Genomic DNA, 54,154 nt, shown 5'->3' on the forward strand with positions numbered 1-54,154 from the left:
GATACATGAAAATAGCAAAATGTATACAGACTTGAGACCAAAAAAAAATTTGAAATCAGACTTAAACCTACTGAATATCATGCCTGGCTTTGTCAGACAGGTCTTAGACTAGATTTTAGGTCATCAGGAACAACCCTCTTGCATACAGTCATGCCTAAGTTTGAATGTGTCAGCGGACTGGTGTGAAGACAGGTAAGCATTTGTGTTGCCTGTGCCATGACAAGGCTTGATGGCTGAAATGACACACCTCATTTCCTTGAATGTGCCACTTGACATGTTTAACCCACTGAAGACTAGTCCTGAGTATACTCGGGCAGGCATCTATGAGAAATATGTGTTGTGGCAAAATCAACCTGTCCTCGATGGGTTAATATGCTAGTATGTAGAAGTAGATTGCATTCTCAGTTTCATAAGGACATGGTGAAAAATATGCTATGTTATGTGCATGTGTGTGTATCTAATTAACTCTTGCAACTGCTTATTGTAGTGTGTGTATACATTTATAGGCTGTATGGAACTCGAATCATTCCAAGGACAATATGGAGTGTCCTGTAATCCATAAATGTCTAGAAGAATATCAGGACAACGCTGAAATGATCCTGTAGCAAAAATGACTTTATAATGTGCATCTAGTCTATTAAATTAAAGTTCTTTGTTAATGAAATCAAATACATAATGTAAGTAGAAATCTAGAAAATATTCACTCCAAGTTTATTCCCAATGTAGCAACATCCTTGCTAGTACACATGCTTTGTAGAGTAATGGTCTCCACCCAGTTTTGAAAGTTTTATTTCTTTTGCTGAATTCCATGCACAAAAAAAAAGAAAAAAAATGTCCACTACAGTCAAACTCGGATACCTCGACGTCGGATAAGCCGAATATCACTTACCTCGGGTGCAAAATGAAAGTCCCGATTGTTCCTATGGAGTTTCCGTGTATCAAAATTCGCGTAGCTCGAAGAAAATAACTCGAAGTTCGGTTACCTCGAAGTGAAATCTAATGTCCCGATCTTAATTAACTTATTGTTTTTCCCAGCATGTTGCTCAAATCGAAATTGCAATATCACTCAGCATCTCCGATTAAGCGCACGTGGACAGCGGAGACATGTCACAAATCTTTTCACACTCGACTGTAATATTCTTAACAATCGCACGCCCAAAGAAATACCCGGTAGGCCTACACAGCTTACAAGGAAAACCCCCAACACCTACCTACTACACACGTACACGATATGCACATAGCACCCGTGCCAATGGAGTGCTTACGTTAACAATACGCTCTTTTCTTTAACCACTGTGTTCTGATTTTTTATCGTGATACCGAGTAGTCATACCGTGCGCGTAGATTTCTTAACCGTCGTGACGCACCCTGCTTAGATGTTGACAGTTATATCTTTGGCATTAATAACGGTCCACTGTTCTAACATCAATCTCCTGCGTAGTGCCTATATTTTAATTTTTTTAAAAATTTTTTGGCCTTTCACGAAGTTTGTTTCATTTATTCTTCCCCGAGAACGCAAGCACTGGATTTTTTTTCCAACAATGCGATTATGAAAATAGTGTGGTATATGATCTGAAAGTAGAGGCCGAGCATAATAATAAAGAATGGAATAGACAGGGCTCCACACTGACTTTATCGGGTCACCAATGTCATTGATTTTTATTTTTTGGTAGTCGAAAGTAAAATCTGCTAACGCAAAAAAACAAACAAACAAACGGGGATACATTAGAAAAACTAAATGGGTCCTACTAAACATAGAAAAATTAATATTAAGCATTATTGAAGTGATACAGATGCCCATGTCTTAAACAAATTAATAGAAAATTCAATCATTTTATTCTGTGTTTTAAGATTTAGCAATTAGGCGTTGAGATTATCAAAAAAAAGTTGATGCTTATACTAGGAGGTTAAAACTTACGTTTGAAATGAGAAAGTGGGAGCATTTGCTGACATTTTTTAGCATCCGAAAGTTACCGTTATTCATTTCTTATTGCAAAAGCAATCGTCCAACATATTATATTAGTATGTTAGCACCTTACGGAGCCGAATATAACCGTTAATCATTTTTAAATGTAAAAGCAAACAACCGACATTCATTTTAGCATTTTGGCGGAGCTGAATGCTATCCTTATCCATTTCCAAACGTGAAAGCAAACATCCGCTATTTGTTTTAGCATCTAACTGAGTGGATTAATACCGTTAATCATTTCCAAATGTAAAAGCAACAATCTGTTATTTATTTTTGCATCGTACGGAGCAGAATATTACGGTTATTCATTTCAAACATCCGACATTTATTTTATTATCGTATCCGGAGCCGAAAGGTACTGCTGTCCACTTCCGAAAGTGAAATGAATCATCTGACAATTATTTTATCATTGTACGGAGCCGAATGTTACTGTTTTTCATTTTTGAACGTCAAGGCAGACATCAGACATTTACCATCAAACGTAGCTGAATTACTGTTATTCATTTCGAAATGTAATAGCAAATATCCAATATTTTTTTAACATCGTATGGGCAGAATGTTACCGCCATTCACTTCCAAACATGCCAAACGTAAAAGCAATCCTTCGACATGTATCTTAATAACTTCCGGAGCTGAATGTTATTGCCATTATCTTTCTAACGTAAAAGCAACCATACAGCATTTATTTTATCATCGTACAGAGTTTTATATTATTGTTATTCATTTCAGAACATTAAAACAAATATTCGACATTTATTTTAGCATCTTCCGGAGCTAAATTTTATCGCAATTTACTTTCAAATGTAAAAACAAACATCCAGCATTTTTTTTTTGTTTATCATCGTTAGGAGTTGAATATTATTGTTACTCATTTACGAACGTCAAAGCAAACATCAAACATTAATTTCACCATTGAACGCAGTTGAATGTTACTGTTATTCGTTTCGAAATTTAAAAGCAAACATCAGAAAGTTATTTTAGCATCGTATGGAGCAGAATATTACTGCTATTCACTTCCGAACATAAAAGCGATCATCTGACATCTATTTTAGCATCTTCCGGAGCCGAATGTTATTGCTATTTCCTTTCGAAAGTATAAGGAAACACCCGACATTTATCAAACCATCGTATGGAGTTGAATATTAGTTTTTCATTTCCGAACGTCAAAGCAAATATTCGACATTTATTCCAGCGTCTTCCGGAGCCCAACGTTGTCCTTGTTCATTTTCGAACGCAAAATCAAATATCTGACATTAGTTTTAGCACCATACGGAGCCGAGTCTTATCGTTATTCATTTCCAAAAGTATTAGCAAACATCCGACATTTATTCTAGTATCATACCGAGTCGAATATTACCGTTATTCATTTCCAAAATTAAAAGCAAACATCTGACATTTATTTTAGCATCTTACGTAGCCGATTGTTACCGCTATTCATTTTCAGAAGTAAAGGCAAACATCTGAATTTTTTTGGTGGCGCGATCAGGCCACCAAAATCTTTATTTCTGAAATTTTAATTTCAATTCCCATTTTCATTCAATTCATTAATTCATATAAAAGTCGATTCAATTCCAATTGACAAGCATGCAAACAATCAGTAGGCACTACAACAGATACTATGTTGAACAACGATAAACTTCGGATAAGTCGAAGAAAATTCGACGTACGCGTACCTCGAAATTCGCGTACCTCGGATCATTTTCTTCAGTCCCGACGAATTCGAGGTATCCGAGGTTGACTGTATTCTATAAAACATGATATACGTATGCATCATTTGTATATTAAGTTTAATCATGGAGCTACTAGTTATCTCTGTTAGTAGCTCCATGGTTTAATATCTCTCTGTATTAAATCCCATACTGTAGACTCTCATAAAGGAGAACAAGGAAAAGTAGAAATTACGCGGTGCGTAATATATGTCCCCGCCGGAAGTAGCATTTTGTAGCAAAATGTACAATATAGGTCAAAAATCAAGGTCAAAGGTCAAAGAAGACAAAGGTCAAAATTCTGTGTAGAAGTTTTGAAGCCCTCACCTAGTGCTATCACATAAAGCAAACGGAATCGAAATCGGGTTAGAAATGGCGAAGGAGTAGCATTTTGTAGCAAAATGTACAATATAGGTCAAAAATCAAGGTCAAAGGTCAAAGAAGTCAAAGGTCAAAATTCTGTGTAGAAGTTTTGAAGCCCTCACCTAGTGCCATCACATAAAGTAAACGGAATCGAAATCGGGTTAGAAATGGCGAAGGAGTAGCATTTTGTAGCAAATGTACAATATAGGTCAAAGGTCAAGGTCAAAGGTCACAACTGAAATTTTGTGTAGAAGTTTTAAAGCTCCCATGTAGTGCTATCATATAAAGCAGACAGAATCAAAATTGGCTCATAAATGACAGAGAAGTAGCAAATTGAACATTTTGATCACACACGGACGCACACACGGACGGACGCACAGACACACACACGTACGGAGCCCGTTTCATAGTCCCCTGCTCGAACTCGTTCGGCGGGGACAACAACAAACCCAATAATTATGTATACATGTACACCGTACAACAAAGTAAATTTTCTGCCTTCAATGTTTAAAGATCCTTTATTCTATTGAATAGCAAACCCTGCTACACTACAACTGAAATTGTACATACACATGTACATTGTGTAACAAAGTCATTTCATTGGTGCTGAGGAGTTTCTCATAACAGGGGTCCACTGTACTGCCTCAGGAATTATGTGTATCATCCTTGGAAAGCACAAATTTGTTAGGTTTTCATTTAATTTTGCAAAATACATATTTAGTGCTCTAGATACAATACACTGTAATGCCTATTTCATTTCCAGTGCGGCATTGTGCTGTACCTTATGGGCTTGTGTGCAATGGTTGTACAACATCTGCAGATATTTTTTAGTTGTTACATATGTACAGCTAAAGTGCATTTGTTGACAGCCTTGAGCCTTTCAAACAAGCAACATATGCTAGGGAGGCTATCAGCAAGCACCCATGGTTCACAGGAGTTGTGCATAAATCTTCATCGCTACCGTGTATTGCAATATAATACATTGTATGCTGTCTGGAAGAACAGTACACAAAAATAACTACAGTTTGATTTCATGATGACCAAGAATGATAGTATCCTTGAATATGGAAAAGACTGATCCTTTATAGCAGTTGTAATCAAAAGCTACAATCTACATGCAGTATTTTTTCTGGAATGTCACCCAAATTTTGTAGGATTATCACTGCATAGAGGATGAAATTTCAAGAGGTTTAGGATGCAAGGCAGAAAAATATTTTGTGTCATTGCATAACTTTGTACAGAGGGTCATAGAACTATGCGCAAAAGAAAAAGTGTTCCTAGTCCCCTGCAGTGTTGTCTATGTATCACACCTACTGGTGAACCGAATAAATGTGATTTTTACTGACACATATGATTATGCATCTGGTTTCATGACTTCATGAGAGCGAATTTCCAATAAAATGCACCAGAAATTTCCCTCTTCAGGAATTTGGTCCACAGATGGCTAACAACTCACACATGGGCCATGGAACACAGAAAAAAAAAGAAAATATACATACATATAGGGTTGGACCTACTACTCATCGACCGCCTAATGTTTATTTGCTTGATAAGAATATTCAACACTGAAATTCACGTAAAAAACTTGACCTACGTGATTGAGAAAATCCAGCTCTATCAAATGAGGTTGTTCCCTTTTCGATTCGAAGTTTCAGTGCAAAAATATCGCCGACGAACTTGCGTGGCCTCGTTTCAGCTCCCCGCGGTAAATCACGTTATTAGGATTTTGCATTGACAATGCACGCAAACCGAGTTGTATTGAACACCGTGTTGTACGAAGCTTTTTAGAAGCCCGTTTAGAAACTTCCATAGACATTACATTGTGCCTTCATTACGATTCGGTGAAAATATTCATTCAAAATTTTGTCCTTGATTAAAACCATTAATGAACAGAGAATTATCGCGTTTTCCCACACCATCCTCATCTAGCATTCAAAGCCAATCCATTTTTATGTGCTTTGCGCGCAGAGAAGTGCGTACTAAGTGTTCAGTGCGCGAATTATACGCAGTCGGTTTAAAAGATGGTGGTCGATATGTAGTAGGGCTACTACAGGTATATATATATATATATATATATACTAGTATATATATATACCGTTAGTGCACCAGTTTTCGACAGGACCCAGATTTCGACACCCAGCAGATAATTCTTATTAAATTTTATACTCAGTACAAACGTCTGACTTCAACAATCAACCAAGTTATCAATCACATTTCTAGTCTTATATAAACACCGTTTGTCACTTGTCATCATAATCCGACGGTAGAATATTTAGGAGAAAAGCAACACAGTGTCAGCAGAAATTTTGATGTCGGCCATTTTCAGGGGTTCACACAATATGACGCATTTTGTAAACATCGCCGTAAAATGAAATTCACCCATGCCGGTTATCTTACTTTAGTATCAGTTTGTTTGCCAAATCCTGACGTTTGATTTCATAATCGTCTTTAGTAATTTCATAACTAAATTCGTGATAAATGAGCAAACTTGTAGAAAGAGTTGGCTTTGAGAATGTGGCACCAGATTTCGACATTCCCATAGTAAGACACGTTATAGAGGAAACAACAAGTTCTTGCGCCGGTACTTTGCTGGTTTGCGTCCACAATGCAGTGTACGCGTACTGTACGCGCCATGTGATTTATGCGTGATGCGCGCTAGTGATTGTGTCGAAAAATGATGCTGGGTGTCGAAATCTGATGCCAGCGACGGCGTGACGGAAATCGCTAAGATTGAACACGAGCGCATTCAAATTGGAATTCGTTCAAGGCATATTATTATTGGCCTTTGTAGCTCAACTTCGTATCGAAATTCCGAGGTAAAACGGTGCAGTATTGATGGTAAGCAAGGAAATGTGCTAAAGTGTCGAAAACCGGTACCCTTACTGTATATCATTTAGAAAAAATTACTCATTGCTCCAGTCCAAAAGCTGGGTAAATTCAAATTGAATTACACTGTAGGGTTGGGGGTACCACGTATCGTCACCCTAAGGATCTGTAGCTTGTTTATTCTAAAAATATAATACAAATCCGCCTAATTCTTACCTCAAATATGCCATAAATACTGCAGTTTTGAATGTCGTGACCGTCTCGTTGATTATGAATCTCCGTTTTGAAATAGCGCAATTTTAGTGCGTGCGTTCCGTTTTCTTCGCGCAGCTAAAAAGGGAACCTTGCGATCGGCACCCCCTCCCCTCCATAGGTATACACGTGAATTTCACAGCATAGGTAATACACGTGAATTTCACAGGCCATAGGTAATACACGTGAATTTCACAGCCATGTGTCGTTACTTAGCGGATGTGTAATTTTTAGCTTGGTTTGTTTGAGTTTGATTTTCGTTTCTTCGTGTTTATTGTTTTTATAGCGAATGACACTTAATCCCGCGCGTACTTTTTCGTTCTATACGCAAACAGCCATGATATGCAGGGTGCCGATGGGAAGGTGCCCTGCCGATAGGTGGTGCCCCAACCATACTACATACAAATTATTCAGATATAAAAACGGGAACAATATGTCAGTGCCGTATATTAAGAGAGTCTGGCCAACTCGGTTTTTGGCTTATGTGTTTTGAAGCCTGTGATTGGTCAAAAGCTGGTCCCGTGATCTACAGGCGCCATGTCGTTACCAAAGTCAATCACGCGGGCGCGAGCAGAGCTCATACGCAGTGCCCATTGTTCATTATGCGCAGTTACGCATATTTATTGCTTGCCTTAGGGACATCCCCAGTATCAGTCACAGTGCAGTGAGGGTCTTGCCGTTGTCTACTTCATTGAAGTAGAAGATTAAGGTACATTGTATACACGAAAGATATTTTGATATCTTACTGCAATAAACTGAAGATTCGTCGTGCCATATTCCTGCGCAGCATGGCGTTGCGCGAACTGACCTGGCTCAATGTAATGATGTACGGATTTCCGACAGATCCAAAACAAAAGAAAAAAGTGGGAAATCTGAGTGCGAGGGGAAAACTTTATGAATTATAATTTGTCTTCTTTAGGTTCCTCGCGGTGTCTGTTAGACTATCCAAGTTTTTATTCACATTATTTTGTATGTCACCGCCATAACGTACGAAGTGTCGCCTGAGGCATTAGTTTGTCTTGGTCGTCCTTATGTCTGTCCTAATTCCGTAAGATCAATTTTGTGGACACCGTTTGTAATGAAACTTGACATTCATGCATGTGTGAGTGGACGAAGTTCTGTTTTAGCTTATAAACTTTTGTGTAAACACGCTCAAAGCGAAAGGTCAAAATCATGTAGACATATGAATGGTTAAATTCTTAAAATATTACCATTTCCCCCATAATGCAATTTCTGAAGGTGAGTACATGTATTTCCAGACGAAAATTACTGCCCGACCGTGATTCTCTTGTGATTTTATCGTTTGTTTGTTTGTTTGTGTTTTTTGTTGTTTGTTTGTTTGGTTGGTTGGTTTCTTTTTTTTTTTGGGGGGGGGGGGGAGTCATGGGAGGGGAGCAAAAATCAAGGATCAATGTTAGGTATATAACATGTTAAAATTCCACTATCTTATTGTTGAAATATTATTACCCAGTTCCTCCACACCTTGGAGACTTGGAGATTACCCAATGCACAAACTCAAAATCAAACCCGATATTTGCATGCCATCATTAGTACGTAATGACGCGTGTCGTGTAGGGGAAGATTTTGGCTTTGATTGTCAAAGGTCAAGTGAACATACTAAAAGGACAGGATTTTCCGCATATCTTTCAAATAACCGCTCAAAGTATTGCCGTGAAAATAGATTGGTCAACTTACGGGTAAAAATGCTCAAATGCCTTAATACTTGCTCTCTTAAACAATAAAAGTCATCCATTCGAACCTAGTTCAAGGAAAGGAAACACTCGACGCATTAAATTTTGTGACAAACATGCCATTTTTTCTGCCAACTTTTATATGTGAAACTGTCGTGTAACATTGTCAAGACGTACTCTACACCAGATAAGAGAACAGTGTAATATGGTGGAGGTATACCGGTCACCATTTGGACATTTCTATTTTATTTTTTTAAACTTACTTCATAATCTTCTATTCAACTGTCCTGATCATAGTTTCTTTTGGTACGGACGTCACTGAGGATGTCCCTCAAATTATGTTGTCCAGGTACTTGTGCTTTCGTTCAATTACAGGTCTTTAAAATATTTTTGAATGATCTGAGCACGATGACGTTTCATGTTGTACACTGTACGTAGGTATATAATTCCTTTTGAATTACATACTAGTATGCCTTCATGTCAGTTTCATACATATGGTACTAAATAGGATGGTAATTGATGGTTCCTTACGTGCGAAACAGTAATAGTGGAATTTGTCTATCGTCTGTGCACAGCTATAGACTTGTAAATTTATATATCATTTTGTTATACTATACTTTTGTTCCCTGGACAACTTGCTTAATACAATATAGCATAAGAGTGAAAGTTTACGAAGCTGCATACTATGAATTCTTCTTTTATATTGACAGCAATAATCTATCATATCTATATTCAGGAATTATGTCCTTTAGACAGCCGCCCCATTATTCACCTGTGTACTTGTGTCTATTTGAATGTGTAAAAATGATTGATTGTTGGCTTTGTTCAACGTGGGTGGAATGAAAGAATGTCCCTCCCCCAACCTACACCTCTCTCTCCCCCTCTCTCTCTACTCTCTCTCTCTCTCTCTCTCTCAAAAAAAAGTCAAGCAACACAGTCTTGCGCCTTTGGGACGCTAACCCTCAAGCGCACACGCCAAAACCATAAGCACACACGCCAAAACCATAAGCGCACTGTACGCTGGGTAACGACATGGCGTCCAATTTATGAGTTGGCCAGACTCTTATACGGCACTGCAATATGTATGGTTGGGGCACCACCTATCGGCAGGGCACCTTCCCATCGGCACCCAGCGTAGGCTGTTTGCGTACAGAACGAAAAGGTACGCGTGGGACTATGCGTAATACGCTATGAAAATGCACTGGCCTGACCAACCGATCCAAAATGAGGCGAAAGCAGGTAAGAATCTGCATTTAATCGTTATTTATTCCGGTAATTACCTAGTTGTTGCTATAAATTGTCCATACTTACGATTGAAATGCGTCAAAGAATTGATTTATGCTGTTATTTCGCCGAATTCTGCAGCATGTCGTCGCTGTCGATCGAATTCTGATAGTGACGTAATAATTCTAGGGCTCACTCGGGTAAATAATTCCCCATAGAGACGTGTGTTAAAATTCAAATTTCAAAAAATTCTGTAAAATAGCTGGGAGAAACGAGGTGTTTCATCTTCACTAACCTGAATAAGTGAGATACAGTGCACTCCCGTTATAACGAAATGCTCGGGACCGGCAGTTTTCTTTCGTTATAACTGAACAAATACAATACCGTAATAACAAAAACAAGGAAACCACGTTGCATATATCATATTCTGTTTGTTGAATACTCATCTTACACTGTTAATGTGCGGATATGTGAAACGGAATGACACACTGAACCTTTTAAATTTCGTTTGGATATTACATTAAAGAGAGCATAAAATTGACGGAAACTGTGCGTGACACACGGAGCGAACACATCGTGATGTAAAGCGTTCGCCCATGCTTGTTCCGCTACGAATTTTCGAAAGCGATCCGCATTTCGTTAAAACTGAGCACATTTCTTTTGTTTTTCTTTGTCCGTGGGGCTCGGAAAAGACTTCGTTGTAACGAAAATTTCGCTATAACCGTGTTCGTTATAAGCGAATTTTGTACCATAGACATTAATGGCGATAATTTGGGGACCAGAAGTTTTTCTTCGTTATAACGAAATTTCGTTATAACCATGTTCGTTGTAACGGGAGTGCACTGTATTACCTTTCATATCCATCAGATTGCCAGCTAGGGTGGGTTGTTCTGCTCTAATTCTGTCCAGGGGTCCGCAAAGCCAGACTACGAGTTCTTGTCACTCAAAAAATCACCTATTTTCCGTACACGTACCCAATGAAATATAGTCCCCTCAAATTCCATCAGAAAAGCTTTCATCTTCCAACCAAAATGCACTTTGTAGAGGAATTCATACGGTACTCAATATCTACAGCTATTCAGTCTTTTGCCAAACTACATCATTGGTTTTTAATTAATTTTTTTCTTCATTTATTTTGGTATCTTTGGTACGAATTTGTGAAGGGGTCTGGGACAGTCCATTTTATTTACAGGTGTGAGCCCTATAGTGGAGGTCATATTTCTGATTTGACTTTTAAACATCATAAATGTGTTTTTTATGATATTTGCCCCTACATCATATGAGAAATTACACTTTCAAGGATTATAAAGCTTCTCAAAGGGACACTTTTAGAAAATCATGCCCTTTAGGGGTTTTTTTTTTAAATAAATCTTGCAGTTTTGATCAGTTCTTCATAAGATGAATACATAGATCCAGGCAGTTATCCTTGATTGTGGGTGTGTCATCATCACCTTATAGCCTACAAAGTACTTGATAAGACTTTGTTTTGTCAAACAGACTAACTTTATGTATTTTGAGCTGTTTCAGTGGTAGCCAAAACAAAGAAATACATTAAAATAACACAGTCATTCAAAGTTGTGTGATACTGATGACTGACTGCTATGTACTAAGATCTAGTGACAAGAACATAATATTAAGAAAAGAAATAGTAGCAAGGCAGAGTTGAGTGGGGGGGGGGTAGAAGAGAGAGGTAAAGAGAGGGGGTAGGGAGGGGAAGGGGAGGGAGGAAGAGATCTGACACAATGCAAGATACACAATACAAGATTAACACAGTCATTCAAAGTTGTGTGATACTGATGACTGCTATTTACTAAGATCTAGTACCAGGTACCACAAGAACATAATATTAAGAAAAGAAATTGTAGCAAGGGAGAGTGGGGGGAGTAGAGGAGAGAGGTAGAGCAAGGGGGGGGGGGGGTAGGGAGCAGAAGGGGGAGGGAGGAAGAGATCTGACACACTACAAGATACACAATACAAGAAGTCAAAGTTGTGTGATACTGATGACTGCTATTTACTAAGATCTAGTACCACAAGAACATAATATTAAGAAAAGAAATTGTAGCAATATAGAGTTGGGGGGGGGAGGGAGTAGAGGAGAGAGGTAATGGGAGGGGGGGGGGGGAGTAGGGAGGAGAAGGGGGGGCGGGAGGAAGAGAGATCTGACACAATACAAGATCAACACAAACCAGCAGAGCTTGTATGGGATGAACACCTGTACTTCCCATAGACTTGCATGTATTTATATTGCGTGCATTCTCTATAGGGCTCACACGGGTAAATAATTCCCCATAGAGACTTGTGTTAAAATTCAAATTTCAAAAAATTCTGTAAAATAGCTGGGAGAAATGAGGTGTTTCATCTTCACTAACCTGAATAAGTGAGATATTACCTTTCATCCATCAGATTGCCAGGGTGGGTTGTTCTGCTCTAATTCTGTCCAGGGGTCCGCAAAGCCAGACTACGAGTTCTTGTCACTCAAAAAATCACCTATTTTCCGTACACGTACCCAATGAAATATAGTCCCCTCAAATTCCATCAGAAAAGCTTTCATCTTCCAACCAAAATGCACTTTGTAGAGGAATTCATACTCAATATCTACAGCTATTCAGTTTTTTGCCAAACTACATCATTGATTTTTAATTAATTTTTTTCTACATTTATTTTGGTATCTTTGGTATGAATTTGTGAAGGGGTCTGGGACAGTCCATTTTATTTACAGGTGTGAGCCCTCTAGTGTATGTCGCTAGCGCCAGCTACGCTGGCTGGTGGTTCAAGTCCATTTTCCGAGTTATTTTAGAAGACGGGGAAAGGAGTCAGTTACGGAAAAAAAAGAATGCAAATCTGATTTTGATTTTAAAGGAGTTCATGTATGCCTAATAGGTAAAGACTGAGTGATAGATACAATCATAGTTATGTGGTTAAAAATTACATATGGCATTCAGAATCCCGGAATTTGTTCCGTGACCTACTCAACAATACTGGTGACAGAATATTGGTTGACGAAAGGGTGACGAAAGGGTGACGAAAGGGCGATGAGAGTGTGGCGAGAGGGTATAATGTGATGAGAGGTTGAGATGATGTCATTCTGGGGTGACTAGAATTTGTTAGAAAGAGCTTGAACATTGATGAAAAATTGTTTCACGACAGGATATTTGCAAACACACACACACACACACACACACACACAAGGCAAGAATAATTATTGTTGAAATTTAATGTGATTAACATGAACGTCTGATTTTTCTAATTTTCTAGCCAAATCCCCGACGTCGTCGTCGAAGGAACTACTCTCCTCAAAGCTTTGAGAGAGCCCTCGCATTGGTGAAAAAGGGCGTATCAATAATGAAAGCTGCCTTCAAATGTGGAGTCCCGAGAACCACTCTCCAGGATAGAGTAAATGGGCGCACGCAGAGCAGCAATTTATCCACGAAGCATACAATTTTGACACATGCAGATGAAGCTGCATTGGTTGACCATCTAAAGAAACTAGCATCATATGGATACGGCCTCACCAGAACACAGGTAAATATAATTTCAAACCTAAACTGACAGTCAGTATTTTTATACCAAAATAAACAAACATAAAAACATTATTTAATTTAAGAACTAAACCAAAATTTAATTCCATGTTATTTCTGTCTCTCACTTTCTACAGGTGATTCATGTTGCTACTGACATGGCAGACTCACTAGGAAGGCGGCCAATAGAGAGGAAAGGCAGACTTCTCTCAAAGAAGTGGTTCCAGCTCTTCATGCGTCGATGGCCTTCTTTGAATCTCACCTCTCCTCGCCGTCTTGAGATGAACCGTGCAAAGGCCACAACAAAGGAAGTGCTCAAAAACTACTTCGGTGAGCTGCAGAGAACCATGCAGAAATATGATCTCCTGGACAAGCCCCAAAACATCTACAACATAGATGAGACAAACTTTAATGCCGATCATAAACCCCCCCAAGTGGTGAGTGACAGAGGTGAAAAAAGATCAAACTCAGTAACATCGCATCGGATTGGCACGACAACCATTCTGGCATGTGGGAGTGCTATCGGCAGAGCACTCCCCCCCTTCTACATCTTCAAGGGGAAACGTAAGATATCTGATCTGATGAATGGTGCACTCCCGGGGTCGCAAATGTGCATGACAGAGAGTGGATGGAGCAACGGTGACGTCTTCAGAAACTACCTAGAACAACATTTTCTGCCATCACTCCCCCCACGACGGGTCAATGAGCACGTCATGATCTTATACGACGGGCATACATCACATATCTCCATTCCAGTCCTTGAATTTGCCAGAGCTCATCGAATCGTGCTGTTTGTGCTGCCGGCACACATGAGCCACGTTCTACAACCACTAGATGTCGCGTGCTTCGCACCTTTGAAAAGAGCATATAGCACTGAATGTGCTAAGTTCATGCAAACACATCCCGGAGAAATGGTGACCAGATACGACATCGCCCGTCTGTCCTCGCCAGCCTACCTAAGAGCCATGGGACCAGAAAACTTGAAATCGGCATTCAGGAAATCAGGGGTCTGGCCATTGAATCCCAAAGCCGTAGGAATGGAGGAAGCCACAAGACCAAGCTTGTTAGTGACTCCAACAAGAAAGGAAGCAAGCGCCCCACAACATCAGGTCGGACCCATGGGTGACGCCAGACAGACAACACAACAAACGTCTGCAGAAAGCTTTCTGTCGTCAAAAACACCAAGCCCACCCCAGCAGCCGGCAGAAAAGGGGACTCAGAGGAGGGTCACTGTCCACTTCTGGCCATCGGGTGTGTGTGTCTCAGAGGATAGGATCTTCCTCAAGATCTGCAAGGCAAAAAACAAGGGAAAGGAAAGACCCACACAAAAGAAGACATGCCCGACAGATCAACCTGGACCATCAGGAATTTCAACAAAGTCAACAAGGAGGCTCTTTTCCGATCCCTCAGTTACAGACAGCAAGGACATGGAGGAAGATGACAACCCATGCTGTGTTTGCGGGAGGAATACGCCACCACATCCATCGCGGGACCATCTAGAATTCTACTCATGGGTCGCCTGTGACGAGAGTGGATGTTCTCATTGGGTACACCAGAAATACTGCACAGCATCCAACAAAATGTATGGCAAAAATGACACCTACAAATGCCCATGCCATTGAAAAAAAAAAAGATTATCTTGGCATGATAATACATCAGGAAAAATATTGAAAACAGATGTGTTTTGTCTTTTATTTGCAGTATGACTCTAATCATCAGTGATCATGACTGTAATTGGTTTTTATGTGTTCAAAGTGCGCTTGTTGATGGTTATGTTTGTTGGCTGTGATCTTACCATGTCAAAGAAATTAATGTATCAAAATAACAAGAGATACACGTGTATAAACAAATTAATGTTTATATCGATCGGCCACACATAATATCAACATTGCTAAATGAAACATACAAACATATATTCCAAGTGAATAAAGGACAAAAGATCCAGCAAATAATGACATTAGCAACTTCACTACATTCCATCAGTTAAAAGGAAGCACTTTATTTTCAAAGGTTAATGGCAGAGGTTTTATTCTCTTTTTTTTATGCCTCCGCCACGAAGTGGTGCCGGAGGCATTATGTTTTCGGGTTGTCCGTCCGTCCGTCCGCTTTCGTTTACGCGATAACTTGAGTAATATTTACTGGAATTTTACCAAACTTGGTCCAAGTATGAAGTATGATGGGGCAATTATTAAATTAGATTTTGGGTGAAATTGGCTAAAGGTCAAAGGTCAAGGTCAAATCATGAAATTGTATCCGTTTACGCGATAACTCAAGACTGGATAGAGCAAATTTCACCAAACTTTGTTGAAGGATAATGTATGATGGGACAATTACTTGATTAGTTTTTCAGTGAAATCGGACTGAGGTCAAAGGTCAAAGATCAAGGTCAAATCCTAAAATTTATCTGATTACGTGATAACTCAAAACTGGATGAAGCAGCTTTCACCAAACTTGGTCCAAGGATGATGTATGATGGGACAATTAGTCGAGTAGATTTAGTGACATTTGTAAGAGGTCAAAGGTCAGAAGGTCAAGGTCAAATGATACAAATGTTGCAATTTCCCCCATATCTATGCAATGCCCAAAGGTATTTTCTTGAGACTTGGTGTGGACTTGTACTACTGCGTAAAGATTCTCCAGAGAGAGTTTCGTGTCATAACGTCAAAGGTCAACAGGTCAAAGGTTAGGTGAAAATGTTGCAATATCACTTTTTCTTGCAAATGGTTCAATGTATCTTCGTGGAACTTGGTACATACGCATGTACTGACTGGCAGGGATTATCTACGGAATTTAGGGGTCATGGGTCAATAGTCAGAGGGTCAAAGGTCAAGGTCATCTCCTCAAAATTTTACTATTTCCCTCATATACTAGTATATGCAATGCTTGCATTATTAGGTTCAAAACTTAATACATGCATTACCTAATGGAGATTCTCTGGGAAATTTCCAGCCAGAAGGTCAAAGGTCAAAGGTTAAGGGTCAAAGGCCAGGTTTCAATGCCCCCATCCCCCCCCCCCCAAAAAAAAAAAAAAAAAAAAAAAAAATCAGTTTTGTACCGTCATTACACTCTTTCTTCATACCTTGGAAATTACTCAATGCATAAACTTATAAAAAGGTCTGTCAGAATTCAAGTAAAAATTCTCAATTCCCCAAATATGTGTACCTGCACTCTTAGAAAATTAAAGCAAACCCAGTTCAAGACATTTCTGACAAACCTGTCATTTCAATATTTTGCCAGTTATGGGAAACTGTCATGGATCACACATTGTGAAGACATTGTACTATACGCCTATTGGGACAATCATGCATTATGGCGGAGGCATCAGTCGCCATAGCGACATTTCTAGTTTTGTATAGGTTGAAAAAAAAGAAAGAAATATACTAAATGTATTATCAGATCATAGACCTGATGCAGAAATTTAAATTTCACATCTTATAATAATTTAAACGTCTACAATACAAATAAAGAATAAATAACTTCTTAAAAATAAAAATGTAATTGTATTTAAACGAAGAGACAAAGAAAAAAATCATAAACAAGAAAGCAAACTAAACTAAACACAAGTTTACAAACACGGTTCTGTGTGTTTGACAGCGAAATGCAATGCATGTGTATTACCTATAGAGGGCGGGGTGCCGATTGCAAGGTTCCCTTTTCAGCCGCGCGAAGAAACCAGACATCGCGTACCGAAACGGCGATATTTCACTACGGAGACTCACAATCATCGGGGCGGTCATGGGATTCGAAACTGCAGTATTTACGGCATATCTGAGGCACGGCTCAGGTAAACTGGTTTTATACTTTTGGAATAAACGAGCTACAGATCCTTAGGGTGACGATAGGTGGTACCCCCAACCCTACATGTAGTTGTTTTATCCAGTGTACATGTATATTGCCCCTGGTCAGCTTAGAAGTTGCACAATACACTGATGCTACATGCAGTTATCGAGGAAAAACAGGTGAAAAGATACATTCACAGGAGATTATTTGCAAAGGAGTAGATATAAGTTTAATTTGTTTCCAGGAGTCATAATTTACAAAATGGTTTCATATATACATGTATGTTTGTACTGTTGATTCTATCAACTAAAATACACTGCACAATTGAAGCACTTTGTACAGCATGCATGAAAATGTAATTCATGAGCATGTCAAGTGCACATCATGCCAGGTTACAATATGTTACTCGGAACAGAATGAGATTCTGGTTTGTTGTTGAAGTTACAAGACACTGATTTGGACCTGAAAATTCACAAGAAAAGTATCTCCTTGTCATCCTCCCAAATTACTGTATAAGCTGTCATTTTCAAGAGGGTTTAATTTTCGAGAATTTCACAACACACAAGAATGTCGCCATGCACTAGGTTAGTAGTGCACTGACAATAGCCTCGGTGTCAACCTGCGAAAACAACATCTCGCGAAAGTGTTCCCGACTTCCTCATTTGCGAAAATATCTGAATATCAGAAAAAACAGCTTATACAGTATCTTAGTCTATATTTATCATTGGGAATTTATCCTAAACATATATGTGACCCCCTACAACAAAATGATCCTAAAGTCGGGCGAGGTCAATTATTTGAAAATTGCATGGCATAATTTCCTAATCTTTCTGCTTTAAATTGATATATAACACATCTTATAAAGATAATCGGCTGCGGAGATATCGATGCTTAAAAGAGAGCATGTCGAGACGTCTGGGAAATCACTGTTTCGAGAAAAGCACCCTGAAAGTTTTCCTTGCAACGCAATCACGATCAAGGGACACGCAAGTCAGTTTTCACCTCCGGACAATAGAAGGCAAGCCCTAGCAACTCCCGAAATGCTCATTCAAGCACAGCGTCGGCGGTCTCCTCACCGAACAATCAGTGACCAGGATGCCAGGAGAAGCGGCTGGGCATAGCGCACCCCGCCTGCACACACCAGTCGACTGGGCAGTGTGTGAGCTTCACGCTTCGGTTAGCGGCAAGCAGCAAACTGACCAATGAGATCACTTTGGTCGTTGTTAGGGGCGGAGCCTATCTGTGGCGCTCAATCCAAATTTTGGAACCAGTTTCTGCTTCGTTGAAACGCCAAAAAACATGACCAAGAGAAACGCTATTTTTTGGTCTTTCCTTTCACCATTTTGCTTCAAAATTTCGACAGATGATAGAAGATATGTCAGACTACAATAATATGTCAAAATCAGAAAATCGTAAGTTTTGACCAATTTTGATGCTCTGACTTCAAACTCGATTTTCACGGCTTCGTCCGTGCGCTACTTTAGGACCCTTTTGTTGTACGGGGTCACATATGGCAATTCAGTGAATGCAGGAAGATTTTTAGAAGACATAGGAAATCTAGAGCAAGCCATTCAAAAGATGTCAATTTTAAAGTTTTGATTAAATCCATGTGTTGCAGGGGCTGCAGAACATTGTTCTCAAGGGGGGGCTGTGGGACCGGGTCAAGGTCCATGGTACCCCCTGCTTAGACAGGAAGATCTAAGAACCCATGGAAATTCATGGGTGTTGTATGGGGGGGGGGGGGGTTCCCATTTTTTATTTTTTATTATTTGTCTTAAACCCCCTCCCCCCACCAGTTCCTCTGCCCCTGAGGTCTCATTGCTGGAAAAGAAGGCTACAAGTCATGATGTCACAGTAGTGAAACCTTGCAAAGAATGTGTAGGGAGAATTGCACAAAATTGCACAAAAGACATGAATACACCAAGGTGTTCCAATTTCACTCAAACATGCTATTTCCAGAGTAGGATAATATTGCCTTGTTAAAAAAGCAAGCTGTGATTTCCCTACCAACACCACAAAGAAATTTTGCTTTCATGGGCAGGTAACATTGAGTTCACTAAAAATAAATTGCTCTCTTTCTGTCTTCCTCCTTCTTTCCCTCTCACTAAAGTAGCAGTCATCTTTCCAGCATCTTCCTGAGTGTTGCTATGGCGATTTGCGGCTCCACCCTGCCTTTTGTCTCCCTCTGCACCTCCCCCATCAGCCTGTTCACCACTTTCTTGTTGCCTCGTCTGTATTCTTGGACCTTGGAAAAGAAATTAGGGTTTTGTAATCTCTGAATCTTATCCAAAGATGCATGTGGTCACATCTCTCAAAATCATTCATGAGGTGACAAGAAGTACCAATTTCCTTGTAATAATTGGTCCTTAGGGCATGCAAATGTGAATTTAAAATTAGAATAATCCCGCTTGAAACTGTGTGATTGGTTACAAGACGATACATGTACACTCAGCCTATCAGAGTCAAATACCGTAATCAGGTTGCCACTTTACAGCACTCACAAATGCTATTCATCATGCTAAATATCACTTGCACTACTTCACACACAAAAGATATCCAGTGCAACCTTATTGCATGTCCGAGGTTCCTAAATGACAGTGATTAAGCATTTTGCAATCACAATGAGCACGTTAACAGAAGCTCAAATAAAGTGTATTCTGCTATGTGCTTCTTTCATAACCATGGTGTAATCAGGGGTGTCGTATTGTCCCATTAGAAGCTGGTTGAGTCAAACTCAGACAAATACAGACAACAAAATGACTGACAAACTTACCGTTTCTTTGTTCTCCTCAATGACTCTCTGACACAGCTGCTCGATGATTGTTTGATCTTTGATCTGCCCCCACTGGTTCTTTTCAATGATCTGGAGAAAGAGCAGTACAACATGGTTGTCTAGAATCTAACACTTGAAGACATTCTTGCATATAGAGTGGGAAAGTAACACAATTATCCAGTACTAGCAAGACATACATTCACATATCTTCTATACATGCTATGCACAAAACATATTCATATACACAAATATGTACAATGTACTTCAAATCAACACGCTTCATAAAATGAGATCATCCTTTTAGTAAATCCCCAGGATATATTTCACTGGCATACTCTGTTGTATATTTTACTATATAAAATGGCAGAGATAGAAAAATAGGTTCATAAGGAACCTTCGCGAAAAGTTTGATTGTACATGTATCACAATAAATAAGACATTCATCAGTATTCATTGGGGAAGTACAATATAAAGAACAAAAACTGAATAATTTGGGGACATACTAGTTAAATGCTTATTTTGTTGAGGAAATTTCCTCTGGTGTCAAACCAACCTCAGTAAGGGGCTGTGTGTCGCCTTCAAACACCATGGCAGTGAGTTTCTTGCTAGTAGCAGCAGATATCTTGCCTTCTGTCATCAGGTCTATCAGCTCACCAAATATGGCAGGTGTCATTGGACTACAAGCAGTAGAAAGACAAGGATATATGAGTGTGAGAGAGAAGAGAAAAAATGAGGAAGGGAGAGCGAGGGATGAATGGAGAAAGAAGAGAGAAAGAAAGGAAAGGGAAGGGAGAAAGGGAGGGGATAACAGAAGGGAGAGAAAAGAAGGAGATGAGAGAGAAGAGGGAAGAGATGACAAGAGAGAGAAGAGAGAAAGGAGAGAGAAGTGAAGATCATGTATTAAAGTACTCCGTACATGTGATCACAAAACATCAAGCAATATTACCTTGCGGTTATCAATCATGTGTTCAAAAGCTGACCTCTTGCAAAATTAATCTCTGTGAAAGTCCAAACTGTGGTCTGAACCTATATTCAGACTCTGGATAAACCCACACGTTTCTTGCTCTGAACAGACTTCACTTTGGCAAAGTCTATGTTATTTTCAGGTGTGCAAATGACCGACAAGCCAAATATCGATAAAATCGATGAAGACGACTCAGTATTTGCAGGAAATGTGATCTTGGTGCTCAGCAGCATGGTAAAAAACAAAGTACACAATAAGATAATATGAAGAAGTTTATTTTTCTCTCAATGTATGTTGAATTGTGTAAATTTTTCTAATCCACTTACAGCATTACGTGGATAGAAGCACACAGATTCAATACTGATATAACTGAAAGTGAATGATTGCACATCTGTTTACCTCTGAGATACAGCAAGATTTGTCAGATTATGATGTTTGAGGAACTCAGTTGTCAGCCAGTTCAGTACTTTCTTGGCGTCTCGGCGAGGATTTGCAGCTAAAACAGACTCGAAAAAATCCACCAGTCCTGGCTCATTCTGATCAGTAGAACAATCAAGATACTAACCCCATCAATGATGTTAATATGCCAAATGTAAAGCCCACTGCATTTGATGGGAATCACAGCTCTGCCCCATGTCCAGCATGAAAATGTTGACACAATTATAAGAACTGATTGTCACTGTGTAAGGCGAGGTATTACCCTCTCACGATGAAATGTTAACCAGTTGAAGACTAGTCCTGAGTATTCTTGGGTTTGGGTGAACAGGAAATGTGTGTTATAGGAAAGTCAGTCTGTCTTCAATGGGTTAATTTTGTGAGAAATACTAGCTCATACAAACTGAAGTTGACTTACAGACTCACCATCAGCTGATGAGAAACTGCTATTCTGAAGATGATATTTACAAAAACAAATATTACAATTACCAGTACTAATAGTTCATATCATACTGTGAACAACAGCAAAAAAAAAAAAATTACACATTGGTCATCATGCACTTACAACCAGTGTGTTGGCAACGTCCAGTGACATGCCATACTGGTTAGCCATCCTCTGCCGCGTGTCCCTGGGCAGCTCAGGCAATCTCTTCCTCAGGACATCAATGTTGACTGCCCCCTCGGGCCAGAGAGCAGTGTGGATGTTGGAGTCGTCGTACAAGACAAGAGGTGGCAGGTTGGGCTCCGCCATGAAGCGATAGTCAATTTGACCCTCCTTGTCTCTCATGGGCACTGTAATTCTGGACAATTATTTTGCAGAAGAGCATAATTACTATTTCAGTCATTTTCCACTAAAATCAGTGCAAAACATGATGACTCAGAGAAAGGTGTACTATTCAGAGGCATTACCTTTTCATCAATTGTCTTTTCAGGATATTGTTACATACAACCTAAGAGATTGTCTTGGGGACATCAAATTAGTGTCAGTTTGGGAAAGGTTAATGAGTCTATGTGTCTGTGAAATTTGCTGTTTCATTGTGATATTGCTAATCATAATTTCCAGACATACCTACAAGACTGGCAGAATATTGAAATAAAGTAAAACAGAGAAACATATCCATCCAAAAGTATGCATTAATTCAATCACTTGAATAGAAAATGAGATGAGAAATGTATTTCACATATGTAATATCAAAAATGTTTCAATGAAGACAACAGAGGTAACAGAGGAAAACATCAAAATCAAATACAATTCACTTCAATAATATTTGCATCAATGCATAAATGAAATAATTTCCATATTAATCATAAAATAGTTTACTCTCCTAAAACACTAAGGAAATATGACTCAAGTAAGATATAAGGAACTATAGAAGGAAAAGCAAAACCCCTTCAAGTTCCTATATCTTTAGACAATTCTTTTCAAAGCAATTTGTATTCAAAGTCTTACAGTCAACCTTGCCTAAGTCGAATCTATTTGGCCTGAAGAAATAGTCTCGAATTAGAGAAAATCGACTTATGAGGGATTAAATCAATAGAATATAAAGAGAGGACTTGAAAAGACATTCAGATTAGGCGATTATTTGACTTAAGCAAGATTGGCTTCAGCAAGGTTGACTGTATATCAAATGAATGATTTTCTCATGCCAGTTACAGAAGCCATTAAATGTGTCAGGCCGTACATGCCGTTTCTGTTTTTTGTCAATTGGCTTGGAGCATAAATCCAAAAAGTGGGGGGCAAAACGCATTTTTGCCCCCCCAAAAAGCCCCCCCCCCCCAAAAAAAAAAAAATAATAATAATAATAATAAGAAGAAGAAGAAGAATAAATGAATAAACAAAGAAAACAAAATAAATATGTATATATATGAATAAAAGGGGAAAAAATATGGCTACAAACGGCAGCTTTTGGACTGTAAAATGTCAAAATTTTCAAGCTCGCTCGCTTCGCTCGCTCGCATCCAGCAGTTGAGCCCGGTGCGCCTCCCCCGTAATTTCTAAAGCGAAAAGCATAGCTACGACGGCAGTTGTTGGACTCTAGAATGTCAAAATTTTCAAGCTCGCTCGCTTCGCTCGCTCGCATTGAATCGTTATGCCATTCTCCTAATGTTGCTGACAGTAATTGCCAGTAGTTGCGCCCGATGCTCCCACCCCTTAACTTCCAAAGCGAAAGATAAATATAGCTACAAACGGGAGTTTTGGGACTGTAAAATGTCAAAATTTTCAAGCTCGCTCGCATTGAATCGTTATGCCACTCTCCTAACGTTGCTGCCAGTAATTGCCAGCAGTTGCGCCCGATGGCCCCCCCCCCCCTTAATTTCCAAAGCGAAAGATATAGCTACAAACGGGAGTTTTTGGACTGTAAATGTCAAAATTCTCAAGCTCGCTCGCTTTGCTCGCTCGCATTGAATCATTATGCCATTCTCGTAATGTTGCGGCCAGTGATTGCCAGCAGTTGCGCCCGATGCGCCGCCCATTAATTTCCAAAGTGAAAGATATAGCTACAAACCCCAGTTTTGGGACTGTAGAATGTCAAAATTTTCAAGCTTGCTCGCTTCGCTCGCTCGCATTGAATCGTTATGCCATTCTCCTAATGTTGCTGCCAATGATTGCCAGTAGTTGCGCCCGATGCGCCCCCATTTATTTCCAAAGCGAAATATATAGCTACAATTAAAACACCAGTTTTGGAACTGTAGAATATCAAAATTTTCAAGCTCGCTCGCGTCATTCCAATAATCCATGTAAGGAAAACTTACAATGTTCCTCAATGACTGCGTTGTTGAATGTATCACATTCCGTAATGTATTGTAAGTCCCATTATTGCTCTCGCACACACGCACAAGCATACAGACCGTCAAAATTACTTTATGGCTCCCCCACCCCCCCCCCATGTTTCGACCCACCGTACGCCACTTTTACATATATATATTATATATATATATATATATATATATAATAGATAGATATGTGTGCGTGTGCGTGTGTGTGTGTGTATGTGTATATTGTGTAACATATGTATGGTCTAATCTTGAGCCCCCTCCAATGTTTGCCCCCCCAATCCAAAACTGCTTCCGGCGCGCCTGGCTTGGAGGACGATCTGCTGGAAGATAGCTTTATACTGCTTAAATCAATGTAGAACTTTGAATTGTACATAACAAATCTCTCTGATCATTACAATTTTTTTTTTTTTTTAAATCATCAATACTTTCATACATCATACATCAAGTTCATGATCCACTTACCCCAGCATGTTGTCAAATGACCGTGTTTCATACTGGATTTTTTCTCCTCTTTCCAGCAAGTCTATGTGTCTCTTGATTTCGAAATCTGCGAATGGAAAAGGTGAATGAGAACTTAGTGATTAGAATACCAGTGTGTCACAGGAAAAAGAGTTAGATTTCAATTAAAACAGTACTTTCTGGTGTATAACACCAATTGTCAAACAAATTTTTAAGCAAACAACCAATTTCTCCATTATTCTACCAGACACACAAAGTTTAGAAGATTTATGTTTATATCAACATTTAAATAATTACCTAATACAAAGAAACAACACAAAGCTGTTTCATTCCTGCATAGAAGACTTAGTAATGCCTATCAATCCAGAGACTCCAACTCTCCCGTTTTCGACGGGAGATCTCCCGCCGAAAGCCCATTTTTGTAAAATCTCCCGTTCTCCCGATTGAGATTTGATTTCTCCCGCCCTGGCTCTGCGTCTCCCGGTGGAAAGGATTTCTTACTTATTGCTATCGTGTGTTGAAAAAATAAGCCTTAGAAAGCACCAGAGAACATCTAGAACCCTAGGAACCTCACGCTTCGCACACATCAACTTGGAGTCTCCCGTTTGCTAGGGGTTTCGGGCGGGAGAATCTCCAGATCAGAAGGTGTTTTGGGTTGGAGTCTCTGTCAATCATGACATAATTTTAGCATTCCAGGCTGGCACAACTACAGTGCAATGTAAAGAGCCTCAAAGTGCCACAGTTGTAATGAAGTAAATCATGGTATAACTCTTAATATCAAATCATCTACCTATCTCTAAAAAGAATGAAGTCATGGAGATTGCATTTACAAGCCATACCTACAGCTTGCTTGACGAAGCGCACACTGTTGATATTCTTGACCTCTGACCTCACACCTGGATTCTGTCCCGGCCGACTCACAGACACATTGGCATCAACTCGTAGAGCGCCCTCTATCACACAGATTTTTAAAAAAAGGAGTTGATGGATCAAATATATTCTACAAAAGAACAACTGTCTAAATAAGACAATTTCAAACTTACTTTTGAAACAATGCTCAAATCAGTTTGGCAGTGATGATGACAGTTTTGCAATGCAATAATGCACTACACAGTTATCTCATCAAGGGATTACAACAGAAGTCATGGCAATGGATGATGACAATGATATTCAACTTGAATGATACATGGCGACATAGGCTTCAATTCACTGTACTTTGAACTGTAGGATGATGTTACATCCATAAATTATCATTACAAATCATATGTATCCAATCTATCTGAAATTGGTGGAACCCCCTTGTATAAAACAGTCGGCAAAGAAAATGTTTTGGGGAAAAACTGCCCCCCCAAAAAAAACAAAACAAAAAAAAAAACACACACACAAACAAACAAACAAAACAAAACAAAACAAAACAAAACAAAACAAAACAAAACAAAACAAAACAAAACAGAAAACAAAACAAAACTGATGTCTTCATCATAAAACCCCTGATTATCAAGTTAAAAACTTTAAGCTGACAAATGACAAAGGCAAATATAATAATAAACAACAACAAGGAAAAACAAAAGAAACCTATCCCAGATACTAATGCTGAAGAAGAACTTCTACATTCCTATGTTGAATATGTTCCCATACATTTGTGCTGCTACATCACATGCTAAAACCTTAAGGGGAAACTGATTGAACATAGCATCTACACTGACCATCCATTTTGCCTGAACAAGTTCCGAGGGTCTGAAGAAGCAGCTGCAATTCCCGCACCATGGCTGCAGAATCAGTTCCATCAGTCAGGTCTGGTTCTGTGACGAGCTCCATCAGACCAACCCCTGACAGAGAGGAATTACAGAAAGCAGCCATACCTTTATCTGTTCACAGACTCTAACCCCAAGCCTCTTTTAACCTGCCGAGGACAGGCTGATTTTGCTATAACACGCATTTCCCATTAACACCTGCCATAGTAAACTAGGGACTATAACCGGAGGGCCAAACCCCAAAAAGTCGCTTACTTAACGAGTGAGTTGCACTCTCTCTACAAACTAAGTAGACCATGCTTATTTTCAAGTTTTTATTGTAACAAACAACATTCCACTGGTCTACCTCAAAAAATTTGTTGTGAAAGCCTCCAAATCCAAGATGGCGTCCAAGATGGCCGCCATATTTACTGAATTTGTTATTTGAAAGATAGAATTTGATTGAAAGATCAGATTTCAACAAATGTGATGTCATGTGAAAGAGAATAAAATTTTCTACAAGTTGATACCATTTTTGTGGGTTATTGTGATAAGTGGATTGAGATTTTAAGGAAAAAACACTCATTTTTTGATATTTTTCTGAAAAAAGGAAAATCATGAAAATGCTTGATTCAGCATAAATCAGAGAAAGACTGAAGTTTTATCTTGAAACGTTTCAAGAATTTTGTTTGACATATAATTAATATTTGGAGAAAATTAGGGGTCAGTACCGTTTTTGGTTCAGGAGTTATAATGTCTCAAACTTGAAAACTCACTATGTAAAAATGGCCACTTTAGTTGTGACAATACCTTGTTGGTCGTAAAAAGAGCCTGCGCGCGCCAAGACTACTACACGCACCACTGACACTGGCGCTTGTAGCAGTACCAGTGGTGCGTGTAGTAGTCTTGGCAAACGCAGACATTTTCTTTGACAAACAAGGGTTTGTGCCTGCAAACTAACTTTTCATACCAAGTGGTAGCTCAGGTGACGCTGATTGTTATTATTTCAAAGTAGATTGTTCTGAAGCAGATGAGATGAAGCAAAATATCTTTCAAATAGAGGTAGAAGCTTGAAACAACCTTGCTATAGAAAGTTTAAAACAAAATCTGGATCAATCACCCAAAAAATTCAAGATTGCAGGCCATCAAAGCTGACATAGTGTATTGCGCCAAAGTAAATGTATCATTTCGATTTTGATACAATTTTGTCTGTTTTGCTGTCTATTTATATGGTTTTTATATATTCTGAACATTTTAATGCTATTTCAAACCATCTTAGGTTTTTACGCAGACATTTTTTTTCAGAATGCACCATGAATATTTCTCTAAAAAGTAAAAAAAAAAAAATTAAAAATGTTTATGAAAACCATGCAGAAATTAACATCTTTCCCATATAATCAATATTTAAAGAAAATTAGAGGTCAGTATTGTATTTGGTTCAGGAGTTATAATGTCTCAAACTTGAAATCCCATTTTACATAATATGCATTTACACGCATCTGTTCCCAAAGACGTCACAGAGGGTCAAATCCAAGATCGTGCTTACTTTTCGAGTTCCACTCTCTCTATAAACAAGACCATACATAATATTAAGCATACTAACCAATGTTCCGTAAGTACACCTCAATAGATTTGTTGCAAAAACCTCCAAAGTACAGATGCGGTCCAAAAGGGCCGCCATTTTTATTGAAGTTAACATTTCAAACATAAAATTTGATAGAGACATTGGATTGCAACACATTTGATGTCATATGAAAAAGAGTAAAACTTCCTAAAAGTTGATACCACTTTAGCTGTGTATTGTGATAAATTGGGGGGGATCCATATTTTTATATTGTTTTGAAAAAAGGAAGAAATGTGAAAATGCATGATTTAGTATTTATCAAAGAAGAACTTAAGAATTATTTTGAAACCTGCGATTGAGATTGAGATTTACTGAGATTGAGACATAATTCATATTTCTGGAATTACAGGCAATATCATACACTATTGACAAGTTAAAGTCTAAAACTTGAAAAAATTACATTTATGCATTATAAATTTTGCATACAATGTGTTTACATGGTCACATGTAATACTGTAACGGTCTAGTGTCTTGCAAGTACCTGCAAACTAACTTTTCATGCCAAGTGGTAGGTGACGCTGATCGCTATTACTGTAGCATTTCATCATAGTAGATTGTTCTGAGGCAGATAAAATTGAACAGAAAGTATTTTCCAAAAAGAGATAGGAGCTTGGAATTTGGCACAAATTTTGCCAATGTGTAATATTTAGCGATAAAAATAGTATCCACACAAAATTCAAGATGGCGGTAATTAATCGAGGTTGTCGTTCAAGGCATTATTTACCATTAGTGCACGTAAAACAAAAACCCAGCTTTACTTAATTCCTCAAACTAGTTCTAAACTGTGAGTTAGGGATAGAACAACTAATGTACAAACTGAAATCAGTATGATTAATGCTAAATATTGTTAGATATACTAAATAGATCTGATAAGAATGTTTTTAATATACTAAATTGTCAACAGTTATGGCTATGGTTTCTTGAAAAGCAATGGTGATATCTCCATATATGTTTTAGGCTGTATTATAATTTTTTTACATGGTAGAATGTTTTGTAATACAACTAACCTGCACATATAAATCGAATGTGATATCTCTCCCAATGGTAGAATACCTTTAGTGTGTTGCGTCAAAGTTAAATCTCAACTTATAACTTATAATTTGATATATTTTTTTAATCTTCTTATATTGCTGTCTATTACATGTTCCTACACATCGGAACGATATTGTGCTAGTGTAAACCATATTGAGGGTCTTTTTTTTTTTGGGGGGGGGGGGGGGGGGGGTGGAGCTCATTCCAGTGTTAGGGTAAGGCCCAATCTTTTATAAAAAAGAAATGCTTCTGTATCAAAGATATGCTTTTTTACTTGTATGTTACTCTGCTGTTGTAGAAACGCCTGAATGATGGTGGTATATGTGTAATAATGTCTGATCCGTAGATGTCTTCGAAAGCCCTTCTGATCCGAGCCCCCCCCCCCCAAAAAAAAAATAAATAAATAAATAAAATAAAATATCCGACATGGCGGCAATTTCTCAACTTTGTTGTGCGAAATGTGTTGTGCGAAATTACTTTTCAGTATATTGTTCGAATAAAATTGTCCAAATTGATTATTCGTGCTGTATATTCACATTTACAAATAAGCATGCTGAAACTGTATTTTCTGTTACCAGATTTTTCTTACATTGTTTTTAGGCTGATTTCATGTGGGTTATAGTGTCACAATTGATCTGAGCTTATGCCATTGGTATACAGATGCTTTCCCATATTAGATATCAGGATCACTCGAGAGTGAAAATGTTCATTTTCATTCATTTTAGAGTGACCTCGGGGATCATTCGAAGAGTGACAAGTGATCCCTAACTTGCTAAGGCAGGGCTCGACACTAACGGTGGTCCGGTGGCCCGGGGCCACCAAAAACGCACGTCGGGCCACCAAAATGTCAGAAATGAAGAACATAGGTGGCCTGATCGGGCCACCAAAAAAGATCGGATATTTGCCTTTTGGCCACCAAAAATAAAAGTTAGTGTGGAGCCCTGCCTATAAAGGTCACTCTAACATTTTCACTCAAAAGTCACTCCAATTTCACTCTAAATTCACCGTTTTCTTGTTATTCACTCCTCACATCAAAAGCAAAAACTTCCACTCGATTTGTTGTTTTTTTCTTTTTCGGAGAGTAGAATATCACTGGTTCTAAAAATGTGTCCATAAAAACCTACGACGGTTTAAGATAGCACAACAGACAAAATTGTATCAAAAACGAAATAATACATTTACTTTGGCGCAATTTTATACACTATGTCAGCTTTGATGGCCTGCAATCTTGAATTTTTTGAGTGATTGATCCAGATTTTGTTTTAAACTTTCTATAGCAAGGTTGTTTCAAGCTTCTACCTCTATTTGAAAGATATTTTTGCTTCATCTCATCTGCTTCAGAACAATCTACTTTGAAATAATAACAATCAGCGTCACCTGAGCTACCACTTGGTATGAAAAGTTAGTTTGCAGGCACAAACCCTTGTTTGTCAAAGAAAATGTCTGCGTTTGCCAAGACTACTACACGCACCACTGGCACTGCTACAAGCGCCAGTGTCAGTGGTGCGTGTAGTAGTCTTGGCGCGCGCAGGCTCTTTTTACGACCAACAAGGTATTGTCAAACTAAAGTGGCCATTTTTACATAGTGAGTTTTCAAGTTTGAGACATTATAACTCCTGAACCAAAAACGGTACTGACCCCTAATTTTCTCCAAATATTAATTATATGTCAAACAAAATTCTTGAAACGTTTCAAGATAATACTTCAGTCTTTCTCTGATTTATGCTGAATTAAGCATTTTCATGATTTTCCTTTTTTCAGAAAAATATCAAAAAATGAGTGTTTTCTCCTGAAAATCTCAATCCACTTATCACAATAACCCACAAAAATGGTATCAACTTGTAGAAAATTTTATTCTCTTTCATATGACATCACATTTGTTGAAATCTGATCTTTCAATCAAATTCTATCTTTCAAATAACAAATTCAGTAAATATGGCGGCCATCTTGGACGCCATCTTGGATTTGGAGGCTTTCGCAACAAATTTTTTGAGGTAGACCAGTGGAATGTTGTTTGTTACAATAAAAACTTGAAAATAAGCATGGTCTACTTAATTTGGTAGAGAGAGTGCAACTCGACCTCTGTTTTTAGCTTTTGGCCCCCCGGTTACTAGTCTTCAACGGGTTAAACAGGAGATTCTCCCCCACCCCCACCCCCCCCCCCCCCCCCCCCCCCCCCCCCCCCCCCCCCCCCGGCAAACTGGCGACTCCAATTGTGCAAATATGTCGGCCCTGCATGTCATACGCATTAAGCGATGTCCCATGCAGACAGGGTTAAGGACCCGCTTTAGGGTCCTCAAATCTCTAGGGTTACAGAAGCTCTCTAGTGCTATTAATTTTAACCTTATTTTTTAACATATGACAAAACTAATGTTGGGCCAGAAAAAGCTTTAATTCTAAGTAGGGAAGATGCATCTTAAGTGGGAGACACACAGCTAGAGTGGGAGAAATTCAAACTCATGTGCGAGAGTGGGAGATTTTGAGTAAATGGTCTCAAAGCAGGAAAGTTGGAATCTTTGCCTTTTACTTTCACAACATTAACCCATCCAGTCCTAGGAGAATTTTGCAAAAGAAATTAATCTCCTGTAATCATTAAATTGGCAACACTGAAATTCTGAGCACATCTTTTATTGAATAAAGATTACATGAAACTGGTTCACTGAAGATAGAAAATGGACTAATTCGTTTGTTTATTTTTCTTTTATTATATGTGATTGATCTTGTTGATGTACAAGTATGAACTTTGTCATTTGAGGGTGAAAGCAGAAATTTTAGTGTTGGGTCGACATCTTAACTGGATTTTATATTCTTAGCAATAATTTGCGGCCAGAAATATATGACAACTTCATACAAACTGGATGCAAGACATACTGGGGTCCCAAAAGCAATGAGCTTGGAATAAAACAGAAGAAGATTCATACACAAAGTTTCTGCTCTCTATTCAAATATCTGATATTCCCAAGATACCCTGATTTAGATAGCATGACCACAGCAACATTTCAGAATTCTGCCCAAGCATAGTGACTCACCAGCTCGATTCAAGTCAACCAGGGTCTCCTGGTTTTCTTCATCATGGAGACTCTTGCCACTGTCTTGCTCCAGCTGGATCTGTTTGATGCGGACAGAGCGGTGCACAGCCGGTCGCTTCCTCCTCTCGTCAAAGATAGTGAAATCTACTCTACCTCCCACCGCCAGTGGAAGCCTTTGTTGTGTGATCTGGTAGCCAGCCTTTGGGACAGAGAAGATAAATGTTAACTATAAAACTCATACAGTTGGTGTATCAAGTAGATTCTTAAGCATGGGCTACGGATAATGTTATCTCAAAGTACACTACCAATTGAGGACCATTTGCACACTAATTCCACATATGATGTCCGTATCTAACCTCATACATTTGTAACAAATAGGTTGGCCTGGTATAACAAAATCATATATTGCACACTGATATGAAAAACAACACACACAAGAATGAGAATCAACAACAAATGAATTTAATCCACGTTTTAACAATGTACGCATCAGGGTTTGTCATGCTAATCAGATGATCACACACAACATGGCAGACACAGAACCATGCAGTTGGAAGCTTCCATTTGATTTTTAACTTGCAAGGCTCTCAAAACTTTTCATGCAGCATGTCCCAGGTAAATTACGGTAGTGTCATTAGAGATTGGAAGCAATAAGGGACCATTACTGCAAAAAAAAAAAATCTGGAACATGCATCTTTCACATTTAAAAATTGTTGTTTTGCACAAGAAACAACAGAACAACACATGACACGAGTATCTCTACACACTTTGGGGTAACACCAAAGCCTCCATCCCACTCCCCCACTGCATCATAACATTTAACAATTGACAGAGACGTAGAATCACTGTAGGTGAAAGAGTCCTCACTGGTAGGTCTGCGTAGAAGTAGTGTTTGCGATCGAAGACAGACTTCCTGTTGATCTTGCAGGAGAGTGCCAAGGCTGTTAAGACGCCATCTTCCACGCATCTTTTGTTCAGCACCTCAATGATAATACAATATTTGGTCACAGATAGAGATATCAAACACGAGACAATACCTTTCACATCAACAGTTCTTAATACATTAACACTACATACCGATATGTCTTTCACATATGCTAGTACAATTTGTACTAGATTGGTTATTGTAAAGTTGCATGAAGAATGCCTACTCTCTAATACCCAGGTGAGCGTATTTTGCCTGGTAAGGGATGATTATCTGAAAAAAAAAAGATGTATAATTGCTTGCATTCCACCAAATACCATTACACACTTGTGCAGAGAGAACTGTGAGAATGATTTGTGTTGCTGAAGTATGGTAACTAATAAATTTATTAGGCTCATCTTCTTGATCATGGACATTTGACAGGGGAAAGAGTGGCTTAATTATTTTGAATATATATACAAACATTAGATAAATTATTTCTTTACTCTTGTGTGTAATTCATGAACTTTCTTTTTTTCACCCCATTTCTTGAAAAAATTTCCCTTAGCACTGACTGAAGTAAAAAACGAAATAAAACATTTATGTGACTGCATCTATACTTCAACTACCGTACCAGTTGTTGATTGTGCATGTTCTCTTAGAAAACAATGTTCTCTACTATTAATATTGCTAACTAAACAAAAACAAAACTAAAAGTACTCATTTACTATGAACTTAATATAACAGTGAAATGATAGTTATGATGATAACATTAGTAATAGAGATGATAATTTATCATTATTATCATCATCATCATTATTACAATAACAATAAGACCTCAAGTTTATGCAAAAACAAAAACAAAAGAAACAAACAAACAAACAAAAAACAGAAAAAGTAATTCATACCGGTAATGTTCCCGGTAGCGATGCATCAAAGAAAGACACTAAAGAGTTGGGTGGAGCCATAAACTGAACTTCTGAAGCAGAGAAGAGCTTTGTATTTGAAGCAATCTGAGCATGGATCTCAAGCCCAACCATGCTAACCCAGCCATCTGAACTGTTTCTCCTGTGAGTGTGAAATGACACTATTGACAGTTTACAAGAGGCAATTATTTACAAAAATAAATGAATGCTCAAATGTATGACAATTAAACAATTTCTGCAAGCACAATATCACAAGTCAAATTGCTAAAGAATTCATCTTTGCCATTAGCATTACGACTATCCTTTTTAAACTGTGACACTATTAAAGATTTATGAGTTCACAGGAATTCATGTTGGGGGTCTACACTAACCTAACCAAACTCTAGTATAGCATGTGTTGCGACACTTGTGTACAGCGACAGGGCTGTGTATAGTTGACCCAACTCCAATGAGCACCTGGGCTGTTACTACGAGTACGATACTAGTGTTATGTTAGTTAATAATTTTGTGTTCAATGTTCAGCATTAACAAATGTACATAAATTAGTCATAGATCACTGATTTAAATGAAAGGAACTTGTGCAAACTTTGTTTAAGTTTTTAAGTTAAACAGTGAGTGTATGATGCACCGCATCACACCTCCTCCTGCAATGACTGAAGACTGATAATAAATACTCCTACTACTAGTACTAGACCTAGATCTACCAAAACGTTACATGACATGTGACGCCGTCCATATATAACCGTAGCGTTGAGATATCCATGGCCGTGGACCCGTGGTGGTGGGGAGCTCCGGATGATTATCCCGTCCTGCAATTCTCAGTCCATTACAATCTTAGTCCCATACATAGCAAATTTTGTCATTCATATTAATTACCGGTAACCAAAAAAATGTAAACATATGACAACTCCGTGTATTCTTTGAAAAATACTCACCAGAGTGGTTGAGCAGAATGAAAACATCTTGAAATATTTACACCTTTACAAAACGTCTTAACGTATTCTTTCGTTGTAGGAAATTTCGCTGGTGAATGTTTTCCTGTCCCCCGTATCAACACTCCCCTCGTGCGGACCATGTAAGTCGCCATGTTGAATAATGATACGGGCGAGGTGCTCTTATGATGGCGCTATTCACTAAATCAATTCCGAAGAGGTTCCCGCGAAGAGACCGCTCGACTCGCCCAACTTGGTAAAAGAGCAGCAGAGCAGTTACAGCAGCTATCACAGAGAGAGAGAGAGAGAGAAGAGAGAGAGAGAGAGAGAGAGAGAGAGAGAGAGAGAGAGAGAGAGAGAGAGAGAGAGAGAGAGAGAGAGAGAGAGAGAGAGAGAGAGAGAGAGAAAAGAAGAAATTTCAAAGTTCTGTGCAAATCATGTCAAAAAATTTTAACAGATTTCCAATCTTACCAAATGAGATATTGATTTGAAAGGAGCTTTATGGAGATACGACCTCTGGCGTAAATAATAATAGGCCTAAATAATAAATATTTTGATGTATATAATGAGAATAATTATGTATCTTTACAATATTATGTTAGTATTTTTCTTGTGCTGTGTTTTGTGCATTGACATTCTTTGTTGAAAATAAAATGAATGGAATGGAAATAATGAGGAAGACTTTTGTTTCGCTTTTCAGATTGTGTTGGCAAAAATTACATCTGCATGGCCGGCACCACGTTTTCACCAAAAAAAGGGGTCTTTTTTTTAAAAATCTGGTGCCACTTAGGGGGTAAAAAAGTGAGGGCCCAAAGTGATGACGCCGTATGTATTCTTATGTACGGGTGCAAAAAAAAAAAAATAGTGATGGGGGCTGAGCCCCCACCCTATAGGTCTCGAAGACTAGAATGAAGAAATATAAGTATGCACTCTTTGATTCATTTATTGCGTGTTCTTTAATTTTGTAAAGAGAGCTCACTGGAAAAGTCAATTTTCGGTCATGAAATTGTAGAACTGTCTAATATGCTTTAGTATAATGCCTGATTACAGTGCAAAGGCTTTTACATTATGAGATATAACATAATATTTGAATGTGATAGCCACAAGACTTTCCTTTGACGTTATGGTAGGCCTCTCATAGGTCCCTAAGCATCATTTATGTGGAAGCCCCGTTTCAATTTCGATCGTCCATCACCCTACCAACCACCACATTCCGATCTCAGTCATTTTTGTTTTGATCAGTCTGTGTTACCAAGAGGCCAGCAGCTCAAGATAGTGTAAGTCCAACTTCGTCTCGTCACTTGTTATCAATTTAACTGTTTTACAGTACAAGTGTATTTTTTCTATAGCAACACAGTCACTGTATATTTCAAGGTATAGTTACAGGTGTACCTCTTGCGAAGATAATGTTACCTTTGATGAAAGTTTTCTTATACAATATGTGGATAGGCGCGTGTGTGTGTGCGTGTGTGTATAAAAAACAATATTGAATTAATATTCGCATTGATGTCATCACTTCAAAATAACAGAATGTCGTAAGTACTTGAGTAAATTTAAAAATGAACAAATATATATAATACTCGCTTTTTTCAAGCTCTCCTGCCTGAATGGATAGAGTAAAGAGGGGGTGGGGTGGAGAGGGTGGATAGAAAGAAAGGGAGTTGTCCCGAGAAAAGAAAAATAAAAACACCGGCAACAGGAACTGAAAGTAGAGCCGACTGTAGGGTTAAAAAACTAGAGTAGAAACAAAAAAAGTTCGACATACAGCGGCAATGCAAAATCACCGAACGCATCGATAGTTGTGTGCCAGTACTGTACAACCAGAGAAGCAAACAACAAAGTACACGATAGCATCATCACTTTATTGAAATCAATTACTTCTTTGATTGAAGTATAATATTTCAAAAAAAGGAAAAACACTGAAAGACGAACATCACTGTGACAATAGAAATAACATACTATACTTTGCCCAGGTCGACAAGACGTATACTGCAGGGTGAATGCAGAATAGACAAATGAATAAGAGCATTGTCATTATGATAGAACACGTATAAACTTTGTATAACTGATGTCTGGACAGTGTAACTGCGGGTATGACATTGTGTGTACTCATACAATGACAAAAAAAATGAGAATAAAAATAAATCAATTAAAATGCTCTTATAAATGGACCGGCGCGCCGGTCCATAATTGTAATGTAGCGCCATCTACAGGTAGAAACTGTCCAATATCTTCCTTTTCAACGCAAGCCACCAAAATGGCCGCACAAATCTCAAAGAAGAGGAAGGTATAAAACTTCATATCAGACACAGTAAACATGTTATCAGTAAAGTTTTGCCCTCAAAACAAAGTCATGACATAGAATTTGAAAATCAGTCGTACTGATCATTTGGATCATAATTCCAGTGTTTGATATTCGTCGATTTAATTGGGTCATCTCGTGACGAGAATATGTAGGTGCCTGCTGCCCAGTGGGTGCAGTGCGAGCAGATACCGTAGAACTGCCGGTAAATGCACCAACCAGGCCATATGACAAAATTCACTCCCTTAGCCACACTTGCTTAGCGAAAGCCTCAACAGGTTCAACTTCTCCAGATTACCGTGTGATTACTACTGCAGTAACTATACACAGCCCAGTCGCTGTACATGGTACGTCGCGACAGGGCTGTACGAGCGCGACCACCAACCACTAGGAGAGCGACGTAATCGTATCACGATAGCTTCGACTTTTGATACTTACGTTCATTTTTGTCACCTCAAACTCATCGAGTATACTCTTCAATATTTACTCTACATCTGATGCTATCAGTATTCAAGTGTACGTAATGAAACTTACCGAAATTGATCATCATATCCAGCATGTCCACACCGTACACAATCTTTCACGCCAGGCCAAGTTTACATGTAGATATCGGGTGGTCACGTGATGTGAATGCCCTTTCGAAAGGTCGCGCTGTCGACCGTGCTGCTACACTCAAGCAGCGTACGCACGGTTACAGTAGTTTTAATACAGCTATAAACTGTACTGGGCTTGGCGGCGGCTGGCGTCTGGTCGGGCGAGGAGCATTGAGCTCCATACCACGGTTATTGTGTAGCAGACGCCACTTTCAACGCACACGCGCTCGCTCTGGAGCACATCCGGTCACGCATGCGCATAAGTCAAGGCGCCATTTTGAATCCTGCAACGACGAAGCCCGACGGTCAGGAATTGCGCCAGAAAGTGTCATTTTATTTGTTCCACGGACTTATCGCAAGTGGTCTCCATGGACCCAGTGTGGCGAACTATTCTTCTATAATAGAAACATGCATTTAACGTGAGTAAAGTATTCTGTTTAAAGGAGAAAAGTATACATTTTCCTACGTTTTGTAGTTGTGTTGAGGTTCCTCACTTTGAGGCTGCATGCCGCGCTCGTCAGACGCTGTTTTCGCATAGCGTAACAGCGTCTGGTCGGGCTACTACTGCAGTAGAACTATTAGAGTTAGGTCCTAGTGTCTAAACACTTGTAAGGAGTGAGGCTTGATAAGTTCGCAGACATTGTAGTGTAACGTCAATCCTATAAATTTAGTCGCCACTTACGTGTATTTCCTATCCTTATTTACAAGCTCTGCTTCTTTTGGGGTCCCAAACCATTCATTATTCTTAATGCTGTATCCTTTTGTAAAATGTCAAATGTTTAATGAATTGGTTAAATAAACTTGAACTTGAACACTCCCGAGTCCCAGGTTCTTGGTGAACTGTTATCATACTCTGCTGTTATCATACTCTGCTGCCAAAAAGCCTTGTGGAAATGGCCTGAACGTGTCTTCTGCCCCATTCCTAGGTTACCCTAGAGGTCATCTCCCTTTGTTGATTATTACAAACCTTCTGGCTGGTGATATAAACTTAAATCCTGGCCCTTTAGGATCTGATTGGATTAAAACTACCAAGAGTTTAATCTCACAGCCCAGGCATCGACGCCGCGGACGAAAACCCAAGCATCCATGTGGTCTATGCCAATATGCCGTAAAAGACTCTGGCATACAATGTTCAGTGTGCAAAAACTGGTTTCACTTGAACTGCTCAGATGTCTCCATTTGTACTATGGATTTCCACTCCAAGAATCCTGATGCCATCTGGTTATGTCTTTTATGTGACGATATAAATTTTATTAGTTCATTTGAGTCTTCAAACAACAGTTTGGATCTTAGCAACTCTTTTGATTGCCTGTCATATCTGAGTGATAGCTCCGACTCTGATTGTGATCACGGAAACTACAAAGATAAAGTTTCTAGATTATCCAGTCCAATTCCCCCAAGGTCAGATAATGTACCAAAAGTTACACTACGCAAATCCTCTACCGGCTGGCGTTGTGCAACCCCACCTAGATCTACACCAGTGAACAAGACAGTTTTTATGAAGAATCCTTCCCCACTGAAATGTGTGAGAACTAATGACGGTTGGACTGTCATTGGGAAGAATGGGAAGAGCCGAAACCCATCTGTGCACCTATTCAAATCTGATCTTATTAGTAATCACTCTTCAAGTTCACACCCAAAAACCCCTATGGATAACCCACATAGGTCTGGTTCAAGTACACCACGTAAACCAAACACTGATGGTATTAAAATTGCTGTTATTAATTGCTGCAGTGTAAAGGGCAAAGCAGCTATCCTGGGCTCTTTTATTGAATCAGAAGATATTGATATTATCCTTGGGACAGAGTCCTGGCTTGATCCCTCAATTAAATCTGCAGAAATTTTTCCATCATATTTCCAGGTATTTAGAAAGGATCGGAACGCTCATGGAGGTGGTGTTTTTATAGGGGTAAAGAACTCTATTCCATGTTTCCAACGCACGGATCTGGAAAGTAGTACTGAACAAATTTGGTGTCAGGCCTCAATACAAGGCCGCACTTTTCAAATTGGCTGTTTTTATCGGCCGCCTGATAAGAATATAGCTCCCCTTCTGGAATTGGATTCTAACCTTGCCACACTTAATGCTTCAGCAAGTTCCTCAATAATTGTTTTAGGGGGTGACTTTAATGTGCCTGGTTTAGATTGGTCAGATCTCTCTCATAGCATACCCAAAGGTGCATTACAAGAATCTTTGTCTGACCTCATCATAAATAATCACCTGACACAGAAGGTTTCGTTTTCTACACGACATGATTACACTACCGGGACTGAAAACACTTTGGATCTTTTATTAACCTCTCATCCTGATTTAATTCCAGAGGTTTCCCCTCGTGCTGGAATAAGTGATCATTTTATTGTTCTGGCCAAATTGCTCACTAAAATTGAACTTCCAATGAAACCACAACGTAAAATCTCCTTGTGGAGGAAAGTGAATAGTGAAGGTTTCGTAAAGTCGGCCAAGGAATTAGGGCAGGACTTTTTCAAAATGAAACCTGATACTCGTTCTGTTGATGAGAACTGGACCTGGTTCAAGAATTCTCTAAACAATATTGTATTAGATAATGTTCCTCGTAAGTTTACCAAGGGACGACCTCGTCCTCCTTGGTTTTCGTCTAAATTGAAACGCCTTTGTAGTAAAAAAGAGAAGTTTTATATTCGTGCTAAGAAAAGTGGTATTAAGTCTGATTGGGATAAATTCATTTCGGTACGGAAGCAAGTCGATCGTGCCATACGCACTGCTCACAGACAGTATGTCTCTTTAATCCTTGAAGATGATCGGCCCAAGGAATTTTGGAGATATATTAAATCTAGACGAACAGATAATACAGGTATCCAGACACTTAAAGTTAATGATGTTTTGATTACAACTGATCAGGAGAAAGCAGAAACTTTTGCCACTCATTTCCAGAGCGTCTTCTCTACTGAAGCTGAAGATGAATGTTCTCCCTTGCCTGAGTTACAAACTAGTTCTTTTCCCGAAATGCCACCTATTAAGATCAGTGTTGATGGTGTACGTAAACTGCTGCTTAATATTAATACATCAAAAGCCATCGGTCCTGACCAAATTCAGAACCAAGCCCTTAAGATAGCTGCTGATGAATTGGCTCCTGTTTTACAGTTCATCTTTCAACAGTCCCTTGACTCAGGGGAACTCCCGCTTGACTGGAAAAGTGCTAATGTTGCCCCCCTTTTTAAAAAGGGCTCTACCACTGACCCTGCAAATTATCGTCCAATTTCTCTCACCTGCACATGCTGCAAACTGTTAGAACATATAATCGACAGTCAATTAATGAATCATTTAAGTGAACAAAGCATTCTCTCCGACAACCAACATGCGTTTCGGAAGCACAGATCCTGCGAGTCACAGCTTGTACTCACTGTAAATGACCTCGCAAAGAACTTGGATAGTAACATCCCAACAGATGTTCTTGCATTGGATCTCTCAAAGGCTTTTGATGTCATCCCACACAAAAAACTAATCCAGAAGTTGAATTTTTATGGAGTTCGCTCTAACATTTTGCGATGGATTACAAATTTCCTTACCAAGCGTGTTCAACGTGTATGTGTAAATGGGAAGAGCTCTGAATGGTATCCAGTCTTGAGTGGTACGCCACAAGGTACAGTGCTTGGCCCTCATCTGTTTTTACTGTATATTAATGACATCCAGAAAGAAGTCTCCAGTACCACTAGGCTCTTCGCCGATGATTGTTTATTATATCGCCCAATTAAATCACCGAATGATATGAGTGATCTCCAAAAGGACCTCGACGTAATGGTCAAATGGTCTCACAGATGGGGCATGCAGTTTAATCCTACCAAATGTGAATTTATGCGAGTCACTAGACAGAGGTCTCCAGGTAAAGCATCCTACAACATTAGTGGTGTTACCCTCCAAGGAACTAAGGAGATCAAGTACTTAGGCATCAAAATCCAAAACGACCTACGCTGGAATTGCCATACTCACTACTCAACCTCTAAAGCTGCGAGTGTATTGAACTTCCTCCGGCGTAATTTTCATCATTGTTCATCCACTGTCAAGCAAAAATTATATTCTACCTTAGTAAGACCACACTTGGAATACGCTGTTGCCGCATGGGATCCTTACACTGACAAAAATATTTCATCCATCGAGAGAATCCAGAGACAAGCTGCACGTTTTGTCACCAACACCTACAGCAAGGAATCTAGCGTCACTCAACTCCTGAACTCCCTTGGATGGAAGTCACTCCAAACAAGACGAGAAGCACATCGCCTGACTTGTTTTCACAAAATGTTGAATAATAGATTGGATATTGATTATTTATCACACACTAAACCCAAGCTTATCCGAAGTAGACGCGGACATTCTCATCAGTTTGAAGTACCATCCTCCAGACTGGAAGTCCACAGAAACTCATTTTTTCCCCGCACAATTAAAGCATGGAATGAACTTCCTTCTTCCGTAATCACACAAACGGATTCTGCTAAATTTAAGGAGATGTTATTAAATGGAATAATTGTTTAAATGTCCACCCTCCGGCACCTCCAGTCAAAACTCCAGTAGGAGTATTCAGGAGGACCTCAACCAAGTACCAAGTACCAACTAAACGACAGGCATTGCATTGAATTGGTTCGCCGCCCATAGCGCGCAACTTATTAACTAGCGGCTGTAGGCCTAGCGCGTGTTATACACACACTTCAGTGTAGGAATAGAATGCATTGTGCATCATCGCATTTGAATTAGTCTGCCACCTGAAATCCATTCGAAATCAAAAACATTCTTGCATTGAAAATGGTTTTGAGACCTGTTACATATGATAACATACATTTCATGAAGGATTGTGCCCTGAAAACTGCGCATGCGCAATTCGCTACTGCCCTCGCACGCATTGACAATGACGTCATTTTTCATTCATGAATCGGGAGCTAGAATACACCGAAGCTGCGTCATCATTGGCTCTTTACTCCCGTCATTTACATATTTTCCCACAACGTTATAACATTTTTGTGCGACGATTTCCAGCGCGATCGGCCGAACATTTTGATACTATAAACTCTGCATTTTTACATCAAATTTTCGATTTTTGGCAAAATATTTTCCTCCTTCGGTGTAACCATGTAGATCTATTCAGTGAAGCTATCGTTGTGTTTGAGATTTGATAAGTCATATTTTTACATGATTTTAAGGTGTGAATTTGTGAAGTTGTTCGATGTGTTCGTTGGTGTGTGTGTATCAATGCATGCGATATGTATGGTAGCGACATGTACGGGTGTGGAGCGACACACATAGAAGCTCAACACCACAATGCAAATTGGTCGCCATATTGTATGGTTTGTGTAGCGTTGTGTACTGATGGGAGCTCTTCAGCCGAGGTTGCCGCCATAACCGCTACGTAACACGAAGGCAAGCACGCATGTTGAGTGCAACGCATTGTGTACACCACACCGATCCATGGAGTAGTGAATCTCGCACACTGCGCTGTGCAGGGAAGCGGACGGCTGGACGGTCAGCCAATCAGCGGCCCGACTATCTTTTTCGTGGCTTTCAACGGGGGATATTGCATCGTGCATTTGGATTATGATTATTTGTGTTTTTAAGGAGGAAAAAGGTGAATTAGGAATGTCTTGAGAGCGATGAAAATCCGTCGCCCCAGGCCCAGCACCAGCTGATCTCCAATCGCAGTGCGTGTTACATGCGATGTGAATATCTGGCGACTTAATGGTAATCAACATTAGACTACACTTATATAGATGTTTCTGACCAGCTTGACAATGACATATTCTATGCTGCATTTACAATTACATGATGTTCCCCGTGGCATATCTATAGACTATCAGGCCTCGAATTAACCGACGGCTACCGACGGCCATGGCCGTCGGTGCCCCTCTCATTGGCCGCAATGCCTTTCTTTCCTTGATCAAAGTTACGGCCAAAAAAAAAAAATGTGCCCTTTTTCTTGTGGCAGTGGTGCCCTTTTAGAATGAAAGTTATTATGTATGACGTACAATATGCCCTTTCTCAAAGTCTACTCAAATATCATACCTTCAGTTCACTCGCGTCCCAATATATCTGATTCAAACTCAAAGTATCTTTCCGAGATACGAGACGACGTGTACGTACATGCGTCTACACCCGACCGGCTTTTACCGTCCTGACTGCCTCCGCAGCGCAGCGGCCATAGAGTTACTAGCTAGGCAGCGGCGGCGAACCGGAGCAGGTGGTCGCAAGCCATGCTAAAAAATGCCAGGCCTGTCGGACAGCTGGGAGCATTGCCATCTCTCTCGCTCTGCATTCATGCCCGCCCGACCCGCGCCGCATGCTCAAAGCAAAATGGCGCCTGAAGTGCTCCAAAGCGAGCGCGGCGTGTGCGTTGAGAACGTACTGTATTACAGAACCTACATCGTATTGCGTATGGCCTACTGCCTAACGTCGTCTGCTGCGGAGAGATCTTATGTGTGCGTGCGCTGCTGGAGTGTAGCAGCACGGTTGATAGCATACAGCTCTATGGGGCATTCACATCACGTATAAACACCCAACATGCCCTTTCGAATGTGGCCTTGGTGCCCCTCTGACTGACCTAAGTGCCCTGGCCTCTTGGAAAAAGTGCCCTTTTCTAAATGGCCTTGCCCCTCCAAAATCCTATTTCGAGGCCTGGACTATAGTCTATCAGTTTATCACCATGTTCCTGGCCCCTGGCAGCCATGGCATGGCCGGCAGTCACGTTTCATGCCACCGTAGTCAAAAAGGGATGGACGTGAGATGACGCGGTGAGACGGGATAGGCAAACGTGACAAGCCGTGATTGCCGTGGATGCCGTGTCAGATTTTTGAATTGTCCAAACATTTGCCATAGCAGTCGTGGTGCTAAGGAGAAACCTTACCTTGGATGTCATTTTGAAATGCCATGAAGAATGCAACTTGCCAACAAAACACGACGGCACGTAACAGGCCGTAAAATAGGCGTAACAAATCTTGGAGGCAGTCTGTATACATTATCTACACAGAGGGAAGCAATAGGAAAATATTGATAGTCTAGCCTTACCAGACGCTGTGAGAACGCGATCAAGTGAAGGCTGCTGAAAAATGCACCACGCCATACCTTGTTGGCGCAAGGTTGCATCGGGGACGTTGCGGCGCCTGTTGGTGTCCGAATTCTGGCGAGTTGGCACTTGCATTCAACCCCTGTATATTAAGTCACTGCATCAGCATGCAGATCCCTAAAGTTACAGAGATTTTGTGGGGTTTTTTGCGTCTTTGTGGATACCATCACGCTCTGAGCTTGCGATAAGCAAAAAATCTTGCAACAGAATGGCGTATTTCTAGATTTTTAGCACTTTTTTGGCAACCCGAATTCTTAACACGGGACTTAATTCGCACGCTTCAGAAAAGGTGCGCCGATTCTGCATTTTTTAAATTCGGGATTTTCGAAATTTGGGATATTGGATTAATTTTTGGAGATGACTAAGGGACTTTCCTGTTGTGAACGACAAATTGCACCAAAATCACATGAAATATTTAACCCGTTGAGGACGAGTCCCGAGTATACTCGTGCAGGTGTCTATGGGAAATGCGTGTTGTAGCAAAATCAGTCTGTCTTCAACGGGTTAAATAGCTTATTTCCAATCGCTCGCGTTTCAGATTGTGCAGCCAATGTATGCCGTGATCACTCATGAAGAGTGGGTTGTTGTTTTGAGCGACAAAATAAAAGTTGACATCGATATTGATGCTTCCCGGTAAAAGTTTATGTAAGTGATTGGAAATCAGCTATTTAAGTATTTCCTGTGATTTTGATGCAATTTGGGCATGCAGAATTTGAGATATCTACATGGATACAAAAGTTCTACATTTGCATCACATGTACATGGTAAAGTTAGTGTAACATAGTGAATTAATTCATGAACCAATGGACATCTTCAAACTAAAACAAAGCAGTGTATAATCAAAGAAATTTAGAATTTTGAAGATGTAGGTTCTAGTCAAGTTAGTTGTAATAGTGGTATTTCTCTGCTATCACAATACACGCACTGTATTTTCCACTAGATACCAAAAACTGTGTACAAAAGTGGGTCGGCATTTTTAGTTTTTTTAACGAAACCTCACACTATGTTACAGATTGAATTGAAGCGGAGGAAATGAGACTTCTGTACATTACTCTTTTTAAGTGTTGTAATGGTCTGGGCGGGAACGTGACTTAGTGGGCTCCATTATGGTTCCAAAAGGATGTTTTTATTATATTCTTTTTTCCAGTGGATGGTAAATGGTCAAGAGTTGTCATTTTTTTGTTATTGTTTACGCCATTACCTGAGTTTTGCTGATCCTACTGTATTCAATCTATTGCAGTTCGTCGCAGATGGAGTTTTCCGTGCTGAATTGAACGAGTTCTTGACACGGGAGTTGGCCGAGGATGGCTACAGCGGTGTGGAGGTCCGTGTGACGCCAACCAGGACTGAGATCATTATCCTGGCCACACGCACCCAGAGTGTGCTCGGAGAGAAGGGCAGGCGCATCCGCGAACTCACTGCTGTGGTGCAGAAGAGGTTCAACTTTGCTGAGAGCAGTGTCGAGGTATCGTTGTGGAATTAGACCCATGATCTATGCGTTGTTGTATGGATATTTCAATTCTGAAGAAAGAGGAGTTTATAGTGAAAGTCTTTCTTGGCATCTCACAAAAGCTTATTAGGCCTAGCTCTCATCCATCAGAGTGCAATACATGCATTGTGTGATGCCACATCATTGATTCCATAATGAAAATCTCTTGTTCATTGCAGTTTCATACCTGTTTTGGTTACTGCCTGCCAATTCATGTTGTGATAGATGGGAAGAATGTGAAATGTATATTGTTCTCAGAGACTTTACACCTGACCAGTAAATATCCTGACTTTTTTCTTATTAGAAATTGTTAAAAGTGAAGTTAGTAAAGAGGAAAAGTAAAGAGAAGAGGTAGATGTTTTAACAGATCACCCATAGCAGTGTCATGACAGACTGACATCCAGAAATACGGAGGTCTTTTCAACTTACTAATCTTTGGGTTCTATGTCTGCAGCTCTACGCTGAGAAGGTTGCCACCCGTGGTCTGTGTGCCATTGCCCAGTGCGAGTCCCTGCGCTACAAGCTCATCGGTGGTCTGGCCGTCAGGAGGGCATGCTATGGCGTCCTGCGCTTCATCATGGAGAGCGGAGCCAAGGGCTGCGAGGTGGTCGTCTCCGGCAAGCTGCGAGGTCAGAGGGCCAAGTCGATGAAGTTCGTCGACGGCCTCATGATCCACAGCGGAAACCCCGTCAAGGACTACGTCGATGTCGCCATCAGGCATGTCATGTTGAGGCAGGGTGAGTTTTCTTTACCACAGAACATAATTATGCAGTCACACACTGTACATGCATTATGGTTTATGAGTATGATATTTTGGATATTGGGACTTGTTATGACAGTTTTGTGAATGATTGAATTCACGATCAAGAAGCATGATGATGGAATGAGAAATGTTTCATTATCCCTTTTCAGGAGAATATTTAGTGTTTTCCCACCATGATGATACACTAATGAGGCATTTGTCCGATGGGTGGCAATATTTTCTCAAGATGTTGATTCAGTAAATATCAGTTGACTTGTGAAATTCACAAAAATAAGAACGTTGTGAAATATGCCTCGTATACAGTACATGTTATTTTTGCTCATGGAAATTTAATTGGCAAAAAGAAAAAGCAAAGAAAAGAATATACTAATATTTTGCCGCCTTTTCAGTTCTCATGAGACTGAACAAATGTGAAGTTGGTCTATTAGGTGAGACATTGAGGCAACCATTTAGATTGCCATGAGTTTCTAGCCTACACCTGGCTGCGTGCTCTGTTGCTATAATAAACATTTAATACCCCTCCTATTCACCACACTGCAAACGACTACTAGTAATTGCTTGGAATTATGTATTTTTATACATTGAAGGGTAAAATGTGTTTACTCCAAGTCATTTCATGCTGGATATGTATTGTGATTGTACTTGGAAATCTGTAATATCTTGTTTAGAATAGAAGCAGACCCATAGTTGCCATGTTGTGATCATGTCACACCAGTTTCTTCATGCATGGGATGTTACTTTCACGTGATCATGTCACACCAGTCTCTTCATGCGTGGATGTTACTTTCGCATGATTACCATGAGGCCATCTATATTTCAGTAGTTTTTCAGGTTTTTTTAAATGATGTTAGCATAGTGAAAGAACATAGAGACAACTCCCTCATTCCCCTTGCTATGTATACCATGGTAGGTAGAATTAAACTTGTAGATGTAGACTACTGATATTACGTGGGAACTTTAGGGTGTGGTTGGTTGACTTGTCTCATGCTTCTGTTTTGTTTTGAGTTGTTGTTTACACTTCCTTTTCTTGAGTTCAGTATTTAATCTTTCCATTTTGAGTATGCATATTAATTTTGAAACCGGGATTGTAATGCTATTAGCTAAGTTTCTTATCAGCTTTGGTGATTTTGAAGCACATTTTAAAAAGAGATTACAATTTTGCATGTTGTTCATTTGTTTTAGGGCAAGTTTGAAGAGATTGTTTAAGATTGTGGGCTATTTATTTGTATACATCTGTTTTTCTCTTCTAGGGGTGCTTGGCATCAAGGTCAAGATCATGAGACCATTTGACCAGACGGGAAAGATGGGACCAAAGAAGCCTCTCCCAGATGTCATCAGCATCTCAGAGCCCAAGGATGAGGAGCCACCTGCCCAGCCATGGTCTGAGCAGAAGGTTAGTACTCTCTCTCTCTCTCTCTCTCTCCTTCACGAACACGCACAAACATAAATACACACAGACAGGCACTCACAGACACATACACAACCTGTTCTCTCACATTGTCAAAAAAAAGATTTAAAAAAAATTCAAGTAATCTTTCATTAAGGCATTACTACAGTGCACTCCTGTTATAATGAACACAGTTAAATCTAAACTCTTATACCAAAGTAGAAATTAAGATCCCAGAATTATCAGCTATATAACTTTATGTACTTTACTGCTCGGCTATAACAAAATTTTGATATAACGAAAGAAAACTGCTGGTCCTGAGAACTTAATTTTAACGGGAGTCGCCTCTGCTACTGGAAACGGTGCCAGTGGCATAACATGTATTGTGCCAGTGGCGTAACATGTATTGGCTGTCTGTCTTCCATTTGTTCATCCTTGCATTTTTATTTCCTCATAACCGGGCAACTTTGCAACATGGCTGATTTTGATAGCCTCATGAATCTTTTTATTTGTGGATATATGAACATTCATGATGAACTGATTGTAGGACTCCTGAGGTTATGAAATTTGAAGTCACCAGTGCAATCCTAAACATCACAGTGTTCAATGACCTGTCTTACCAGAACTTTCCAGTTGAGAATTCACCAGCTATATATGCAACATGAAGTTGGTATCAGGCTGAAGAGTGACAGAACAAACTTTTCTCAATTATTAGATGCACCTAGTAAGTTCAAAGGATATGGTAAGATTTTTTATTATTTGTTTATTTTTTGCCTCTTGTAATACCTCAGCATTGTTCCGTTCAAATCATTATGTGATAATCGTATTTGGGCATACTGTAAAAGTGGTTAGTTTTGTGTGACTAATTTTTTGCGCTTGGCCAGGTAAGATGAGTTTCATGTGTTTTTAATTCCGCAGAATCAAGACATCAACTACTGGAACATATGGCAAGCAAAATATTTGCGTGCTTTTATTTTTGCGCTAGTTTCTGGTTGCCCGAAATGTGCAAAAATTTCAGCACTGCGAAAATTTTCACTTTTACAGTACCGGTAGTTAGATTTTATGCCAACCCATGGGTCACTCTCAAGTGAATCACAGAAAATGGCAGCTAACATGCAGGGAAAGATAAAGCAGAAGTGCCTGTCCACTTTATTAGCATAGGATAAAGTCAGGTGAGATTTCCACCCCAATGTTTCATCGCAAGAGTTTCACCTGTGAATTTTCTGTGTTCCAAATGAAACCTATTGTCATGATCTGCATTCATGTACACACTGCTTCGTCCGTAAATGCCTTAGTGTATGTCATACTCACTTTCACACAGTATGGTTTTATTGATGATGGGTCTTTATTCCCCCCCCCCCCCCCCCCCCCCCCCCCCCCGTTCTTCCATTCAATTGTGAATGGTTAGGGAGCCAAGCCCATAGACCAGCAGCAGCCAGCAGCCCAGCAGCCTCAACAGCCACAGCAACCACCCCCAGCCCAGCAGCCCATGGCCGCTGCCCCTGTGGCACAGCCCCCACCCCAACAGCCAATGATGTGAAGGGCTTCTCTCTTCAACGTGAAGTGAGTAGCCTTTTTTTCTAGTCGCCTCAAGATATGGCTTTCATATGTAAGTCGGAAGAAACCCTCATGTAGGGAATACCAGAATGGGGTGTAAACCAGAACTGGGACCACAGTACTGGAGTAGGGAGTGAGACATGGTCCTTCGAAGACTTTGATCCAATTGCTAACTGTGAATACTACCTGTAATAAATGTATAACTGCAAGTACTGTGGCATTGAGTCTTCAGCTGTCTGGACTTGGGGTTCTACCATAGAATTTCTTTTTCTAGACAAGGCTTTGGTTATTAATCAGATTTGCTGTTATAAGAGCTGATTGAGAATGTTCAAAAGGGGGAAACAAAGCTTTAACTGTTCACTATGGTATAGTGAACACCTTGAATTTTACGTATACCATGTAGTTCAAGTAGCTTTGTCAAAGTCAATATTTTCTCAGATCAGAGCTCCACAAATGTTGGTTTGAAACCACAAGCAGGATTTTGAGAATACTATTTCTATTTGAGCTGCTTGAAATGGTTCACACCCTCTGTCTTGAAAAGACCAATGTAATGTGTGTGCTAGGTCAGAAAGGGATTTATAAATAAAATATAAGATCAGTGACATTTCATTAAAATAATATGTAATTGGGTACTCCATGTAAGGCCACATTGACAGAAAAAAAGTTTCCTAAGAATATATTTTGTAATAGTAGATAACTTGTAGATGACACAAAGACTTGCCATATCATGTTTTCAAATTATCTGTTGTATGCTCTGTTCAAGTTTTCATTTCGTTGAAGTGCTAAGGTCAAATTATTTCAATTTGTCACAATTTACCAAAGGATTCAATACACCTCTCCTACTTATTCTCTAGAATTATTATGATCGCTTCAAGCAGTCTTCGGGATAATAAATCTGTGTGAAATAAGGCCTAAATGAGTTCTTTGTGTACCATCATTTTGTTTACTGAAATAACAGTGACATGGTAAATACTTCTATAGTACAATCAGACACTTGCAAGCCTAGTTCAGAACAGTTCTTGCCCTTCAAAGCTGAAATAGCTCTCTCATGCAAATTGTGAGTTTTATGCTGCTGTACATGTGTGCTTTGTTACATGTGTGCTTTGTTACTGAGAATAGGAGATGTGATTCGATAGCATTCCAAAGCAGTGAGTGTGTATGTGTGGAAGGCACTTGCCAGAAACAAAAGATATGACTGATATTCCATGTCAGTGACATTTTGACGTGCAAACAAATACAAGATGCACTCAAAGATCCTTGTGACAAATTTGCATGTTCATCAATGGCAACTGCAAATTATGACTTATATCGAATAATAACGCTCTTTCTTGTTTTCTTTGTTTTACATTTTTCTACAGCTTTCCGGAGATGGGGAAATCATCCCACAAGGCATTGTAATGTAAATAAAGAACATAAGGTCAAAGTTACATGCCAACAAAATTACTGTGTCTTATGTGCTTACATCTGTTGTCAGTTTAATTTGCATTTGAATGATTGGATTGGATTCTCATTTGTAATGCCCTTTGCTAGTAGATGTACCAGATGAACTTCTACCTCACCACTATGTACCACACAAAAATTCATGAAGTATTGATCTAGAGGGTATTGCTTGGATATATACATGTAATTATTTATTATTCTAAGAAAAAAAAATTACAAAGAAAAAAAATTGTGATTTCTAAGGAGCTGACAATGTGTTGTCAATGTTAATGGTGCATCCTTCCTTCCTCACTTCCTAAAGTTGCACATTCCAAAAGCTATTAAGGAGCTAAAAACAAAAACTAAACAACATATAATCTTTTGTACCTTTTGGAATAAGTAGACATTCATTCAAAAATATTGACAGACTTGCTATTTCAGTCATCATTCTTGAATCTTAACAGCACCAAACATTAATATGACATATATCTTCTCCCCTTTTTTCTCACAAAGTGTGATCATAAATGCTGTGGTGATGTCGACTGATCAGCTACAGGGAAACCACACTATAACAAGGTCACCAAGACCACTGAATTGACCTCTTTATAGCCATACCTCGTAAACGTGCCAATAATGAAACCAGCTGTAAAATACAATAATGGAAAATGAGGACTGCCAAATTCACCTCGTGAGAGGCAGTACCTCATTTACATTATTTATAATTTTGTTATAATGTGGCTTCCCTGGCAATGGGTGAGATAATTTTGTGTTTTCTTGGCCAGTGATGTTCATTTTGCACTTGTAGGGAGATGCTTTGCATAGCAAGTTGGTATGTGATGGTTGAGAAGTTAGTTTGGATGTAGGAAAAAAGTTAACAAGTCAGAAGATGTGTGGTGCTTTTGAATTTTCTATCTCGCGTAGATGAGTCATTTATGTAAGATAAAGAGAAATAGTGGAAATGCATTCACAGCTATGTGTGTGTGTGTGTGTTTACTACTGTAGAAGTGGAAATTTTCGCGGTGTTGAAATTTTCACGCATTTCGCGCAACCAGAAACTAGCGCGAAAATAAAAGCACGCGAATATTTTGCTTGCCATATACTCCTGTGCGTGATGTCTTGATTCCACGGAATTAAAAACACGCGAAACTCTTCTTACCTGGCGAAGCGCGAAAATTAGTCACACGAAAATATTCACTTTTACAGTAGTTTGTTGATATGAAAGTAACTAGCAGTATCTCAGATTCATAAACTGTAGGTTTTAAAAGGAATTGCAGAGTTTTGGTTGAGACCTAACCGCAGGGTTTCTAGTATTTATGTGTGTGTGTGTGTGTGTGAGATAATGGGGGAACTATTATGAAACATGAAAGAACATCATTCCAAAAGGGAATCAATATTTATTTGATGAAAATTGATTTTGAAATGGCCGAGATATCCAAAATAAAGCTATCCTAATACATTGTAAAAGGTGGGACCCTCCTACATGTATATTAGGGTCGCTTTGTTTTACTTTGTTTTTGGATGTCTCGGCCATTCCTAAACCGATTTTCATTCCTTAAACTTTGAATTCCTCTTAGAATGGTATGCTCTGTATTATTAGCTCACCTGAGCCAAAGGCTCAAGTGAGCTATTGCGATCGCCCTTCGTCCGGCGTCCGTCGTGCGTCGTGCGTCGTGCGTCGTCCGTCGTCCGTCGTCCGTCGTCCGTCGTCCGTCGTGCGTCGTGCGTAAACTTTTTACATTTTCATCTTCTTCTTGAAAACCCCATGACCGATTTTCATCAAACTTGGCAGGTAGCATCCCTAGGGGGTTAGGAACTCAATTTGTTAAAATGGGCACCATGCCCCACCCAGGGGGCCCCCAGGGGGGCCCAAACCCCCCAAAATTAAGGAATCTGTAAAAATCTTCTTCTCTAGAACCAGAAGTGATAGAGCTAAGTTAATACTATGAGTTAGTACATTGATGACTGTAGTTTCAAGTTTGTTCATGGCAGAATCAGGGGTGCCCCCCTTGGGACCCAGGGGGGGGGGGGGGAGGGGTGAGGAGGGGTCCTAATGGGGCCTAAATTGTACATTTTTATCTTCTTCTTGAGAACCCCATGACCCATTTTCACCAAACTTGGCAGGTAGCATCCCTAGGGGGTTAGGAACTCCATTTGTTAAAATGGGCACCATGACCCACCCAGGGGGCCCCCAGGGGGCCCAAACCCCCCAAAATTAAGGAATCCGCAAATATCTTCTTCTCTAGAACCAGAAGTGATAGAGCTAGGTTAATACTATGAGTTAGCACATTGATGACTGTAGTTTCAAGTTTGTTCATGGCAGAATCAGGGGTGCCCCCCTTGGGACCCAGGGGGGGGGGGGGGGGGTGAGGAGGGGTCCTAATGGGGCCTAAATTGTACATTTTTATCTTCTTCTTGAGAACCCCATGACCCATTTTCACCAAACTTGGCAGGTAGCATCCCTAGGGGGTTAGGATCTCAATTTGTTAAAATGGGCACCATGCCCCACCCAGGGGGCCCCCAGGGGGCCCAAACCCCCCAAAATTAAGGAATCTGTAAAAATCTTCTTCTCTAGAACCAGAAGTGATAGAGCTAAGTTAATACTATGAGTTAGTACATTGATGACTGTAGTTTCAAGTTTGTTCATGGC

At 39.6% G+C, this 54,154-nt stretch overlaps 3 protein-coding genes across 3 annotated transcripts; 2 read left to right on the forward strand and 1 right to left on the reverse strand.

Moving 5' to 3' along the window:
• The first annotated feature begins 13,373 nt into the window (after positions 1–13,373).
• Positions 13,374–15,202, forward strand: LOC139722270 (uncharacterized). The gene is made up of 2 exons (XM_071633579.1): positions 13,374–13,553; positions 13,687–15,202. The coding sequence occupies exons 1-2, from the start codon at positions 13,374–13,376 to the stop codon at positions 15,169–15,171; spliced, it is 1,665 nt and encodes a 554-aa protein (XP_071489680.1). The 3' UTR covers positions 15,172–15,202.
• Positions 15,203–19,405: 4,203 nt separating this feature from the next.
• On the reverse strand, positions 19,406–34,972 carry LOC139722248 (glutamyl-tRNA(Gln) amidotransferase subunit B, mitochondrial-like). The gene is made up of 12 exons (XM_071633557.1): positions 34,922–34,972; positions 33,969–34,128; positions 33,024–33,137; positions 32,157–32,355; positions 26,445–26,567; positions 25,578–25,691; positions 24,742–24,826; positions 22,067–22,301; positions 21,466–21,602; positions 20,656–20,779; positions 20,103–20,192; positions 19,406–19,574 (listed from the first exon to the last, which is right to left on the reverse strand). Exons 2-12 carry the CDS (start codon positions 34,098–34,100, stop codon positions 19,446–19,448), a joined length of 1,482 nt encoding a protein of 493 aa, XP_071489658.1. The 5' UTR covers positions 34,101–34,128; positions 34,922–34,972; the 3' UTR covers positions 19,406–19,445.
• A 2,187-nt stretch (positions 34,973–37,159) lies between these two features.
• Positions 37,160–51,528, forward strand: LOC139722249 (small ribosomal subunit protein uS3A-like). Its single transcript, XM_071633558.1, has 6 exons — positions 37,160–37,205; positions 46,133–46,357; positions 46,836–47,118; positions 48,395–48,537; positions 49,940–50,094; positions 51,447–51,528. The coding sequence occupies exons 1-5, from the start codon at positions 37,176–37,178 to the stop codon at positions 50,069–50,071; spliced, it is 813 nt and encodes a 270-aa protein (XP_071489659.1). The 5' UTR covers positions 37,160–37,175; the 3' UTR covers positions 50,072–50,094; positions 51,447–51,528.
• The last annotated feature ends 2,626 nt before the right edge of the window (positions 51,529–54,154 follow it).

This window comes from Diadema antillarum, unplaced genomic scaffold (assembly GCF_040938485.1).
Source record: "Diadema antillarum isolate AM-2024a unplaced genomic scaffold, OU_Dant_1.0 scf00000162, whole genome shotgun sequence".
Taxonomy (NCBI): domain Eukaryota; kingdom Metazoa; phylum Echinodermata; class Echinoidea; order Diadematoida; family Diadematidae; genus Diadema; species Diadema antillarum.

Bases quoted from the DNA above. Each gene is read 5' to 3' on its own strand.
- LOC139722270 (XM_071633579.1), top strand. From the start codon at position 13,374: ATGAAAGCTGCCTTCAAATGTGGAGTCCCGAGAACCACTCTCCAGGAT. The intron at 13,554-13,686 runs GTAAATATAATT...CACTTTCTACAG, and splicing joins ACGGCCTCACCAGAACACAG to GTGATTCATGTTGCTACTGA.
- LOC139722248 (XM_071633557.1), bottom strand. From the start codon at position 34,100: ATGGTTGGGCTTGAGATCCATGCTCAGATTGCTTCAAATACAAAGCTC. The intron at 26,568-32,156 runs GTGAGTCACTAT...CCTCTCTGTCAG, and splicing joins GGTTGACTTGAATCGAGCTG to GGGTTGGTCTGATGGAGCTC. The intron at 25,692-26,444 runs GTCAGTGTAGAT...TCTGTGTGATAG, and splicing joins TTGTTCAGGCAAAATGGATG to AGGGCGCTCTACGAGTTGAT.
- LOC139722249 (XM_071633558.1), top strand. From the start codon at position 37,176: ATGGCCGCACAAATCTCAAAGAAGAGGAAG. The intron at 46,358-46,835 runs GTATCGTTGTGG...CTATGTCTGCAG, and splicing joins TTGCTGAGAGCAGTGTCGAG to CTCTACGCTGAGAAGGTTGC. The intron at 48,538-49,939 runs GTTAGTACTCTC...GTGAATGGTTAG, and splicing joins AGCCATGGTCTGAGCAGAAG to GGAGCCAAGCCCATAGACCA.